At 38.2% G+C, this 72,089-nt stretch overlaps 1 protein-coding gene across 3 annotated transcripts; it reads right to left on the bottom strand.

The window, feature by feature from the left end:
• Positions 1-38,944: 38,944 nt before the first annotated feature.
• On the bottom strand, positions 38,945-70,164 carry LOC127416832 (CD82 antigen-like). 3 transcript variants are annotated; one of them, XM_051656396.1, is made up of 9 exons: positions 70,027-70,164; positions 58,419-58,491; positions 55,572-55,644; positions 48,418-48,542; positions 47,224-47,298; positions 45,197-45,295; positions 44,751-44,924; positions 43,876-43,959; positions 38,945-40,378 (listed from the first exon to the last, which is right to left on the bottom strand). In XM_051656396.1, exons 2-9 carry the CDS (start codon positions 58,479-58,481, stop codon positions 40,301-40,303), a joined length of 771 nt encoding a protein of 256 aa, XP_051512356.1. In that variant the 5' UTR covers positions 58,482-58,491; positions 70,027-70,164; the 3' UTR covers positions 38,945-40,300. The 3 variants fall into 3 exon arrangements, with proteins under 3 accessions (XP_051512356.1, XP_051512358.1, XP_051512357.1); XM_051656398.1 differs by lacking the exon at positions 70,027-70,164 and adding an exon at positions 67,981-67,999; XM_051656397.1 differs by lacking the exon at positions 70,027-70,164 and adding an exon at positions 67,941-67,960.
• Positions 70,165-72,089: the final 1,925 nt, after the last annotated feature.

Below are 72,089 nucleotides of genomic sequence, written 5' to 3'. Positions count from 1 at the left end.
TTTGTACTTGAAAATTACAAACCCACTAAGTAAAAACTATAATTCTGGAAATAATAGAAAAGTTATTACCTCTAATATTTATCCTTATACGGGTCCATGTTGTCATTATTGGCGCGAGAGGCTTGCACAAACTTCACAGTGGGATGGGTTGTCATGGCACTGTTTTGAAGACATTCACTAATGGGCGTGAAGCCGTGAGCGCTGAATGTCGTGTGTAATTTAAAAGAAATTCCACCAATGATGTAAGTAATAACATCCATGTAACACCGTAAATTTAAATGATTATCTGCCCTGCTGTAGCTTAAAAATATCATCAATAGTTAATTGGCATGTAATAGGCTAAATCAATGTGCATGTTTAATAGTATTTTTTACCCCTGAAATCATCCTGCGGGCCACATTTGTTCAGCGGGCCATATGTTTGACACTCCTTCTCTAGACAGTGACAATCTGCCCTCAAAGTAACTCTGGTAGAAATCCATTTCTCAAACAGACCTGCAGGGAGGAAGTTAATCTTCTTCACAGAAAAAACAACAACATTCCTGAACAGAACATACCAGGAGACCAATTAAAAAGAGAAGAATGTTCTTTTTGTCTCACAATCTTCATTAAATCTAAATTTGTTTCAAGGCAAGATCTGTTTTCCCCTCCTCTTTCACACATTTACTGAGTGACAGTGAAGATGAAATCGGTGGCAGCTAACAATAATGAGGGTATTTAAAAGGTAAAATCTGGCTGTTTTTACACACATTAACACTCTGCAAGTCTTACTTAGCTTAATTCAAACTTAATTAAATTAGGAAGAGTGTCTACATAGGACAAGAAGGGAGACATTTAGTCAAAAGTGTCAGTTAAACCTGCAGGCAAACAGCTTCATATGCAGTAAAACAAACAGATGAAGCTTGGACTGAGATGTGGAATGCACTAAAACATAACAAAGGAGAAGACTTCAAATTGATTAATTAATAAACATGACACTTCCAGCAAAGACAGTTATTTAAAAGCTGTTAAAATGCATTTCTCACTCAAAACCCACTTCCAGAGAACAGCAGGAGTAGGGCATCCTGACAGCCATTCATGCTGCTGTGAAGCCACATATGTGCGCACACTTATATCACATGCTGAGCTATGCTTATGGTTTGGAGTTTAGTGAGAATCAGGGCAAGGATTAAAAACCCTTTCCCTCTCTCACACGCACAGAGACATCACTCAACTCATCCAGTCCTGCTCGGGTAGGTCACCAATTAAGCCTGTCCCACAAAAGCTGTTAGCTACAATACTCTTGGAGCTATAAACAAGTCCCTTAGACAAGGGTTTCTTAAAAGTTTTTGAACCGAGGATTCTTGGTTCCCATTGGAGAGAAATTTATTTTTAGCGATAACATGACAACCTCAAGACAGACCAGGAACTATAAAACAGATTCTCTGTTAAGCAATGAAATATGCTTCAGTAAAAGCCACACATCAGTGATTTCAACATCATAATTTTATTTTCAAGTACTACACTACCCACAATCCTGAAGTGATATCCACCAGTCAGAGAAGCCGCTGTTACCATGGAAATGGAAGCAGGTCTCCTCATCCTTTCTATACATTAATACATTTGCAGTCACATTATAAACAGTTTTTATATATACACTGGCAGCCAAAATTTTGGAATAATGTACAGGTTTTGCTCTTATGGAAAGAAATTGGTACTTTTATTCACCAAAGTGGCATTCAACTGATCACAATGTATAGTCAGGACATTAATAACGTGAAAATGTACTATTACAATTTGAAAAAAATGTTCAGAACTTCTTAAACTACTTCAAAGAGTTCTCATCAAAAAATCCTCCACGTGCAGCAATGACAGCTTTGCAGATCCTTGGCATTCTAGCTGTCAGTTTGTCCAGATACTCAGGTGACATTTCACCCCACACTTCCTGTAGCACTTGCCATAGATGTGGCTGTCTTGTCATGCACTTCTCACGCACCTTACAGTCTAGCTGATCCCACAAATGCCAATTGGGTTAAGATCCATAACACTCTTTCCAATTATCTGTTGTCCAATGTCTGTTTCTTTTTCTACCAACTCTAACCTTTTCTTTTTGTTTTTCTGTTTCAAAAGTGGCTTTTTCTTTGCAATTCTTCCCATAAGGCCTGCACCCCTGAGTCTTCTCTTTACTGTTGCACATGACACTGATGTTCAGCGGGTAGAATTCAATGAAGCTGTCAGCTGAGGACATGTGAGGCGTCTATTTCTTAAACGGGAGACTCTGACGTACTTATCCTCTTATTTAGTTGTACATCTGGGCCTTCCACATCTCTTTCTGTCCTTGTTAGAGCCAGTTGTCCTTTGTCTTTGAAGACTGTAGTGTACACCTTTGTCTGAAATCTTCAGTTTTTTTTTTGGCAATTTCAAGCATTGTATAGCCTTCATTCCTCAAAACAACATTTGACTGATTGTCTGTTGCATACTGTGGTAACTCTAAAACACACACAAAGAAAATGTTAAGCTTCATTTAACAAACCAAATAGCTTTCAACTGTGTTTGATATAATGGCAAATGATTTCCTAGTACCAAATTAGCAATTTAACATGATTACTCAAGGATAAGGTGTTGGATTGATGGCTGCTGGAAATGGGCCCTGTCTGGATTTGATCAAAAATTACTTTTTTCAAATAGTGATGGTGCTGTTTTTTTACATCAGTAATGTCCTGACTATACTTTGTGATCAGTTGAATGCCACTTTGGTGGAGTAAAGTATTCAAGCAATTTCCTTCTGAAACAGCAAAATCTGTACATTATTCCAAACTTTTGGCCACCAGTGTATTTGGATTTTTTTTAAAATATATATTATACTCTCACACTAAAAGCTCCTTGAATTTATGGTGCTGAGCAACGGCAGGATCATAGGTTCGATTCCTAAACACACATACTGAAAAACTTTATACTTGAATGCACTACAAGTCGCTCTGGATAAAAGTGTGTGCTAAATACATTAATGTAAAGTAGATGACTAGGGTTGGGAACCGAGAACCAGTTCTTGTTCAGAACTGGTTCCATAAAAAAAAATACTGGAACCATGATGAGTTTTAGTTCCGTTTACAGTTCCCGAACATGCCACTTTCCGTCGATGCACAAAACTCCGTATTACTAAGATAATCTTACAATGTTACCTGCAGTGCAACTAGTTCTTTTGATCTACTTCACTCAAATACAGCACCAGTGTAGTCTGATTTCTGAATAAATGACCCCTAAGTGCCGTTTCTTAAGAAAGAGCTTCTTGTTAAACTCAGTATGAACAGGATACAGCAAGGAGAGCATTTACAGAAACCACAGGCTGAAAAATTAAAAGTCCTCTAACAGCAAGGATACATACTTCTTGAGCAGTTGGGTCTGTAAAATGCTGCTCTCTTTCTCTCTCTGTTCTATTCATCTCATTCTGTCTAATCTCTGAAACATCCATCTTGAAATAATTTGTGAGGAGGAGTATGTAGATTTGGATAAGCAGGGAGTAATTTCCATTCTCCTGTGCCATGGCATGTATGCTGAATTACTCTGCCAAGTGGAGCCAATGCCAGGCAGACAGCTCCACGGACAGAGCACCAGCTTCCACTGTCCACTTTAATCGCAGTGCATTTCTTTAGATCAGAAGTATTTAGAACAGCTATAACAGCTTTGTTTGCTCATATATTAAGTGCAAAGCCCTCATAGACAGATTTTCTGTGACTGCCTCCAGTGCTCCCTGGAAAATGCAAATATTCTGTTCACCAACTGCATCTCTTCCACTCTGTGTGCAAAGAAATATAATGATAAGGATGACAGGGTGAAAGAGTTTCTGTCCAGTTAATGGATTTGACACTTGCCATTCAGGTCAATGCTGCATAGTTAATACATCTTTTTATGCATTTATGCCAAATTAAGCATTTTTTTTGTTTGTTTGTTTGTTTTTTGTTTTTTGTTCCCTCTCAAGGAAATATCGACATTGCATAATGACACAATTGGGACTACGTCAGTGAGTTAGGTGGTCTGAAGCCTGTATACAATAACGCCAATTCAATGGCTAATGGCACTTAAGGGACACCCATAGGGAGCCGCTTCATGGAACCCATATGGACGGCTGCTTTGGCGCCATTTCGCCAGATTTTCTTTCTTCAGTGCATGAATTTCTCTAAGCCCATTTTGGTTACTAGCGACTCCTAGTATATCATAAACCAATATTGTAAACCGACCCGTGGGGTGCTTCGTTGGCGTTACTATTCTCCCAGGGTCCCATCAGGAGACGGCGAGTGTGTGAAACTCAAATGGCTGCGCGGCCGTCTTTTCTTTGACAGGTGAATAGATGCAAACGCTATCTCTGTCCCTGTTTAATGGCGGCATGTATTTCGCACTCCTCACTCCTTTTAAGATGTATTAGTTCTGTACACATTGATTTAGCTATCTTTTTGTTGTTAAGGATTTGTGTATTGAGTTCTCCATTGGTCACGCACTTGCTTCTCCCCGTGCGAGTTCGCCATTTGTTACGCATCAGACACACAAGATTTAGCGTGTATGGATGGTCATGATTTGTGTATGGAGGACCAAACATGTCATAATTTATGTGGGTCATACTATGTATATGGAGACAAATTGGTATAAAATTGTCCTGTGAAGGCCAATTGGTATCAAAATTTGCCTGTCAAAGGTAGGTTATGGCACAGTTTTCCCCTGCGACTTACGCTGAAAAAAAGTAAAATGAATGTTTTCTTTCCCATGATTACACATTCTTCCCCATTATAATTCTTGGGAAGATGCGTTATCTGGCATTATCTGCTGTAATTACATTCAGAGTGACCCATTTTTTATATTTGCCTGATCAAATTCTGTCCTCTGTTCCCATGACCAAGGGTCTCGGGATAGGCATAACAGAATTCGAGGTATAATAAGCACAAGTATTCACAAATCACACACTCATAAATGTCACATGCTTTTCTCCCCAAAATAAATACTGGGGCCATTGTGGCAAACCTGCTCGCTCTAAATTCCTCCCATGTTCGCACATTCTTCCCTGTTCTAATGCTAGGAAAGATGGTTTGCTTAAAGTAGTGGGAATACAATCTTGTACAGTCAGGCCAGGAACACGCTGAATAAGGAAATCAGAGTGGCTAAAAGAAGCTACTCTGATAAGCTGAAAAACAAATTTTCAGGTAACGACCCTACATCAGTGTGGAGAGGCCTACAAGACTTTACTAACTTCAAGACACCATCCCCCAACACTGTAGGGAACCAACAACTGGCTGATGACTTGAATGTGTTTTATTTTAGATTTGAAAGGCCCAGTCTCACACCTCACACCCGCTCTGACCTTCATTTCACACAAACATCAACACCTCCTGCAACCCCCCTCCTCCCCCCTACTGCTACTCAACCTGCACTTAAGATCTGTGAAGAGGAGGTGTGCCATGGTCTCCGGAAACCAAAGACAAGGAAAGCACAGGGTCCAGACGGTGTTTCACCCACTTGTGCTGACCAGCTGGCCCACATCTTCACATAGATCTTCAATAGATCACTGGAGCAGTGTGAAGTTCCCTGCTTGAAATGCTCCACCATCATTCCTGTCCCAAACAAACCCAAAATCACAGGGCTTAATGACTACAGACCCATCGCTCTGACATCTGTAGTCATGAAGTCATTTGAGAGACTGGTGTTAGCCCACCTGAAGGACATCACTGGACCCTTTCTAGATCCCTTTCAATTTGCTTATCGAGCAAACAGGTTTGTGGATGATGCAGTCAACATGGGATTGCATCATATCCTGCAACATCTGGACAGACCAAAAAGGATCTTTTTTCTCAGCTCAACACCATCATCCCAGCTATTCTCCGGACAAAATTACACCAACTCTCTGTTCCCACGTCTATCTGTCAGTGGATCACCAGCTTTCTGACAGACAGGCCGCAGCTAGTGAGACAGGGGAAATTCACTTCCAGCACATGTATGAGTGTGGTGGTGGCGTAGTGGGCTAAAGCACATAACTGGTAATCAGACGGTTGCTGGTTCAATCCCCACAGCCACCACCATTGTGTCCTTGAGCAAGACACTTAACTCCAGGGGATTGTCCCTGTAATAAGTGCACTGTAAGTCGCTTTGGATAAAAGCGTCTTCCAAATGCATAAATATAAATATATAAATATATGTATGATCAGCACTGGTGCCCCCCAGGGATGTGTGCTCTCCCCACTACTCTTCTCCCTGTATACCAATGACTGCACCGCCAAGGACCCCTCTATCAAGCTCCTGAAGTTTGCAGACAACACTACTGTCATCGGCCTCATCCAAGATGATGATGAGTCTGCATACAGAAGGGAGGTTGAACGGCTGGCTCACTGGTGCAATCAAAACAACCTGGAGCTAACACACTCAAAACAGTGGAGATGATTGTGGACTTTAGGAGGAACACCCCAACACTGACCCCGCTCACCATTCTAAACAGCTCTGTGGCAGCAGTTCCTGGGAACTACCATCTCACAGGACCTGAAATGGGAGACCCACATTGACATTTGAAAAAGGCCCAGAAGAGGTTGTACTTCCTTCGCCAGCTGAGGAAGTTCCACAGGCGCTGCTGATACAGTTCTTCTCAGCAGTCATTGAGTCTGTCCTCTGCACTTCAATAACTGTTTGGTTTGGTTCAGCTATGAAATAGGATATCAGAAGACTATTATTGGTTGCCCCCTCCCCTCCCTTCAAGAACTGTACATTACAGAGGGGTAATCCTATTTAAGTTCCCTGTTTACACGCATTCAGTGCAAAGTCTTGTTCTGCCTAGTCTGCAATTCTGAGCATTATTTACCATTACTGTTCTCCCTGTGTTTTGACTCCTGCCTGTTCACTGTATTTCCCAGCCTGCTTGTGTGTTTTTGGACCTATTGCCTGTTTAGTGGATTACCCCTGTGTCTCTCGGATTTACTTGGTTTGCCTTTCTTGGACTGTCTTCCTGTGTACCGAACCCTTGCCTGCTTTTTGTTTACCCTTTGATTTGCTACTTTGTTGTGCTGTTTATACTTTTATTAAACTGCACATGGATCTTAACATTACTGCCCCGGCGTCTTCGCTACACTAGCACCTTTAAAAACACATACTGTTTCTTTTTCTCATTCTGCACCTTGGTATAGCCCTGAATTACATCAACTTAAAGCCCATGGTCATTGCTTAGAACGTCTTCATATCAAAACTGGTCTTAATATCCACAAAAGCATGTATGATGACCATATGTTATTATATAAGGAATCTCATCTTAAGGCAAAATCTGACCATTATACTAATCTAATTAGGTCTGCTGAGGGCAATACTAGAACTCTCTTCTCTACTGTAAATAACTTTCTTCAGTCCCCTGACACTCTTCCAGCTCACATGCAATCTACAGCTTATTGTAACACTTTTCTGACCTTTTTTAAGGATAAAATCTCTAACATTCACCAGCAATTGAATGCCATGAGTAATGTAGCTTGTAGTTCACTTTATCCAGTCTCTCAAGAACCTCCCCAAACTAGTCTTATGAGTTTCTCCCGATATCTCCTGACATATTGAAATATCCAATTCTATTCGTAATTCCAAATCATCTACTTCTCAGCTTGATCCCCTCCCCACATATTTGGTTAAAGCTTGTTTACCCTCCCTGCTCCCCATTATAACATTATAAAATTATTCACTCATCTCTTATTTCTGGGTGTGTCACGTCATCTTTTAAAACTGCTTTGATTAGTCCTATACTGAAGAAACCTGGTTCAGACCCACAAATACTTGAAAATTACCGACCTATCTCCAATTTACCATTTCTTTCTAAATTTTTAGAAAAGATAGTTGCTTCTCAGGTCCACACACATCTTCTAACTAATAACCTTTATGAACAGTTCCAGTCAGGTTTCCGCTCACATCATAGCACTGAAACTGCTCTGGTCAAAATCACTAATGATCTGTTAATCTCAGCTGATGCAGGACTTCTGTCTATACTCATTCTTCTTGATTTAAGCACAGCCTTTGACACTATTTCACACAACATCCTTTTAGAGAGATTAGTATCAACTGGTATTAGCGGCACTTCTCTTGCTTGGTTTAAATCTTATCTCTCTGGTAGCACTCAGTTTGTTAAATTGAAAAATTTTAGTTCACAGTGCTCTCCAGTTACTACTGGTGTTCCACAGGGATCTGTCTTGGGCCCTTTATTATTTATAATCTATCTTCTACCTCTCGGCTATATTTTTAGGAAATTTGGAATACACTTTCACTGCTATGCAGATGACACCCAGCTCTATTTGTTCACCAAGCCAAATTCTTCACTCCCACCATCTTCCCTTCATAACTGTTTACTTGATATACAATCATGGATTTCTTGTAACTCTCTCAAACTCAATAGTAATAAAATCAAGGTACTTCTTGTAGGTACTAAGTCTAGCCAAATCAAAAAGTTTTGCTCTGACCATTGACAATTCCACTGTCCTTCCCTGTTTGAAAGTTAAGAGTCTGGGTGTCATTCTGGATAGCACCCTTTCTTTTGAAGCACATGTAAATGTACTCGGTCTGCTTATTTCCATTTGCGCAACATAAATCGTCTTCGCCCCTCCCTCTCAACTTACAGCACTGCCACTCTCATACATGCTCTGGTTACGTCCGGCTTGGATTATTGTAATTCCCTTCTATTTGGTCTACCACAAAGACTTCAGCAGAAATTACAGCTGGTACAAAACTCAGCTGCACGGATTATTTCACTAACCCCTAACTCTGTCCATATAACTCCTATTCTCCAACAACTTCACTGGCTTCCTGTTAAATTTCGTATTGATTACAAGATTCTGTTATTGACCTTCAAGGCTCTTCATAGCCTAGCACCTTCCTATCTTCTCGATCTTCTTCATATATATTCTCCTACCTGCACTCTTAGATCCTGTTCCTCTCTCTCTCTTGTGATACCTTCGGTTCCTCTGACTTCTATGGGGTCCAGATCCTTTAGCAGTGCTGCTCCACGACTCTGGAACTCTTTACCGCCAGATATCCGTAATTGTGATCATCTTTCCACTTTCAAGTCCCTCCTCAAAACCCACCTTTTTAAATTAGCTTACTACAAATAACTCTTATTTATGAAGGTATTTATTCCTATGATAATGCTAATTTTTATTTGTGATTTTAGATTTTTATTTAACTTTTATGTTCTCTTATTGTAAACTTGATTATGTCTGTAAGGTGTCCTTGAGAGACTTGAAAAGCTCCTATAAATAAAATGTATTATTATTATTATTATTAAAAGTTTTAGGTACTTGGGAAAAATGTTGCAGAGTGAGGATGTCTTCAAAAATAATGCCATAAATAGTTTTCATTTATCAATTAATGTCATACAAAGTCCAGTAAACATAAATAAAAGCTAAATCAATATTTGGTGTGACCACCTTTGCCTTCAAAACAGCACCAATTCTCCTAGGTACACCTGGACACAGTTTTTCTTGGTTGTTGGCAGATAGGATGTTCCAAGCTTCTTGGAGAATTTGCCACAGTTCTTCTATCTATTTCGGCTGTCTCAATTGCTTCTGTCTCTTCTTGAAATCCCAGACTGACTCAATATTCAGTGGGGGGCTCTGTGGGGACCATGCCATCTGTTGCAGGGCTCCCTGTTCTTCTATTCTATTCTATTTGCAAAAGAAATGTTTGGAGTCTAAAATGTATATTTCCTATTGACACACTAAAGTTGAAAATATAAATATCTTAAGACAAATGTTTTTGTGAAGCATCTTATGTGCTTAAGACTTTTGCACAGTACTGTATATTCACAGAATCAACATTTAACCCCAACTATCACCCCTCCCCCTCCCCAACCCAGGGCCGGTGCTACCTATAGGCAGAGTAGGCAATTGCCTAGGACCTCGGGCTTGGAGACGGGGCCTCCATAACCATAACATCCCTATATACACAAGTCCGCCAATCAAGATGGGCAGCAAAAGACTAGGCTCTTTGTCCATTGGATATAGATTAATTGTCACTCACCTGTAGTGAAACCAATTAATGTCACCGTTTCAAAGTGGGTCCCACCCTCTGAATGTATGAAGAGATAGGGTACTATGAACAAAATGCAAAAATGCAACTTTTCTGCAGCTGAATTAATTTAAGTCAGTGACTTATGATAGTGCCGAAAGGAACACATCCTTCAAGGGCTGCTAAGCGAAAGTCTAAACAGGCACGCAAAGAAAGTGCAGCTTGTGATGCAGGTATGCGAGTTGTCATCATCTATTTTGGAGTGATTGAAATGTATTCTAAAAAATAAACTGGGCCTTGTTCTGCTGATCAGCATCTTTTCAGGATAGATCATTTGCCGGTTTATTCTGAGTTCAAAAGAGCGCGAGCGCCGTCGAGACTGTCAGACACTTTGAATTCGTGCTTACAATGACATTTGCGTCAGAAGCTGACTAGCAAAATACTAAAGTAAAAAGTAAAGAAGTTTGTATTCAAAGTCAAAGAGCAAACACACTAGAGCATGTTTTAATGTTTCAAAAAAAGTACCTCAACTGTCTGTATATCTTCTAAATTCTGCTGATGCTTACATTACTGCTCTAACATAATACTTCATTTTAGTTTTCAAATCATAAATACTGTTGTTATATTTATTGAAAAATAAGCATACAATTTTATGAAGAAATGAACTATTCTTTCTGCTTAGTAGTTTGTCTCTTTTGCTTCCACTAGCAGTTGATTTGTGTATATAGTGAATATTTATGGTATTGCACTGCAATACATAATATGAATATATATTCTATATTGGTTCAATAGGAGGGGGAAATCCTGTCCATACCCAGCTAGGAAAAAATGATAAAAGCACTGATGTTCATTTACTAAAGTGGTGTCCAGGAAGTATTCATCTGTAATTATTTTTTGGCAATGTTATTTTGTCCTGTATTTTTTTTTTTTTTTACTGTATAAAATGCATGATCATGGTTGTCATATTCAGAAGTGAATGATGCAGTCTTTTGCTACAGCTGAAAACTTTTCTCTACCCAAGTAATTAAGCTCATTAAAGGAGGATTAAAAGACTGGAAGAACATCCACACCATTCTGCGTAGCCATGAGAACAGTTCTGAGCATTTAAGCACCATGCAGAAGTGGAGGGAATTAGAGTTGCGGTCTACAACAGGTCAAACCATAGACAGATGACCCTCTTGGAGGAAGAAAGACAGAGGTGGCGAAATGTTCTCACAAGACTGTTAGCAATTATACAGTCTCTTGCTGAGAGGAACCTTGGATTTAGGGGATCCACAGACAAACTCAGTGTTTCTGATAATGGTCATTTCCTAAAGGAAGTGGAGCTCCTGGTAAAGTTTGATCTATTCATGCAGGAGCACTTGGCTAAAACCAAAGATGGCAGTACACACACACTACTTGGGGAAAGACATACAAAATGAGCTACTGAATCTGATGAGCACTCAACTGACCAAAGAAATACAGTTGCAATCAAAATTATTCAACCCTCCTGACCAGCAATACATTCTGGTGATGTGAATTAAAACACATCAACTAAAACCTCAGTAAACAGTCAAAGTAAGTTTTTAATACACATTTGAGTGATTTTGAGAACAAAGAGTTCAGTTTACCCAAATTAAAATATAAAAAGTAACTAATTCTCTCCACAAATGTCATGTCAAAAATATTCAAACCCCAAATTCAATCATTTATGGAGCAACCTTTATCCTTAGTAACAGCAAATAAATATTTCAGGTAAATGTTCTTAGGCTTCGGACACCTCTCTATTAGAATTTGTTCACATTTCTCATGAGCAAAAGCTTCCAGCTCATTGACATTCTTTGGATTCTGTGCTGCCACTGCTTCCTTGAAATCCCAACAAAGGTTTGCAATGGGATTTTAATGATGGACTGAAAGGGCCATTTAAGGACATTCCTCAACGTATCCCTGATCTAGATTTTGGACAACTTGGATGTATCCTTGGTGTTATTGTCTTGCTGGAAAGTCCAGTGATCACCGAGCTTCAATTTACACACTGAAGGCATCACATTTTTCATGCCAAAATGGCCTGATACCTGAAAGAATCCATGGTGTCAGTCACATAGTCAAGATAGCTGTTTCCTGCAGCCGCAAAACACCCCCATAACAGGACTGACCCACCTCCATGCTTGAATGTGGGGATGGTATCGTTCTTGTCATCACCTTGTCATCTTACTTCAGACGTACTGCTGACCCATGGGTCTAAAACTCATTTTCAGTTTAGTGTCATACGTCTACAAAACCTTCTTCCAGGACTCCACAGGTCTTTCCTACGTCTTTTCTATTACTTCTTGAATATTCAAGTCAACATTTCCCTTGGTGAAGTTTTGCTTTCTTCCACACCCCAAGAAGGTTGCTGTTGTACCATATTTTAAAAATGTATGAATGCTGCTGCCAACTTTGTCTATTGAAAATTGAAGTGCCGTGGAAATGTACTTTTAGCCATGACCTTTCTTGTGTAATGAAATAATCTCCCCTATTAGCTTTTGAGACAGCTTATTTTTAATTGCATTTTTGCATAGAAGTACATTTTTGCTTACAATGCTAAACTTAAATTTTAAAACTTAAATAAGTGCCATTGCAGACTGATGACTTAATTTTTGTTTTAAAACTAGTACTTGTGTAGCCTTACATATTTAAGAAACAGCTACATGCAATAGGGGTTGAATAATTATGACATGGCTGTATTTTTAAAAATTCCTGCTATTTACAAATATTAGGTTATATATTCACACTATGATTTTGAATGTGTCACTCAACTGATATAGATGTAAAGTTTAAAAATTCTGGGTCATCAGAAAAGCTTACCTTTGTAAATCCTTATTGTCTTGGGGGGGTTGAATAATTTTGATTGCAACTATAGTTGCAAAAATCCACACTGCAAAGTACTTTTCAATCATACTTGATTGTACACCAGACATTAGCCACCAGGAACAGATGTCTATCGTTTTACGCATTGTGGAACTACAGCCAGAGCCAGAAATAAAAGAACATTTTCTGGGATTCTTGGTTGTGGAAGAGACAACTGGCAAAAATTGGTCAACAATAATCCTAAATAGGCTGAAGGACCTTCAGATTGACTTCATGGATTGTCGAGGTCAGTCATATGACAATGGCTCCAATATGAAGGGCAAGAAGCAAAGTGTACAAGCCAGGCTGCTTGAAAAGAACCCAAGAGCCCTGTTTGTCCCATGTGGGGCACACACATTAAACCTGGTTCTGGCAGATGCTACAAGAGCTTCAAGGGATGCCATTGGATTCTTTGGACATCTGCAGAAACTATTCAGCTTCTTTTCAGGATCCACTCAGAGATGGTTTATTTTGAAAAAATATGTGGACCTCACAATTAAATCAAGGAGTGACACAAGGTGGGAGAGCAGATTACAAAATGTTCTGGCTGTCAGATTCCAGGTTGCCCAAATCAGGGAAGTACTTGTAGAAGTACGGCAGAGTGTGTCTGACCCTGTTTCTAAAGTGGAGGCCCAAGCTCTTGCTGAAGAATTGGGGTCTTATCGCTTTTTGATTTGTTCTGTTGTGTGGTGTGACAGTTTGACACTTGTCAACCAGGTCAATAAGCTTTTCCAGTCATCCTTTATGCAATTGGATGTTACTTCAAACCTGATTACTTCCACCAAAGCAGCACTCTCACAGTATAGGGCCTCTGGCTTTGCTGCAGCACAAGCAACTGCAAAGGATCTCTGTGAGGAAATGAACATAGAGGCAGTTCTCATACAGAAAAGACTACATAACACCAGGAAGCAGTTCTCTTATGAGGCTGCTGATGAGCCTCTGACTGATGCACTGCGGAACCTGGAAGTGGATGTAGCACTTAATTCTCTTGAGGAGAGATTTCAGACCATGGAAAATGTCAGGGACGTTGCATGATGATGTTGCAACCATTTCAAGAAGTACAGTGATGAAACACTGAGAAGATATTGAGAAGGCACTCAGCAAGGAAGGACATGTAGATATCTCTGGAATGGAAATGGCCTTCCACCATCATCGTCAAAAAACACAGCCATGGAGCTGAAATTTCTTCTCCAGAAGCAACTGCAGGAGATATATCCAAATCTCTGGATTGCTCTCAGAATTGCAGTTACCCTGCCAGTAAGCGTAGCAGATGCTGAGATTAGTTTCTCAAAATTACCTGTGCTCCACAATGAATCAGGAACGGCTTAGTGAACTTGCTTTAATCAGCATTAACAGAGAACTCGCCCAGCAGATTTCTTATGAAGCAGTTATTGATGACTGAGAAACTTGCACAAGAGAAACTTGCACAGAGCACAGACCAAGCGCCATTCATAAACCTGTCCAAAACAATTTCAAAACAATATAAAATAAAACAAAAATAAAAATTTCCAAATAATAATAAAAAAAAAATGTAAACAATGACGCGCTTCCTGACTCCTCCTCCACGTGACGCGTGACCTTGCCAACAAGCTTACCTCATCCCTCTCATGAGCTCACGTCACAGAGATGAACGGAAGCAAACATTTTTAGTTAAAAAGTATATAAGTATTGTTTTGTTTCTCAAAATAATCAATCGTTTGAGTTCAGAAGAACTTTATTTGTCAACTGGAGTCGTGTGGATTATTTTGAAGCACCCTAAATATGCATTTTGGACCATCAAAAAATGGAGTACATTCACTTGCATTGTTTAGAGGAGGAGGCCTGAAATGAAATCCTAAAAATCTTAAATTCTGTTTTGATGAAGAAATAAACTCAGATACATCTTGGATGGCCTGAGGGTGGGTAAATTATCAGCAAATGTTCATTTTTGGGTGAACTATTCCTTTAACTGTATCCCGAGAACTTAGAAAAGGAATTAATAATTCTGTGGAGGCAAGGCATAGATCTAGTAGGTTTGGAGATGAATAATAAAATATAATCTGCGTAAAGCAAAAGCTTATGCGCCACACCTCCCGCCACCACCCCTGGAAAATCATCCTCCTTACTTATCGTGGCTGCTAATGGTTCAAGGGCAAGACAGAACAATAATGGGGAAAGAGGGCAACCCTGTTGGGTGCCCCTATCCAGAGTAAAATAATCTGAAATTAATCCATTCGTTTGTACCGCCGCTACCGGGTGTCTATATAGTAACTTAATCCAACCAATAAAAGTATTCCCGGACCCATACATTTCCAAAATCTTAAAAAGATAATCCCATTCTACCATATCAAACGCCTTTTCGGCGTCAAGTGAGTTGGCAGCGACTGGAGTCTGATCATTCGCCACTGACCACATGATATTGATGAAACGCCTGATGTTATCAGAAGAGCTATGGCCCCGAATAAATCCCACCTGATCTAAAATACTGTGCAAAAGTCTTAGGCACATAAAATGCTTCACAAAAACATTTGTCTTAAGATATTTATATTTTCAGCTTTAGTGTGTCAATAGGAAATATACATTTTAGACTCCCAAATATTTCTTTTGCAAATAGAATAGAAGAACAGGGAGCCCTGCAACAGATGGTATGGTCCCCACAGAGCCCCCCACTGAATATTGAGTCAGTCTGGGATTACAAGAAGAGACAGAAGGAATTGAGACAGCTGAAATACAGTTGTGCTCAAAAGTTTGCATACCCTGTCAGAAATTGTGAAATTTTGGCATTGATTTTGAAAATATGACTGATCATGCAAACAAACTGTCTTTTATTTAAGGATAGTGATTACATGAAGCCATTTATTATCACATAGTTGTTTGGCTCCTTTTTAAATCATAATGATAACAGAAATCACCCAAAATGGCCCTGATCAAAAGTTTACATACCCTTGAATGTTTGGCCTTGTTACAGATACACAAGGTGACACACACAGGTTTAAATGGCAATTAATGGTTAAATTCCCACACCTGTGGCTTTTTAAATTGCAATTAGTGCCTGTGTATAAATAGTCAATGAGTTTGTTAGCTCTCACGTGGATGCACTGAGCAGGCTAGATACTAACCCATGGGGAGCAGAAAAGAACTGTCAAAAGACCTGCATAACTTTATAAAGATGGAAAAGGATATAAAAAGATATCCAAAGCCTTGGAAATGCCAGTCAGTACTGTTCAGTTACTTATTAAGAAGTGGAAAATGGCTATATTTGGAGAGAGGTCAACAAGGCCTATAGTGAAAAGAATACCTACCCCACTGTGAAGCATGGTTGTGGCTCACTGATGTTTTGGGGGTGTGTGAGCTCTAAAGGCACGGGGAATCTTGTGAAAATTGATGGCAAGATAAATGCAGCATGTTATCAGAAAATACTGGCAGACAATTTGCATTCTTCTGCATGAAAGCTGCGCATGGGGTGCCCTTAGACTTTCCAGCACGACAGTGGTTACAGCAGAAAAAGGTGAAGGTTCTGGAGTGGCCATCACAGTCTCCTGACTTTAATATCATCGAGCCACTCTGGGAAAACCAAATTGGCCAAGTTGCTAGGGAGGATACAGTCATATGGGGTAACCTCCTCGTGGTCGCAATAATGTGGTTCACGCTCGGTGGGGTGCATGGTGAGTTGTGTGTGGATGTCGCAGAGAATAGCATGAAGCCTAATGCACTATGTCTCCACAGTAACGCGCTCAACAATCCACGTGATAAAATGCACAGATTGACGGTCTCAGACGCGGAGGCAACTGAGATTCGTCCTCCGCCACCCGGATTGAGGCAAATCACTATGCCACCATGAGCACTTAGAGCGCATTGGGAATTGGGCATTCCAAATTGAGAAGAAAAAGGGGAGAAAATCCAAAAAAAAAAAAATATTCATCATATCCTGACCTTCTTCGGCCTCAGGAATTCTGACGATTCGGACGTTATTCCACCTGCTACGGTTCTCCATGTCCTCCAAACATGATCCAAATCCACCTTGGTCGCTAGCAGATTAGCAGATAATTCCCTCTCCGATTACTCCAGATAATTGATCCATTTCTCGACATTCCCCACTCTTGTAACCACCTCAGAGAATTTTGTCTCCATGGCAGTGATCGATTGGCGTATTACAGCAAGATCCTCCAAGTTAGCAATGACCTTCATCAGCATTGCCGACATGTTCAACATCTCTTGCCGAATTTCCCTCATTTCTCCAACCAAATCGGCTCCCTGGCCTTCTCGGGGGTATCAGCTTGAGCACATAATTGTCTTTTAATGTCTCCAGAGCCCGAGGATTGTTAATTCTTTGAGATATTGTCCTCCTAGAACAGTTATGGAACAGAGTGTATCAAATCTCCCCGTTTATGTCATTAATAGTGTTAAAACTAGCAAAGTGTGCAGAGCTCGCTGTTCACACATCCGAACTTCGCATGGTGTCACGTGACTCCTCTATAGTGGGGGAAGTTAAAATATTGGCATGGTAAGTACAAATTGATCTATACATTTTTTTTTCTTTTTCTCTGGACGAACAGGAAAAAAATATTTATTTTGGGCCCCGTGTGGCAACTTTTGATCATAGTCTTCTGTTTATTTCCATATTCCATTCTCACCCTAATGTCACTGTTTTTCAGCCTATCACTCCTCTTTTCACTTTCCTCCATTCTTTTTCTTCTCTCTCTCTCTCTCTCTCTCTTTCTCTCTGACAGCAGCGGTCAGACAGACGCTCTTTAATAAAATCCAGATGAGCTAGAAAAACACACTGAAGAGAGGGGCCCATTAAAGTGTGAGCCCCGTCACCAACCTCACATGCTTCTACCAAGGCCATAACCTTGGGGGTGGGGGGGGGGGGATTATTCAGGTACTCAGTCCTTTAAAATAGTAAATGCCATAAAATTTGAATTTTCTGAATAAAGGCCCCCCCATAGAATCTTAAAACAACCTTTTCTTCAAGAATCCTAACAATGCTCTTTTACATACAAAAACACTTCATTTTGACCACTGCTGTCATGGTCCAAAGAGGGGAAAAATCATTAAAATACCATAAAAGTAGTCCATATAACACTAAGCTTTTCTATGGCCCCAGAAAGCTTGGAACATAGCGCACAAGTTATTTGGACTACTGTTATGATGTCTTCATACTGAACCTTTAATAGTGCTTTATAGTGTTTGTCCTTTTTGAAGCTTGACAGCTTCTGCTCACTATATACTGTTATTCTATGAAATAGAGCTGCTTAAAATATCTATCTTTATGTTCCAAGAAAAAGTAACAGCATATGGGTTTTGAACAACATAAGGTTGAGTAAATGAGTGGGTAAAAGTACATATTCCATTTTTAAGTGAACTACTTTAACTGGTGGCTCATTTTTTGAGCACAGACTTGAGAAGGACATACTCAAAATAAAAACGGTCTCTTATAAAGAGATGACTCATAGGAGATGATGTACAAAATTCAGAATTAATTAAAGACATAAAGAAATTATTTAGAAAATCTGAAATTGTTAATGATAACCTAATAATATTTGCACTAAAAACATATGACTTCTAATCTGAGGGTGATAACGCTCTACTTTGTGTTTTACTGATCATTTTCTTAGATGATTTCAAGTGAATTTTCTTAAAAGCTCCTTCAAAAACCTGCCAGATTACCAAATTCATTCATTTTCTGTACACACATTCGTGCTTTATCTTAAGCCTGACATGCTGAAAGCTGCTCCATTAATGTTTTCACATTCACAATTACGATTGACATCCAAATCACATACTGTACATGACATATTTTCAAATCAAAACGGCGAATTTTGCCAAATGGTGAATAGTTTACACCCTTGGAAATTACTTTCGGTTGGTACAATATTTTAATCATAAAACAATGGTCAAATTTTGCATGTGTAGTTAGATACTTTCATCTTACATGACACTAACACAATTAACCTGAACTGCTTGCTGATGCATGCCGCTGGAATAATTCATGAGGTTTCCGTTTAGCTTTTGAAAGTTGAGTCCTGTGACTCCCGCCTTCATCAATTTGATTGGCTATCTCAAATGACATTGATGAGTGGTGTTAGACTACTGAGCATGCTAAAAAATGTACTTTTTGTAAACCTTTGTTATTCCTGCAAAAACTTAATGACAACTAGATGGCGATGTATAATGGACTTCAGCAGAACAGCATCAAGGATATCAATTATTAGAGGGGAAAATCTGGCCATATCTGATTCTTGGAGGGGACTTGTCCCCCCTCAGTGTATATTGCAGTTACGGTCCTGGCTTCAACAGACCAGCAGTCTGAGGTTTCCACAGTAGAGTGTATGCGTGCGTGTGTGTGTGCATATGCTTCTTACATTAGACAATCAGTAAAATCGTGTTATGATTGATTTACAGTCACTATGATGCAAAAGAAATATGTTTGATTTTCCATCAAGTCTCTCCAGAGTCAGGTTGGGCAAGCAGATTGACATTTAGCTGATCTGAATGACTGTTGAAAAGCAGAACATTCAGATAAAGCCAAACTAGCACAAGAGCCCACTTTATTAGTACTCACACTGATAAGCAAACCATCATCCAGTATTTGTCCAAAATGCAAATATGTCAAAACACTAAAACTGTACACTTGGCATTAAAGGGGTCATTTCATTCATTTTTTTTTTTAATGAAATTTCCTCCCTGTGTTCCATTTAAAATGTCGATACATAATTTACAATTAAACAGGCAGTTTTTTGCTGCTGGGCCTTTAAGTAAATACCCTTTTTGCATGTGAAAAGAGAAAAGGTGGTTTGCTATGCTTACACATGGGCTGCATGTTTGAAGTCGGGTCTTTCTAATGCCGTTTTTAACTGCTCCATCCTTCAACAACAGCATCTTTACAAAGCCTGTTACATTGTGACAGGTTTGCAAAAAAAAAAAAAAAAGTTGAAAGGTGCTATGCAAACTGTCAGACTAAAATGATCCAAGGATTGTGTATTCAAAGGATAAGAGCAATCAATTATAATAAAAAAGAAAGAGATGTACAATATAGTATACTGAGTTATACATGAGATGAAGGTTAAGAGGCTATTTTTCAGTTATTAATAAAGAGTGCATGAAGGTGCAAACTTTTTTCTATAACTAGTCCTGAGCTGAACTGACTGATCTATTCATGGTGATTATAACTTGACACTGAAAAATTAGCTGCTTTTGTTTTTTTAAGATGGATGTGAGAGGGAGCAAGAGATTGAGAAATGATAGTAAGAGAGATAAGTGGTGGAAGTACCAGTAAATAGGTGTTGAATATAAAATGATAAACTATACACTATAAACTACTTACAAATGGCAAAAGATTAAAACAATTACCCTTTTTTAAAGGGATAGTTCACCCAAAAATAAAAATTTTCTTATCATTTACTCACCCTCAAGCCATCCTAAATGTGTATGACTTTCTTTCTTCTGTAGAACACAAATTAAGATTTTTAGAAGAATATCTCAGCTCTGTAGGCCCTCACAATGCAAGTGAATGGTGACCAAAACTCAGACTGTCCAAAAATGACATAAAGGAGGCATAAAAGTAATACATACAACTCCAGTGGTTAAATCAATATCTTATGAAGCAATATGATAGGTGTGGGTAAGAAACAGATCAATATTTAAGTCCTTTTTTACTATCAATCTCCACCTTTGACCAGCCCTGACCAGTAGGTGGCTGAATGTGAAAATGAAAGTGTAGATTTATAGTTAAAAAAAAAAAAAAAAAGGACTTAAACATTGATCTGTTTCTCTCCCACAACCATCATATTGTTTCAGAAGAAATAGATTTATCCACTGAAGTCCTATGGATTACTTTTATTCTGCCTTTTGGGGCCTTTAAAGGTCTGGTGTTTTGCAGAAGAAAGAAAGTCATACACATCTGGGATGGCATGAGGGTGGTGAGAGAAAGTAATGATGAGAGACATTTTTATTTTTGGGTGAACTATCCCTTTAATACAAAGACTGTTACTTTAATTACCATGACACATTTATTGCCACTTTAATTCATCCCTCTGGATTTCCATAGAGGTTTCTAGATATAATGTAAACGAGACTGGCTTGTGTTTTCAAATGAGTGACATTGAGAATGACCCAGTAGCATTTAGATTAATGTGGCTTGTCCAGTATTGCATTTCTATTTCTCTCAAAGTCTGCAATCAAGGCCCAGCTTGACAGGTGCTGTTAGACAGCTGTGAACAGCACGGGCCACCTCATTTTCCCTAGGTAACGCAGCCTCACTGTCTGTTCATGTCAGAGTGCCACAATCAGTTTGGTTTATTTTAGACACCATTACACACAACACTGCGGCAAAGGGACATATGGGGCCCATGTAGGAGTTCATGTTGTCTGCTCACTGTCACTTTTTTTTCATACAGGACAGTTTCTACATAACATGTAAAACAGACAGAGGGAGAGAGATGAGGGCTGATGAGGGAGCATTACCAGACTCATTCCCAGTGAAAACATTATCTGTGAGTGGTTGCTTCAGCCATAAAAGCAAACACAACAGCCATAAAAAGCTGACATTTCAATTAATGACTGGCTTCTGCTGAGAATTAAAGGGAGTGGTCACAATCTGTCTTCTTCCAAGCCCACCTGTGTCACAACAGGCTTTTATAGCAGAGCGCAGAATGTTACCTTAATCACATCCATAGGGAGAGGCTCATCAACTGGTGGCTCATACATACATCATGCTGTCAGATGCAGTCAGGCTTCTGTCCACCCTCTAGAACCACCCCTGCTTACATGTAAAAGCTTGATTCAACATTAATTTTAGACCTCTCTCGCCAACATTGTTTAATAGGTTGACCATTATGTTATTTGTTTGCACTGAACTTCATTATAAGTATTAACATTCATATTCTATTAATATTATGATAATAGGCTATAGGTTTACTATATGTTTTATTTTAAGATTAATTTTACTTGTATTTACCATTAACTATGCATGCTAATTTTATTTTACTGTAGGGGTCGGCAACCCTTTTGACATGGAGTGCCATTTTTTATGTGTGCTTTAATGAAAGAAAACCATATGTTTGTTTTTTTTTAACTAATGATTTGACAATTAGTATTTAACTACTAATCATTTAGCCATCACTAATTTAACTTGTCAAACATTCAGACAGAGGGGAATTTGTATTTATTTATTTATTTTGTTTTGTAATTAAACTGCATTATTGAACAATGACAAAGTCCAAATTTATCCTAGCAATAGCAACCAGGTGTAGGCAGCGGTGTAGTGTTGGGGATGTTTTTTTATTATTTATTTTTAAATATAGATCTATATGCCTTACAATGCCTCACATGGAGCTGTTTTGGAGATAATATGTAATATATCTTTTTTTTTTTTTTTACATATCTGTTGAAACATAAGTGTGTATTACTTGTGCCAGTGTTACTGTGTCACAATGACTTTTTGACAGTGACACCTCATCTGTTCATATCACTTTATTATAGATCAGGGGTTCATATCCATTCCATTCCATTTTCTCACTCTCTGTCACCCTGCTAGATAATTTCTCAATGTTCTTCTATCACTGTAGGCTTACTTTTCTTTTCTAAATGGAGAGCATGCACGTAAATTGAGGTTGAGATTGTCGCAACAAATACCAACAACATATAAACTCGTCAGTCCCACTGTTTCCTTATTACATCACGTGTTGTTCTGAAAGCAAAAAGAAACAAATGAAACACAGAATGTAGGCTGTCATCCACGCAGCCTGACCGAAGCAAAGCGGGCGTGTTTACTCGTGCGATTAACCGAAAGTGAAGCGCTGCCGGCTCATGATGCATGAATGGCTTGCACGCGCTGCACGAGTCTGTTGGGTATACTGCAGTCTCGTCACATTTTAACTTTTTGCTTAGCTTCCCATTCAGCTCATGAAAACATGCTGCGTGATCATGTGGAAGGATTACATCAAAATGTAGATTGGAATGCAGGTGCGGAATTTCATATAAATAACATAGTCTACTCCTCTCTCGCAGTTGGCGTGCCAGTGATTACCCCTCCGCGTGCCAATGCTGGCACACGTGCCATAGGATGCCGACCCCTGTTTTACTGTATGTTATGTGAACTGAATGTATTTCCTTTATTTTTAATACCATTTGATGTGCCCAGTTTGATGTACCCAGGGTTTCTAAAAACTTAGAATCATATCACCTGACAATGATAGGAGTTACATGTCCATTGTGTTCTTTTCTTATTTGATGTGGCATTAAAACTTGCTTGTTGTCTTGTCCCTAAAAGGCCATGGCTGGGCATACTCATATAGAGGAGGGTCCATCTGCCTCCAGCAACTTGATACGGAATGAAATGATGTTTTAATTGAAGATCATATGTCTGCTTATACATTATAGATGTTCATCTCAGCATTAGAGAAAAGTAACTCATCTCTTCCTTGTTAATAGGAAGCTGTAAAAGGTCCATATTGAAAGGCAGATTCCAAATGTAATTTAGAGAAAGACCATGTACAGCTTCTGATGGAGTAGAGGAGGCTGAGCATCAGAAAGACATCTTTTCATTGAATCACTTGACCACCAGCTAAATGAGGGCGCTGTGGGTGACTCTAAATGACAACATGACTCATTTATATTTTCAGATAATAAAGAGAGTACAATGAACAAGTCTGGAAATGTGTGCATTTATATGTACAGTACATGAATTAAAGTGATAAGGAATCATGTCTCTAAACTCTGTGCTATATCTGTGGTCTGTGAAATTATCATAAGAATGAGTGATTAATTGCTTAAGCTTTGAATTGGCAGACATTACCTGCATATTGATACTATGGAATGGAATGTTATAAATAACATGAATTAATGGATTAATTAATTAATTAATTAATTAAGGAACTGTAAAAAGAATGTGGGTGCTATAATAATTTTATTCTTTGATATTTATAGATGTTCATTAAATTAATATCATGAAATAAAATTATTTATTAGAAAGGCTAAATATAAATACATAAAGCCCTTTCTTTACAGTGAATGTGTGTGGAGGCCTTTTCAATGTGTTCTACATTAAAAAATATTACAGCATTAAAAACTTCTCATTAAATGAAAAAGCACAATGTACACAATTTGTTCACTTTTGAATGCAAATCTGTGGTGTGTGAGACTGGAAATGCCGGGGAGAAGAAGATTTGTGAGGTTAAGATTGCATTTTACCATAATAATGCTTTAAAAGTATAATATTGCGCAATCTGGGTATCCACGGCCACTGTGTCACTATCAAAAGGGCACTCATGCACTGACACCCTATGAAACGTATTGACAAACAAACTAAATCTGGAACATAACCTACTCCAGAGCAGGTTATGTTTAGAGAGTAAGCTGCTATGGCTACTAACATACCCTGAAAGTTACCTCAGTTTTTGGAACAGAAAATTGAGGTTATCCACTTAATCTGAGTAAATTTAACTGGGTAAGTCACTTAACCTGCTTTCTGGAATACCCATGGGTGCTACAAAGACGTGAGAATCTTATAAAAATAAACTTTTTGGTTTTAATAATGCTGTAAGGGAACAACACATTCCCATAAAGTCCATAAAACAATAAGCTCTTTGCTCTGTGTGTCTTGCTAGTTAATCACGGCTTGTAAAAACACACTGAGACCACTCATTGGATTGGACGTCACACTGACCTATCACTGAGATGCCTGGGTGGCTTCCGTTTACAGGTTCAATAATCTGCCCAGTCACTCAACAAATAAGAAGAGCAATTTTTTCAAGAGCAATTAGGAAAGTTACGTGGTGGTTCTAGTGGTTCTTTATCTGGCCTTTTGCGTTATTAATGTAATTATATGGATCCGTGGATCACAAGCTTTTAATGTAAGTCCTTTAAATGAAAATAATAAACCTATTAAATGCTGCATTATTATGATTATCTTTTAACATTTATAGCCTCTAAGTTTGCCCTTAAATGGATAGTTCACCCCAAAATGAAAATGCTCTTGTCATTTCCTCACCCCAGTGTCGTTCTAAACCAGTATGACATTGTTCCTCTTTATTCAGAGGAACACAAAAGATGATGTATAACAAAATGTCCAAACTGCTCTTTCCATTCAGGTAGATGGGACCAATATTATATAGGGGGCAGTGGTGGCTCAGCAGCTAAGGCACTGGGTTACTGATCAGAAGGTCAGGGGTTCAAGCTCCAGCACTGCCAAGATGCCACTGTTGGGCCCTTGAGCAAGGCCCTTGACCCTATCTGCTCCAAGGGCACTGTATCATGGCTGATCCTGCACTCTGACCCCAGCTTAGCTGGGATATGTGAAAAAAAAAAAAAGAATTTCACTGTATATGTGCAAATGTGTGATAAATAAAATTATTATTATTAGACATTCATCCATTACCTTTTGTGCTCTACACAAGAAAGAACATCATATGGGGTTGGCACAACATGAGGGTGAGTAAATGATGACAGAATTAGAATTTTTAGGTTAACTATCCCTTTAATAAATGTTTCAGCTCTGCAAAGCCAAAAAAGACTTATGAGAGGTGACACTGAAATTGAGAAGTGTGTTTGTGAAAAAAGATTTAAAGAGTCATGTGAGACTGTTAACACTATGTCAATGGAAAGTAAATCAGAGCTCTGAATTCCTGCGATTTGTAGGGCCCGTGAAGCACATACAAATGTAGGAATGAGCCGTTACATGGTTCATTCAATTTGATGGTGACCTACATTTTTTAATATACCATTATTATTTGCTTCATCTTATATGTTGTTTTATTTATTTATTTACTAAAGGAAAAGTTTGCACTAAAATAGGAAAGAAATTTAACTACAGAAAATTTAATTTAATTACCGAATATTTTTTTTTTACCCATGATGGTAGTTTAACCTGAATATAAATTGTATCTGGATACCTGAATGTCTTTAGAGACATGTGTCCAGAGTGCTAAGCACTATATTGCAGTTGACTTAATGATATCCACTCCTCCAACCTCACTGTGTGTAAACTATGCCCTTGGGTCTTTTCCTGGTCTCCTCCTCCCACCTTCTCCTCTCATCCCAATGTCTCTATTTCCTGCCACACACTTCTTTATCTACAGGCCTTGAATAAACTGTGCAGTGAGTGTGTTGTTCAAGGAAATCTTTTACACACTTGTCTCTCTCCACATAGAAACCCGATGCCCTCCCACACATCAACTCATGTGCATCACTCACACATATTTACCTTAGGTTTAGCATGTTTTACCAAAAAAATAAATAAAAGGTGAAATATGTTCAAGTAAATAGGAAGCCAGATTGAGCTGACATTGGTTAATATGGAGACTACTGTGAGGAATTGAATGCAATTGTAAGTGGAGGTTAAAATGCTGTGCTTTTGTTTGTCAAGGCAAAAACTAAATGGAATACAAATTATTTGATTTAACTGCAGTGGAGGGCATTTCATACTTGCTGAGATATCTCATTTAAAGTGCAGGCTCAAAATAGCTCCATAGCCCTTTACTAGAAAGATTATAGATTGAAACAGATATTAAATTGGCAAATTTATCAATCTGTATCCATTTTGAATGTGATTAGTGATTAGTTAATTGATGTAACCATTACCGGATCTTTTTACTGGGGTCATTAAAAAGCAGTTTCATGAGGTAATCAACAATCTAATTGCTGAGGTCATCAAACAATTTACTGTCTAGGTTTACAATACGATCACAGATGAGTTCAAAGGTTCAGACCTATCAATGAGGTTACAGTTGATTTTATCAAAGAGGTTTCTCAGTGAGGTCACCACTGACCTCAAAAATTAGTTCACTGATGATGTCAGTCACTAACGTGCTTATTACAGGTGAAGTGTGTAATATCTGCAGCAGTAGCACCACCAAACAGAAATGCAAAAACAATGACTTTCTGAACATTCCTCCTGTCTGTAGTGCCACCCCAATCTAATAGCAATGATTGAACCAACGTTGCTGAGTCAAGCTGGCTGGGATGCTCAAACAAACAGGCTAATGTTTTATTAGCACCACAGTGTTTACACTTTTCAGGGAAATAAACCTACAAATGGCTTATTTATAACTGACTGCATATTAAGCTGTGATACAAGAAAATATTTCAAACATTGTAAAAATTACACACTTCACCTTTAACTTTCCAATCACTCTCACAGGTAGCTCTAATTTCACAGATAAAAAAAAGTTTTGCTGAGAAAATATATCTGCCTTGTACTATTTTTTTTCCTCTTTCCTCACATTATGCTTTGATAAGCCCTTTTTTTTTTTTTTTTTTTAAATAATTTCTCCATCCCATTTCATTAACAACTGCCCTAAAAAGAGTCAGCGGTTGTGGCTTGCCCTACGTAGCGGAAGGGACAGAGTTACCTCATTGCGATGCTAGCCTAACAAAACAAATGCAATTAATAGTCAATGTGGCCCTTGCGAAACTTCTGTAAAGACAGGACATTGCAAATGTTAAAGGAATATTTCGGGTTCACTACAAGTTAAGATCAATTGACAGCGTTTGTGGCATAATATTGATTACCACAAAAAAATGTATTTAGACTCGTTTCTCCTTTTCTTTAAAAAAAAAAGCAAAAATCTTGGTTCCAGTGAGGCACTTACAATGAAAGTCAATGGGGGCCAATTTTTTAACGTTAAAATACTCAACTGTTTCAAAAGTATAACCACAAGACATAAAGGATATGCATGTAAACATGATTTTAGTTTGATAAAATCACTTGCTAACCTTTTCTGAGTAAAGTTATAACCAATTGGTTACCATGACGATGTAATGTCAACATACATTAAAACCCTAAAATGACTGTAAAAACGATGATTTAAATATCTTTACAGCTCAAATAATACATGACTTTTAACAGAAGCTTTTATAAAATTATAATCTTCACATTTCTGTGTTAAAACCATCCAACAACTGGCCCCATTCACTTCCAATGCCACACTGTAACCTCGAAATACATTTTTGTGGTAAGCAACATTATGCCACAAATGCTGTCTATTTAGCTTAACTTGTATAGAACCGGAATATTCCTTTAAATGCTTTATCATCACCTTAAGCTGTGTGAATATGTGCATTGTTTGAGATAAGTGTTGAACTGAGGTTGGCTAAAGTGCTAAAGCTAATGGCAACACAATGCATGTGTTTGAAACATCACTTCCGTCAGCTGAAAAATGGCTAATGCGTTTTTAGTTTTCCATCTGAGACAATACTACTTTTTGAAAATTCATACACTATGTATAGTGCATCATTTGGGACACATGCTTTCCTTGATTGTAATTGCAGTATGCTGATGATCAATATGAGTTACTGGTTTGTAAGTAATGAGCATCTTCTAAGAGCTGACACATCTGTACTCTCTGTCTCACTACAACCCTGACAAGCACATCACTAGCCCACTTAGCATACCACAGCTGTTGCTTGCTGAAATCCCGGGGTGCCCTTCCTGCCTGTGCCCTCCTACAGAGAGCAAGCGTAGAAAGGGGACATGTATGATTTCTTGGCAGTTGGCACCATCATACCACGTATGATGACAATGTGGTGATCAGAAGAAGTGTGCATGGGAACAGAGTCTGCTACGAACAAAGTATCGTTGCCAGTTCACAAACAGTCTGGAGAGGAAGAAAGACAGACAGATAGTGGGGCAAGAGGAGACATGGCACAGCAAGGGGGAGACTCTGTTCCTCGTTTCAAATTTGTGCCAATGAATATCATTAGCTTACACTGCTTCTCTAATCAGTCTCCAAGAATACTCTTCACAAGCCCTGCGCCAAGCATGCTCTGAGCAGCAAGGCTCCTTCCCGCCCCCCTGTCCTTCCTCATTTTCATTTAGACTGTGCTAGCACTAATGCATACATTTTGAATTCCTTTTATTAAGAGTCTTGATTAAATCTCCCTGGGAAAGTGGCTGTTTTACATGCAGGCTGTTGCACTTGATACTGATGGCAGAGTCTTAACCTTTGTCTCGGTTCTTCCTTTGGAACTTAAGTAACGTAGGCACACTTGAACATCAGCTTAGACACATTATTGCATGTTCATTCCAAAACTCACAATTAGTCTTATTGTTGCCAAAACATTAGTGTGTGTGTGCAAGGGGCAGAACAAATTTAAACAGGATGTAAATCTCCATTTTGCTTGCACATATTTATTTCACCATTAGCAATGCAGTCACAATATCTTTGTGCTAGCTTGCAGCTACAGAAATGTAATGTAGAGTGATGGGCATAATCACCTTGCAGAGAGCCATCAATTATTATCCTTAAAGGAACAGTTCACCCAAAAATGAACATTCTGTCATAATATACTCACCCCCATGTTGTTCCAAACCCCTTTGTCTTTTATGGAACACAAAACAAGATGTTTAAATAAATCTCTCAGGATGTCTTTTCAGTACAATGCCAGTGAAGGATGCCTCACTTTGAAGCTTAAAAAAGGACTCAAAGTATCATAAAAGTAGTCTGTGCGACTCGTGCGTCATATTCCAAGTCTACCGAAGGCTCAGAATAGGATTTGATGAAAAAACAACCTGAATTGTAAATAATTTTCCTTGTGCCACATTTGCGTGCAGTATTTCAGCTCAAAAATCGGTGTCATCTTCACTAGCGACCCGCAATCCAGTTTAACCAAGTGATATATGCGCTGAAATAGTGCTGTGTAGCAAGAATATACATTGACCATTTGTCATTCTTTTTAGGCCCCAAACTCCTCCTTTGTATGTTAATTAGGCTCATTATAGGTTATGCCTTATTCACAAAATTTAGCGCTATTTGCCTGGCAAAATTAACGCTATTCAAACCTGCGGAAGCAGCCTGAACACCAAATTTTATTTAAAAGAGATGTTTGCTACATTTTTTAGCTATCTTGGCAGCAGTAATTCATCAAATGATGATCAAATGGGCATGCTATTCTCATATGCTGTGTGGTCAAGCGCATTTTTAAAAGAGCCTTTTCAGGTATCTGGATCACAGTGGTGGAGCAATGCTGTTCAGTCCCAGCAAAAGACACCAGATTGCGCTAGTGCTCAGAACTGGCCTGCAAGATGGTGAATTGCACAGTGCAATTTGCATTCATCAGTAAAAATAAATTGGCAGTGTTTGTGCTGTCACCTGATTTGCATAATTTCTTTAGTGAATTTGGTGCTAAAACAATTTAGAAAATGCATACAAATAAACAACGCTATCAGCTGGCACAATTCCCATCACAGCATGAATTAAGAGATGAGGAGATGTGGCTCTTTTGTGGGGCTAAAGAGGAATTCGAGCTATTGTTCGCATGAGAAGCATATCATGAATGTATATAATAGATTCAAGTCTTCACAAATTGCAAAGTGGTCTGAAGATCCCCACTGACATTTACCAATAGCATTACTATTGTTGTCCATTCCTACAAAAATGATAAGCGAAAGGCCACAATACTCTCAGGTGCCATTGTTCATGAGAGAGCCTAAAAATAGCGAAGAAAATGCTGTCTCAGGAATTTAAAAGTTCAGTGATGAAGACTTCACTCTAAATGAATAAAGATAAAAGTTTTATTGAGTATGATAATCCCTGTGTCCGAATTTGCATACTGTCAGATTTTGTACTGTTGTGATGAAGGATGCACTTCTCCTCTTGTAAAAGAGTATGTTCTGTAGGTATGCAGGTCAGGAGGAGTATGAATAGATTCCAGACATACCTCTTCCGGGGATGTGGGCAATGTCTCGTGACATGACAATATGACATAATAACAACAACCATGAAAATAATCTGCATTGGTTTTGTTAAACAAGCACCATTTAGGCACAAGGATCAACATTCCTGGTATAGATAGCATTTACAACTGAGAAGAGCTACCTGATTTGCGGTTCTCTGCTGTTTTTTTTTTTTCTTTCTTTTTTTTTTAATATCCAGCATTTTGAAAGTGATGTCTCCTGAGCTCCCGATGCATTGTGGGATAGTAAAATGTCCAGTTCAATGTGAACTTCAGAATCACGCCGAATGTATTACGTAGGTCATCTGGGTAGGATGAGAGCTGCTTAGCACAGGTGTAACCGGTCCTGCTCGACCCGCTCTCTGGCATGGGAGGTGGGCGCGCTAACGGGGAGGCTAAAGGCTACAGTCTCTAGTGCACCTCTTGAGGTCAGGGGAGTGAGGTTTACACATACCACACAACTATCACGTACCAGCTGGCTCCTGTTATACTCACCCCCCTAAACCTCACTCCCACGGCACCACTGTAACCAGTCCAGGTTGACCCGCTTGAACAGGATTCAAACTGGGGTCTCTGGCACAGGAGGCGGGCATGCTAACGAGGAGGCTAAAGGCTACAGTCTCTAGCGTCAGTCACTAGTGTGTCTCTTGAGGCCAGGGGAGTGAGGTTTACACATACCACACAGCTATCATGTACCAGCTGGCTCCCATTACACAGGGAGAAAAATTTATATCAAATTGCTTTCATTCAGCCACCGAAAAAACATCAAACACTTTTCTATAAAGACTTCTGTTATAGGATAGAAGATAAAAAGGAGTGAACATTAAATGGGCAAAATAAATGACCACTGTCAGGTTTTGCTAAATGATGAAACGTTGTGTGTAGGATAGGATGATTAGGGTACAGCACATTTTTCACAAGTGAAAATGTGCAGGTATGCTTAAGTAATCCTAATCATGCTATCAGCTACACAGTGAATACATTATGTGGTGAATGGTGAAAAAAAAACACACCTTTGTGAAGATTCTTCAAAATTTCTACATTTGTGTTTCACATTCAGCAACAGCATACAAGTTTAGAACAACATGACCATGAGTAAATAATATTATTATTTTTATTTTAACTATTTCTATTAATCTTGCGATGTGTATGCAACTGACTTTGAGCATCAATAAACTGCACTGCAGAGTTCATTCCACACTTTGTGTTCTTTTGAATTCTATTCTGAAATGAAATGCCAAAAGACTTGCATTTGCATAGGACATAACAACTATCTGCGTGTCAGTATGCCATGAGGCATATGACTGAAAACAGGAAGTCCAGCAGGGGCGTTGTGACAGGATGAGGAAGAGGCCCTCAGGTGGAGGTGAATACTCTGCTGTGGACGAGTAATGCCTTGTCCAGGAACAGGAAACTCCCTGACTGAGGAAAAGAGGATGAGGAGGATGCAGGCAGGCAGCACACATTTTTTAAGTTAACTTTGTTATTCAATCACAGCAGTCACTTTTCGATCTCTATATTCACCACGCATGTAACTGTTAAGTAACCAATAGCTGAACATAACACAGTATTAGATTAAAACATATTTCCATGGATTTAATATTTGATCAAGTTTGCACAGTTTGTTACTACATGCAGTCTGTGAGTAGCCTACAGATGACAGTAATTTAAAAAACAATGTGGATTTGCAAACTGTTGGAGGGGGAAAAACTAAATATTAAAGAAAAAATAAAAATAAAAAAAGCAGTCCTTGCATAATTTATTGGATATGTAACTGAATTTGGGTCATTTAGATCATATGCAGAAAACCAAAGCACCACCAGAGCTTGCATTGAGATCATCAATATAACTACAGACCTAGATTTCCTGGCATCAGTTCTGAGGTCATCCGTCCTCTGTGACAGACAGAAAAGTTGTTTCTTCTTTTCTGTCAATGGTACCGCAAAGGCTCATAAGAAGCTGGGGAGAGATTTTGTTGGTTGCCTCAAACCACATTTTTCTCCTGCTATTAGAACGGATCACTGAACTTCAAATGAGAATGAAGACTGACCTCTTCTGGGGATTTGAAAATATGTAATTTGCCACAAATACCATTCATAATGCATAACCCTTTAATCATCATAAATACATTTTTAATTAGATTTTCTGTATACTGTCTATAATAAGTAAAAAACCTTTGTGAGATCAAATAATACATTGTAAAACTTAACATTGTCCTATATCACATTGGATTGGATGAAAACAATCATTCATTTGATTCCAATCAAATATTTTCTAAAAGTGTCTAGAACTGCTCAGCATTATACTTAGAAGTTAGGATTAGATTTAAGTCGCTCACCCCAAAAAATGAAGAGTCTGTCATGATTTATTCATCCCTATGTTGTTCCGAACCCAAATTATGTTTTTCTGTAGATCACAAAAGGAAATGTTAGGCATAACGACAGCCTCACTCACCATGCCCTTTTATTTAATGGAAAATTAAAGCAATGAAAGTAGATGGTGACTGAGGGGGACATTCTGCCTAAAATCTTTTATGTTCCACTGAAGAAAATCACACAAGTTTGGACATAAGTACGTTTAGATCTCATGTTTGCAATAGTGCTTCTGGTTAAGTGGCTCCTTGCAGTTTGAGGTTAAAACTTGAACTTTCTACTGAAATATGCACTGTTGGCCATTTAGAGGTAAACATTTTACATTTGATGTTCTATAGGAAGAATGAAGTTTGACTAGACCTTATTCACGCTAACGCCATCTTTGATTTTTAATGGGAATGACAACGAGGCTCAACCAAGATGACGAGAAGTCTCTGCATACAGAAGGGAGGTCGAACTGCTGGCTCACTGGTGCAGTCATAACAACCTAGAGCTCAAAACGCTCAAAACAGTGGAGAACACTCCAACACTGACCCCGCTCACCATTCTAAACAGCACTGTGGCAGCAATGGAGTGAGTCATTCAGGTTCTGTGGCCGGTTGCACCAGCTATACACATGTTACAACTTAGCCTAGTTGTGGCGTAAATGGGCACTAAGTCACAACTTAAGCACTACTAAATATTGAAAGCGTTGCACCATTAAAACTAGGTTGGACGCCTATGTATAAACTAAATATTTATGGAAGCCTTCGACCAGGGTAGGGTTGCACCAGCTGTGCGTAAGCTCTCACTTAAGTTGAGACGTAAAGTTGACACTAAGGGCTTAGTAACTACTAGTTAGTAACTAAGTCAGTGCTTAATTTGGTTGCACCACCTGTTCTTAAGGCAAGACTTTAGTGATGGGTCGTTCATTATCAATTTTTCCTTATTGGGTCTATAATCAAAGTTTGCGTAAGCAGACGTGTTGGAGGGGATTTGGCTATTGAAAATGTAACATTTTAATTTAATTCTGCTCAAATGAACGAAATGAACTAAATGACTTGAATAAAGATTCGATCATTTAGCTGAACGAGACTCAAAGATTCAAGTCAGTAAAATGATCCGATCTTCCAATCACTACAAGACTTAACTAGCAGGTCGTAAGCTCTCCATAAAGTAATGCGTAGTCGCATAATATGACGTTTACTTGTATTGATCCAATAAGCAGCCTTCAAATTTGACACAGAAGTGTTAAAAAGCCATCAATTTCAGTTTATCGCTACGGTTGATGTTCAAACCTTGTTTGCTCACGTAAATGTCAGCTGTAATTAATTATATCCCCATTAAGATATGATACGTAATAAAACAAGATTTCATTAATGGTATATTTAGTCTATGTAAATAATAATATTTAATAACTATCTAAAACGAATAAGGGACAATAAATAAACAATTACTTATACAACAGGTTGGAAAAATAGACATTTATTAATTTTAATATCTTATATATATCGTATAGGTGAAACTGAAGTACGTTTTTTTACATAATGTTTTCTCCTGTAAATGTAAACGAGTGTAAATGCCAACACCATCATATACATGTCGAGAGGACTGAAGCCTGAATATTCAGTCTGCTTTTTTTATTTCACCCGTTACTCCTGGTCGGAGGCTTCCGTAAATATTTAGTTTATACGTAGGGTTACGTCCTACCTAAGTTTAATGGTGCATCGCCCAAATATTTAGTAGTGCGTAAACTGTGATTTAGTGCCCATTTACGCCACAACTAGGTAAAGTTGTAACGTACGTATTGCTGGTGCAACCGGTGTGTGTGAATTGGCGACTCCAGCTGGTCAAATAATGAACTGAACAGACTGATTATAAACTCTGATTTTCATTTGAATCACATTTAGAATAAATAATAATAATAATAATAATAATAATAAAATAAAAAAATAAAAAAAAAATGTGAAACAGAACGTTATCAAGCCAATAGTAGACTATATTATTTTTATGTAACTAATTGAAAAGGCATTCAAATATAAGCTGTAAAAGGGAAATATTGTTTTGGGATACACTGCGTTTGGAGAACTTTCCCGTGTCATCATAGAGAAGGAACATACAGTAACTAAAAATGACAGTGAAGATTTCTTAATTTGAGATATTTTCTGTTCTATTACAATCATGTACTGAGATAAGTACAGTATTTGAATAAAGATTATCTGTAATGCGATGCGCACTTGACTCTGACTGATGTGAAATGGCTCAGTAAAACGGACAGTAGCTATAAGACAGGCACTGCTGGCCACATTCAGTTGTCGAACAGATCATTGGAGAGACCTGTCTCATCAGAAACAGTATTGTACAGCTGCAAACAGGTACAGCAATGCACATAAAATGTGCATCAAATGTGCTTCACTTCATCCCTCATCGCAATGAAACCCCCATTCTAGTCTAATATAAACACTATGAAAAGCACATTTGCCGTTCAGCTGTTTATATATATATATATATATACATACAGGTGCATCTCAATAAATTAGAATGTCGTGGAAAAGTTCATTTATTTCAGTAATTCAACTCAAATTGTGAAACTCGTGTATTAAATAAATTCAATGCACACAGACTGAAGTAGTTTAAGTCTTTGGTTCTTTTAATTGTGATGATTTTGGCTCACATTTAACAAAAACCCATCAATTCACTATCTCAAAAAATTAGAATACATCATAAGACCAATAAAAAAAACATTTTTAGTGAATTGTTGGCCTTCTGGAAAGTATGTTCATTTACTGTATATGTACTCAATACTTGGTAGGGGCTCCTTTTGCTTTAATTACTGCCTCAATTCGGCGTGGCAGGGAGGTGATCAGTTTGTGGCACTGCTGAGGTGGTATGGAAGCCCAGGTTTCTTTGACAGTGGCCTTCAGCTCATGTGCATTTTTTGGTCTCTTGTTTCTCATTTTCCTCTTGACAATACCCCATAGATTCTCTATGGGATTCAGGTCTGGTGAGTTTGCTGGCCAGTCAAGCACACCAACACCATGGTCATTTAACCAACTTTTGGTGCTTTTGGCAGTGTGGGCAGGTGCCAAATCCTGCTGGAAAATGAAATCAGCATCTTTAAAAAGCTGGTCAGCAGAAGGAAGCATGAAGTGCTCCAAAATTTCTTGGTAAACGGGTGCAGTGACTTTGGTTTTCAAAAAACACAATGGACCAACACCAGCAGATGACATTGCACCCCAAATCATCACAGACTGTGGAAACTTAACACTGGACTTCAAGCAACTTGGGCTATGAGCTTCTCCACCCTTCCTCCAGACTCTAGGACCTTGGTTTCCAAATGAAATACAAAACTTGCTCTCATCTGAAAAGAGGACTTTGGACCACTGGGCAACAGTCCAGTTCTTCTTCTCCTTAGCCCAGGTAAGACGCCTCTGACGTTGTCTGTGGTTCAGGAGTGGCTTAACAAGAGGAATACGACAACTGTAGCCAAATTCCTTGACATGTCTGTGTGTGGTGGCTCTTGATGCCTTGACCCCAGCCTCAGTCCATTCCTTGTGAAGTTCACCCAAATTCTTGAATCGATTTTGCTTGACAATCCTCATAAGGCTGCGGTTCTCTCGGTTGGTTGTGCATCTTTTTCTTCCACACTTTTTCCTTCCACTCAACTTTCTGTTAACATGCTTGGATACATCACTCTGTGAACAGCCAGCTTCTTTGGCAATGAATGTTTGTGGCTTACCCTCCTTGTGAAGGGTGTCAATGATTGTCTTCTGGACAACTGTCAGATCAGCAGTCTTCCCCATGATTGTGTAGCCTAGTGAACCAAACTGAGAGACCATTTTGAAGGCTCAGGAAACCTTTGCAGTTGTTTTGAGTTGATTAGCTGATTGGCATGTCACCATATTCTAATTTTTTGAGATAGTGAATTGGTGGGTTTTTGTTAAATGTGAGCCAAAATCATCACAATTAAAAGAACCAAAGACTTAAACTACTTCAGTCTGTGTGCATTGAATTTATTTAATACACGAGTTTCACAATTTGAGTTGAATTACTGAAATAAATGAACTTTTCCACGACATTCTAATTTATTGAGATGCACCTGTATATATATATATATATATATCATTTTCGTTTTGTTTCCAGTAATAAATATTTAACTTCTCAATAAAAACACCCTTAAAACAATTTAAAAGGTTTTCTGAAAAGCAAAATTGCTTTTTTTGTCTGCAAAGATAAAAACATTTTGGCAAGGGATATTCAAGATATATTCTTTTAAAACAAGTTCATATTTTAATAACTTTTGTGCTTAGGTATACTTTTAGGAAGAAATCTAAGCAGAGTTTTATACATGAGGCCCCAGGTTGGAGGCTTAGTTTGTATTAGTATTGATTTATCACGCCTTATTTTAGATAACAGTTCCTATATATTGTCATATACACAGGGCAAATATACTATTTATCAAATCTACTTTTATTACGCATTGTATTTTAATGGAGATTTAATTTACTACAGCTGACATTTACGTGAGCAAACAAGGTTTGAACATCAGCAGTAACAAATCAAACTGAAATTGATGGCTTTTTAACACTTCTGTGTCAAATTTGAAGGCTGTTTATTGGATCAATACAAGTAAACTTCATATTATGCGACTACGCATTACTTTACGAAGAGCTTACGACCTACTAGTTAAGTCTTGCCTTGAGAACAGGTGGTGCAACAAAATTAAGCACTGACTTAGTTATAAACTAACTAGTAGTTACTAAGCCCTTAGTGTGAACTTTACGTCCTAACATACATGAGAACTTACGCAGAGCTGGTGCAACCCAACCCAGGGCACTACCATTTCACAGGACCTGAAGTGGGAGACACACATTGACTCCACTGTGAAAAAGGCCCAGCAGAGGTTGTATTTCCATCGCCAGATAAGGAAGTTTAACCTGCCACAGGCGCTGCTGATATAGCTGTACTCAGCAGTCACTGAGTCTGTCCTCTGCACTTCAGTAACTGCCTGGTTTTGTTCAGCTACGAAATCAGACACCAGAAGACTACAAAGGACTGTTCAGAGTGCTGAGCAGATTACTGGCTGCCCCCTGCCCTTCCTTCAAGAACTATACACTTCCAGAGTGAGGAAAAGGGCTGGTAAAATCACTCTGGACCCCACTCACCCTGCCCATTACCTTTTTGAACTGTTGCCTTCTGGCAGGCACTACAGAGCTGTGAGCACCAGAACTGTCAGGCACAGGAACAGTTTTTTCCCCCACTCAGTCTATCCATCTCATGAGCAATTAAAACGATACTATAATTATGTGCAATACACAGCCTAGTCAATTATATTATTTAACATATCCTACCTCTTCTGCATTACATTCCCTTGCACTGTATATAACAGATTTGTATTTGTACATACTGTATATATATTTTTGTCTTGCTGTGTATTTCTATATATACTTATTTCCATTCGCTCTTTATTTTTATTCTATTTTTTTATTATTATTATTATTATTATTATTATCTCTGTCTTTTATTGTTTGTGCACTGGAAGCTTCTGTCACCAAGAAAAATTCCTTGCAACTAAGATGTGATCTAAGAGCTTTATACCGTTCGTGCCATCGAGGAGATGTAAGTCTATCCCTCACATCCTCGTCATTCCCATTAAAAATCAAAGATGGCGCTAGCGTGAATAAGTTCTGTCCTGGTGCTACATCCAGACTGAAATGAATAAAGATAACAAATGACGACCACTAAGCAACAAAGATCACACATGGAAACCCTATTATGTCCAAGTTTTCATTTAATCGAAGTCTTAACTTTTGCGTAGACATTATTTACTTAATCCCCCAAAGCTCACTACATAAACATGGCTTCTCTGCTTACCCTCAGAAAATCTTGCAAAATAAATGTAGAAGAAAAAAAAAAAAAAAAAAAAGACCTTTTCCCACTTATCCCAATGTTGGTATGTCTTCCTGATGAAATCATGCTGTCAAAAGCATACTAAATAATAATTTTTAAAGATGCAGCAGAAAAAAATGAGATGAATCTGATGAAACATCCAGAATTAAATTTTTCTAGCTCTAATATCATATTACAATGTAACTTGAAAAGTGGCAGTTTATTTTAAAGGACACTGAAAGTACATTTAACAGAATTCATATATTTTTAGATTTCAAGCTTTCAATGTTCCAACATACTTTTAAAACAAGCAACTCTTTAAACCAAATGTGTAAAACTACTTCTAGTGTTTGGGAATGACCGTACAGACAGAGGCCAGGTTTTTCTTCTTCAGAGGAAGGTCTGATTGCTTCAATCCAGGACTAACACTACTGACACAGCCAAAACTATTCTTCAGAAACACCAGACATAAACAAAACCAGGCTTTCTTCATTCAAAATGATGAGGTTTACATCAGTTTCACACAAAATAAAAGTATAGATACAAAATATTACAAGGGGAAAAAAAAACAAAAAAACAATGATGTAAGAAAGAATAATTAAAAAGCCTCACACTACTTCATCATGCAAACGTTTTTGGTCCATCTTGTCCCTCAGTTGAAATGGATCAGTTTTTGGAAAGCAGATACAGAAGAATCTGGATTTAATGTTGAGTCTAGTGGGAGGGTGCTGCCAGTGTAATGCCTGTTAAAGACATACTTTTACAGCTGTTTTAGCAGCATAAGGAAATGTGGGATACAGACCTAGCCTAAATTCACACAGATCCAGAGATGCAGGCGGACACATGTAAACCACAAAAACACACTATACCATGCCATTCCAGTCTTCAATCTTCTGGTCTGCCCTCAAATTCTTCAACCGCAGCCATGTTTAACCTTACCACACCTGACTCCACCCTGAATGACCCAACCCCAGCTAATAACACCCACATAAAGTCTTCTGAGAGATGGAGGCTATAACTAGAGTGTAATTATTCACCTAGAACAAACCTCATTGAAGTATGTCATTCATGTTGATACACTATATACATAACCGCAATTGCAAGTATACAATTCTCAGTTAACATACAAATAAAAAAGACCCCCCTTTTTTTAATAAAAATGAAAAATGTTGCTCATAGCTCTTTCCCATATCAATCAAACTCTATTCACTAAAGTGCTCTCAGATTCAACTAACAATGAAAACCAGAAACGCAACAGCACAGAAAAGCAACGAACGCAGTCAGCGTACTGTAAATCTATACATGAGTGAGAAATATAATCAAATATAAAGCTATGTAGGCCCTGCAGAACACCAACAAGAAAAAGAGCATAATAAAACATTTATCAGGTGACATCAATATTTGATGTGAATAATAAAGTGAAGAATGTGTGTTGTGGTGTGTGTGTTTCTCGAGATGAAATGTTCTCTGGTTCACATTGTTCCACTTGGTCTGCTGGTGAAGAGACTGTAACACTGGTGTTTGTTGATGTGCGAGTCAGTGAAGGAGGTTCTACTCTCAGTATTTAGGTACTTTGGTGTAATCCTCCTGTTGAACACTCTTGCACAGGCACATGGATAGAATCATCCCTAAAAGCTGAAGTAAGCAGAGAATATGATCACTATCTGGTCCCTCACACACACACACGCACAAGAATATCATATCAGGCAGTGCACAATAGTAGCATATCAGAAACATGGAAATACAGAGCGGGACGTGTCCCAAACAAGTCTAGAAAAGGAAGAACTTGTTATTAAGGGATGTAACACAAAACTGAGTTTAGTTGTTTACAGTTGTCAATTTGACATATTAATAGAATTTAACTTTTGTTTGGTGTATATCAGCTATTTTACAATGGCTTTGAATATGGCTTATTCAATTAGATTGTAGGGCCGGAACTATCCAGTTTATTATTTAGCTTTTCTGGTTGTTTTACTTATTCATTTGTTAGAAATAATCTCAAATTATAGTTTGCATCCTTTAAGTTGGGGTTAGGTATTTTTGTTCTGAAATACCAGCCTTGCCTCATGACATTTACATAAGCATTGCAACGTTTTTGCAAAACTGAAATTACGTGTATCATTACAAGTTTGGCTGCATTTTCGAAGTGAAATGTCCAGCGGGGGGCGCCAAAACAGAGCAAAATGAGGTTGTAATCAGACAAGGTTAAGTTGAATTTTAGATAGAGGTTTTAAAAAGTAAACCGTACCTCCCTAACCTAAAACATTACCCTATACCTTAATATTGTCCAAAAAGATAAATGAGAGTTTAACAAAACAGATATCCTTACCCTTAACGAACGCCTAACCGATAGTGTTTTAAAAAAATAAAATAAAAATTTACTGATGCAAACATGTCATTTCATGTCACTCCTATGCCACTTTCAATTTCGTGCGTCTTTGGCTGGACTCGAACCGCGGTCGTCAAGTCCAAAATCCAACACTTTGAGGAGAGCTACCAAGCAAGCTAATGATACAGGAATAAGTGGATATAAACTCAGCAAAAAAGAAATTTTTTCCTTTTTCAGGACACTGTATTTTAAAGATAATTGTGTAAAAATCCAAATAACTTTACAGATCTTTATTGTAAAGGGTTTAAACAATGTTTTCCATGTTCAATGAACCATAAACAATTAATGAACATGCACCTGTGGAACAGTCATTAAGACAGCTTACAGACGGTAGGCAATTACAGACAGTAGGCAACTAAGGTCACAGTTACAAAAACTTAGGACACTAAAGAGACCTTTCTATTGACTCTGAAAAACACCAAAAGAAAGATGCCCAGGGTCCCTGCTCATCTGCGTGAACGTGCCTTAGGCATGCTGCATGGAGGCATGAGGACTGCAGATGTGGCCAGGGCAGTAAATTGCAATGTCCGTATTGTGAGACGCCTGGAGACAGGAAGGACAGCTGATCGTCCTTGCAGTGGCAGACCACGTGTAACATCACCTGCACAGGATCGGTACATCCAAATATCACACCTGCGGAACATGTACAGGATGGCAACAACAACTGCCCGAGTTACACCAGGAACGCACAATCCCTCCATCAGTGCAAAAAGTGCTCTTCACTGACGAGTCGCAGTTTTGTCTCATCAGGGGTGATAGTCAGACTCGCATTTATCGTTGAAGGAATGAGCGTTACACTGAGGCCTGTACTCTGGAGCAGGATCGATTTAGAGGTGGAGGGTCCGTCATGGTCTGGGGCGGTGTGTCACAGCAACATCGGATTGAGCTTGTTGTCATTGCAGGCAATCTCAACGCGGTGCATTACAGGGAAGACATCTTCCTCCCTCATGTGGTACCCTTCCTGCAGGCTCATCCTGACATGACCCTCCAGCATGACAATGCCACCAACTATACTACTCGTTCTGTGCGTGATTTCCTGCAAGACAGGAATGTCAGTGTTCTGCCATGGCCAGCAAAGAGCCCGGATCTCAATCCCATTGAGCACGTCTGGGGATCGGAGGGTGAGGGCTAGGGTCATTCCCCCGAGAAATGTCTGGGAACTTGTAAGTGCCTTGGTGGAAGAGTGGGGTAACATCTCACAACAAGAACTGGCAAATCTGGTGCAGTCCATGAGGAGGAGATGCACTGTAGTACTTAATGCAGCTGGTAGCCACACCAGATACTGACTGTTACCCCCAATTATTCAATTTCTGTTAGACACACGTCTGTGAAACTTGTTCAGCTTATGTCTTAGTTGTTGAATCTTTTTATGTTCATACAAATATTTACACATGTTAAGTTTGCTGAAAATAAAAGCAGTTGAAAGTGAGAGGACATTTATTTTTTTGCTGAGTTTATGTAGGTGGGTCTGTAATACAAGTGTTGAAATGTATTGTTTTTCCAAATTTAAAGTGTTTTGATATCATAACATAGCGGGGGTGAGTAACAGAGTGAAAAATAATTTTTTATAATCAATTATTATTGAATTGTACTCATGATTTGTGTGACAATGAATAAAACGCACAGTTGTTGTAGCAGCTCTAGTGTTTATTTTACAGGAAACTACAGCGAAACATAGAAAGCAGCACATAAAAGCCAGTTTGCAAACATTTATATAGAGTAACGTTCATTCCATGAGACCAGGTTGCGAAATACATTTGCATGCCCTCGCAATACAGTTTGTGTTTTCTCACAATAGTTTGTGTTCCCACGCAATAAGTTTTGTGTGCCTTTGCAAAAGTTAAACAATGGTTATGTAGTAAAACCATAACCACAAATTATTATTATTATTATTATTTTTTTTATCATAGTTTTCATTTTCCTGTATTATTTCTATGGTTTCACTAAGAATTTGTGAGGGAACGCAAATTATTGCGAGGGCATGCAAAACTTATTGCGAGGGAACACAAAATGTATTGCAAGTTGCAAGTTCGATGAAGTTAAAATATTTCATATTGTATTATTGCCCATTTAAATATATGCACATTTACACATTTATTACACATTTTGTTACAAGCTTATTTTTTTGTTAGTTTTTTTTTATGCATAATTTGTAGTATTTACAAGTATTAACACTGAGTTTACATTATGTTGTTAGACCATAGTTCTTGCACTTACATTCATGTGATGAGCGAGACAAAGCTCGTCAAAGCATGCATGATGACACGGAGGCAGAAGGACTTGCAAATTCACAGTAATGGTGAAGATGCCACACCAACTAGTGGTTGAAATAATTATTGCATTTTGTGCACTGCGGTCCATAAGACCATAAGCCGAAACCCAAATCCATATCAAGACTTTAAATGTTGAGACCCAGACCACAACATTAAGACTCCAACTCTGCTCTAAGGGGCTCCGTAAGTTGCAAATAAAAAGTGAAAATAATTTAATGAGATAAAGTTATGCATTGCCACAACAATTATAAAATATAAACCGTTGTATTTGTTGAATCTCCACTAAAAAGAACAACATTGTGATATATACAGTGACTGTGATTTAACTGTATTCTTAAGCTTTTGGTCATACCACCCACCCCAATCAGACCGTAAGAGCCATTGTAAAAAATAAATACAGAAAACAAGGTAAACAAAAAGAAATGCGAGTCTGTGAATACAAAAGGAATATATTTTACAAGAAGATTTACCTCAATCACTGCTATTCCAACACAGACTCCCAAAATAACTCCATGGTTCCCTAGGAGCCAGTCCTCCATACTAGATATACAACCCTGGGTACAAGGAATGGAGAGAATAAAAAAAAAAGCAAAGAATGAAAAGAGAAAAATGATATGTTTGGAAATGATCCTGAACATACAGAGCTCTCCAAAGCTAACAAAAGAAGACACAAACAGAACAAACCAAACGGGAAAGAAAATGAAAGTGTAGAAAAAGTCACAGGAAACTTCATTGGGATTTTCAGTAAATGGTTTGGAGTTTGCTTATTCATACAATGGCTATATTTTGTTTTTCATGACTCACAACTGTATTTTCAGAGTGAGAGCAGTAAACCTGTGCTGTGTGAATGGAACCACAGCTCAGTTTATATGCAAATATAATAGTTTGAAAGCTGGCATGCAAGTGTGGCATGGCCTTAAAGAGGGCATGCTATGAGCAGTAGCACCACCTTTTGCCAGGGTTATAAATTTATTTCTCACTGATAAGTGCCAAATGCTTGAATAGGGACTGGAATCAGAATTGTTGGCAGCAAACAAATGGTGAGCAGGCTGACGAAAGCTGATATCCTGTCAGAAAGGAAATCCAGATCCATATATTGTTCTAAAAGCTGATCGAAGGACGGACAGGGGCAAAATGTGCACAGATGGTAAGGGAACCTTAACTGGCAGTAGGTAGCACAAAAGCCAGGTTTAAAGTAGACTCATTGTAATAGCAATTAGAAATACTAGTGTATGTACAATGATTAGTGGTTCTATAACAACAGGGTGAGGGCTGAACCTTTTGCTATCGATTTTAAGATCAGAAAAGTTATAATGTCAGTGTCAACAATAAAACAACTGTGTACCGTAGTGAAGACAGGCCACTCAGGCACCAAACTCTGACACAGGCCTGTTTCTTTCATATCTGTGCCACTGATGGATTCATTTCTGCATGAGCATGGATACAAAATCTGAGAGCTGTTCTTTATCGTCATGTTCTCGGTCCAGTTAGATGGTCCAGTCCAACCACAGCACCCCATCTGAAAGAAAGAAAGAAAGAAAATAACTTTTGGTACACACTGGAACAGTATATAACTCCAATTCAATAACTTAAATATTGTTTCTTTCACACAGAAAACAAAGCTATGATAGAAGTACAAGTAAATCATTTTGTACAAAAAAAAAAAAAAAAAAAGGTTTAGATGTACAATAAATATTGACATTACAGTAAGAGACAGAAATAACAAATGGAACAATGGGAAATGTGGGAGGAAACCATAGACAATAGCTTAAGGAAAACCGCACAGCTCACCGTTCTCTGGAGGTAATCCCAGGCATGCTCTGATGTCTTGTTATGACCAGTGTAGTTCACCAGAATTTTGTTCACAATATTGGACATCTCTTGTTTCAGCTAAAAATAAGCATGTGGAGATGTGTTACAGTAGTTCTGCACAATCTGAACATTATGTGAACTGAATAACACGCTTTGTATTAACATCTGATATTTCAATAACAACAGAAAACATTAATACATTAAATAATGCTTGAAACAAAAGTAGTGTTCATATTTGGACCTTGACATGTACAGTAAATGGCCGAATCGGGCATTTCAAAACCTTATACATCTAAATGTAAAACTTTTGAGCAGTAAAACACTTTTAATCTAAACGTTACCAAGTGAAAAGTATGTTTGAAGTGTCTTTGTGTGTGTGTGCGTGTGTGTGTGTGTTGGCGCAGAAGAATGCTATGAGGGGGCTAAGGCCATGATGAACCAAAACTTAAAAAGACTGCATGGGCGTTTGCAGATAGGGTGTATGACATTGCTGTGAACCTCGCCCTATTCTGAGAAAGTAGTCACCATGCCCTATGGTGAACTAAAAAGAAAACATGCCCTAGCACAGACTCCCTTTACCTGCTCTCCAAGACTGGTCGTATAGGTAAACAGACTATACTGCAGGTTAAAAATCTATGCAAACATTACAGATAATGCTGTCACATAGAGAGGCTAAGAGCATTTGTGCTTATCACTGTGGTTAGGCCCAGTGCTACTTAACTAAACTGATTCAAGAAAGGCTGACCAAGCACAATTTAGTTAAACTCCTGAATTAGAGGATGTATATACTCCCTAACACTATTACTCAGGCTAACGAGAATTAAGTGCAAAGGTGTTGATGTTTCATCATCAAAAGTTTGAAGCTACAAAAAGCACATAAAAGGTACAAAAGACTCCAGTAGCTTAATCCATATCTTCTGAAGCAATATGATACTATAGGTGTGGGTGAGAAACAGATTCATATTTAAGTCAATTGTTTTCCTGTAAATTTGCCTCCCTGCCCAGTAGTTGGCAATATGCAAGAAGATTGCTAATCCCCAAAAGCAAATTTTTTATCTTTTTCTCACCCACAGCTATCCTATAGCTTCTGAAGATATATATTTAACCACTGGAGTCATATGGATTAATTTTATGCTGCCTTTATTTGCATTTGGAGCTTCAAAATGTTGGTACCCATTCACTTGCACTGTGACGGCCTACAGCGCTACAGAGATATTTTTCTAAAATCTATGTTTGTGTTCAGCAGAAGAAAGTCATACACATCTGGGATGGCATGAGGGTGAGTAAATGATGAGATAATTTTCATTTTGAGGTGAACTATCCCTTTAAATCTGTTTGGTTAAAATGTTTACACATTTCAAACTTTGCTTCTGAAGAGGGCGCTGTTGTCAATAAGCTCCATCTGAGAAAAGAGGGAGAGGGGGAGTGGAATTCCACATCAAACACACCACCTGTTTTTGTGTTTCTTAGGGAAACATCTCGTCATGCCACACACCCAAATTTCTACTGAAGGGTGAATGTTATGCAGTGGAAAGTGAATGCAGGTCCACTTCCCCATTCAAATAAATTAATTCAGGCAGGCAATGCTCCGATTTTCTTTGTCTACTGTTTTGTATAATTGTAAAAAGTTACTATACCCTGTCATCACCTGCTAACTAGCTCAGACACATTTCCTGTAACAGCTAACATGGCAGGTCAAGAGCAAAAGGGGTTAAGAAGTTACAGAACAGTCACAGCTTACAAGAAAAAAACGTTGCAAGCTAGGAAGGCACTGTTGCATGAAACATCTTTTTTAAATACAGCAGTGAAATGTGAAATTCAGAAATGCCATGTCACATCAAACAGTCATAACACACTATTCATAACTTCTCATAGCAAACAGAAATAACATCTACTGGGAACACATTTGTTAATATTAGTAAATGCATTATGTGTTATTAACTACCAATGAACAATTACTTTTTTTACAGCATTTATTAATCTTGGTTAATGTTTGGTTAACTTACCAGGTCTCTCTGGAAGTAGATTAGGACAGCGGCCGTCACCTGGGCGATAAGGATGAGCAGGAGACAGGTGAAGTACTGTCAACAGGGGACAGAAAGGTCAATTAACAATTATTAAAAAATCAAAAAATGCTATACATCTCATTCATAGCCTTTTAGGTCTTAAATATCCTTTTAGTGATATCTAATGGTAATCCTGATGAAGATTGGACAATCTTTTGTCTTTTTGTCCGATTAACAAACTAACAATAAACAACGTGTGATTACATAAAGTAAAGAGGAATGACAGCTGGCCAACTTCATTTTCTAAATGGGTCAGACAGTTTAACAAAGACACTTGCTGACCCCAAAGCTTATCAAGTGATCAGTTGGGTACTAATATGGCCCCAAGTTCTTTCACAGACCTCCCCTAAACCTCACCAGCTTATCCTTGTCAGTCCAGCTCAGTGAATCCAGTAGTATTAACCTCAGAGAACAATTCTAAACAAACTCTTTATCAAGAGCAATACTAGGTGGGGCTTGGTCGTTTCACCATCTGACCAGGGTGGGGGGCGTCAGAAGTTTCTGGGGGTCACAAAAAAATCTATGGCCCCTAGCCCCCCCCTTTAGACCCCACCACGCTCTTTATCATTATAATGGAGAAGGGTTTTATGAACCTCCCTGATCAGACATTCTGGGCATGAATAATTCTGCTTTTGCTCTGACTGTGATTACCAGGGTCTTCTTTGAATGTTCCACTCTCTCAAATAAACCTCAAACCAGCTGGCCTTGCAGTATGACAAACTGTTCAATATGCACAAAAATTCACAAACACAGTGACACGATAGGCAGAAATGGCTTCAGGTTGTCTACATTGGAAGTATCAAAGCTGCACTTCACTGCGGACTAATCAGTTTGAAAATATACTTCAGCAACTGTAAAATGTGTGAAAATCTTACTTGTACCTTACTTGATTTTTAATGCAAATCCACTGATATTAAAATGTATTTGCAGTGGCTACTTTAGCTAAATAAATAAAAAAAGAATTTTAATATCGGTCCAGATGCATCTATGATTAGAAACAAAAAATGATTGTATTAGACCAGAGAACAGAAACATTACGAGCTGGTGTAATGGTCAGAAGTTGTCTACATTCATAAAAAAAATAAATAAAAAAAATCGTATAAAACACTGGGGAACCTCTCTATCATAACTCACCAGTCCAAGTAAACAGCGGATCTCATAAATGGCACCAATGCAGCCAAGAAATCCCATGAGCATGGAGAGTGAGCCAGTTCCAATAAGGATGTAGACGCCAACTTTCAGCGTGTTGGAGGACTCATCTGCATGGGCACAGAAGAAAGCATTCACAGGATAATAATTACTAGTATCAATATGGAATAAAGAACCAAAAAATTATTCAGATCTGATTTATATCTCTCTCACAAACACACACACTTAAAACCTCATTACTTAAAAATAAGACAGAAAAATAAAGAACAGCCATATACTAAACTCCCTTATTCAACAGAGGAGCGGCAGGAGCAGAGAGGCTGAAAATTAAACTGGTGGGTGGTTAAGGGGTAGGGTTGAGTGGGAACAGGAGGGTACATGGTAGGTTTTCTGCACTCATTTGCTTGTCTCTCTTCTGCAGCTACACACTTATCTTGCTTTGGGGTTTGAAACTCCCCAAGTTTAGATCCGTGCAAAAAGTTTAGATCCGTACAAAGGGAGAAGTCTCATTGACACATGAATATAAACACAGTCTGAAAAATGGCTAGGTTTTGGTGCAGTTAGCATGTAATTCACTTCCCCTTATCATTACTGTTAAAACAATGGATTCAGGTCTAATTGGCTTAGTTCAGACAGGCAGACATTTTTGTTATATCCGGCTCAAATCTGTTTAGACAACTGTAGCTTGAACAGAAAGAAAAACACATGAAATCATGATTTAATTTTTTTTTATAAAGAATAAATAAAAATAATAATCCGATTAAAACAGTATTTGAAATTGTTTTCATCATTAAGGAAGACATGTAGCCTACGTATGTAAGGTCACACACACAACTTGCAGTTGTGTCTACAGCTATGTCTGAATTTCCTAATTTATGCTCACATGTGGCATTTGTCAATGTACTCAATGGTGAATGAATGAATGAATGAATGAATGAGTGGTTTTGTGCAAATAGTCTCATGAGTTCAGCACCATTAACAGAGTCAAATTTTCCCATCTTCTGTACTGTACTCTCTTAAGTCTCTTGGTGGCGTGCATTACTATAACACCCTCAAAACACAACAAGCCTCTTCAATACTTCTATAGTGGCTCGGCCTACAATGCTGGTTTGACAACAATGAACGTGGCAGTTAGTCATAATTGCATAGAAATATTTAGTCATCATTATTTTCTCCATATGATTATATACGGACTCACTAGAAAATGACATATCTATGGCCACGAAATGGCATAAAGGTGTAAAAGGAGACAAATTTACACTATAATAATTTCAATCTCTTATTAAAGTGGCACAGCAGTTAGAGCACATACTCCAGACACACTGAGCTGTGGTGTTCAAGTCCATGTTCAAGTGTTCTGTGAAGTATCTTAGCTACACATAAATCAGTACTTTAAGTAATCAAAGACATGAAAACAGCACTCATGAGCACTCATGAGATTACAAAGTATAGTATACATCCCTCCTGCAATGCAGAGAAGAAACCAGTTCAGCTGCACTTAGCCTTAGTTAGAGAAAAAATTGAGCAAACAGATGACAGAGTTCGTCAAAACCACAAGCATCTATTTTCAATACCATTTGTGAAGAAAGATATTCACAGTATAACCAAGCCATCTCTCTTGTAAATTTTAAGCCCCAGTGAATATCACTGGCTTCTTATAAAGGAAACATACATGAATCTAAAATTTCCACCAGTTCACAAAATAGCACCTTAGCTATGAGGTTATGTTGGCCTTGAATAACCCTAAAAGCAAAACCATGACATTAGTGACAGATAACTATTTTGTTTTATAAATGGAGAATAATAAATGGTCAGTTGGTTTGTTCTGTAATACCTCTTTATTCAAGTGAAAATTCCTGTTTCTAAACATACACTTCCTGCCTTACGAATAACATCTGCTTGAGGGTAAATCTGCAGTTTCCACTGCCTCTGCATGTGTTTGCTTGTAGTGGCTATGATGTTCTCGATGTACAATGGTAAACACTCTTGTACATCTGCAAAAATACAGTCCCAACAGCGGTTTTCACTAGAAAAATATTCTTAAAATGCGATATATCCTAAATCATCAGCTGAAACGGTTTAAATATTTTGTAACCTTTCAAGCACTTTTTTCTTTGCTATGAAAGGCAAACAAAATATGTAAAATACAGAAAATGTTGTGAACTTATGTCATTGAAGAATGACAATTCAAAAACTTAATAATTTGCTCACCCTCATGCTGTTCCAAACCCAAATGACTTTCTTTAGTGGAACACAAAAGGAGGAATAATTGTAAAGAAAATTCTGTTCACTTTTTTTTTCATCTACTTACAATGAATGGGCACTGGAGAGTTCAAGCTTCAAAAAGGATTTTAAAGCACCATAAAAGTACCAAAAATTTGGTCAATTCAACCCCTGCGCTATATTCCAAGTCTTCTGAAGCCGTACGATAGCTTTAGGTGAGAAAATATTGAAATTTATCAATTTTGAAAGTTATCCACTGATCTTTCTCTGGATGAATGTAAGTCAGGTTTGGAATGACATGAAGGTGAGTAAATGATGACAGAAATGAAATTTTTGGGTGAACTATTCTTTAACAGTAAGAGGAAGATTAATTCTTGTATTTAACATGTACAACTCCAGGATCCTGCAGACTCTGTCAAATACTGACATATTGGCATCCAAAGCTCCTTTTATTTAACCGAACATTTTCTCATGCTGTAACCTGTTTCAGGTATTCGGCAATAACATTGACTCCATAACACAAATGATCATGCCATTTAAAGGGGAAGTAAAACCTTTAATTGAAGAATAGGGATGAGATCACAAAAAGCTATATATTGCCAAAATTCTCAAGACTCTTTCATAGTCAGTTCCATGGAACTCTATAAAAATAAACATCAAGCAGAGCAGGAAAAAATATAAAACAGATCAAGAGAACACACCTTCCCCTTTTTTGTCGTGCTCAACAGGGCCCTAGACCACAGACTAGACATTTGCCGATATTCAGTAATAATTAACATGCACAATATTGTTATCGTGAGCATTTCAAAATACTGTGAAAAATTCTAAATAACCCATTAACCAAATTGTTTAGATTTTTCTAAATGCAATCTAGCATTTCTATCAATAAATGAACATTCCCAATACTCTAACAGTAATAGGAAGACATACCAAATTACTTTGTATGTACCAAATTAATTAAACTTTTCCCTTAAAATGTTACCATTTTTGTAACTTGTTCATTTGCAATGAAAATAAACCGTAATCAATTAGATAAATGCAAAATAGAAGCATTGGACATCATGTCTCTTTGAATCTTATATTCAATTCAATACTGTAATAATATAGTATACTGTGATAAATGCTTCAGCATTTATCGTGATATGAAAATCTGATACCAACATATCCCTACCACAGACCACTAGAGTTAGCAAAATTAGTGATTTTTTAATGTTTTTTTTATAATGTTTAAATATAGTATATATCCAAATGCATAACTTGTGATAAGATAAAAAAAAAAAAATAAAAAAAAAATCTGTTAGCTACAACCAGGCAAATGAGTGGACCTCTGCAACAATCTACTGATTATAATTGTATAATTTCAGGTCATTTTCCCCCCCAGCAGACGGAAAAAATCTGCCCCTAATGCATGACACTTTTTTCATATTTTCTCCCTGAATTAAATTGAGAAATGTAGATCTTCACTGAAGTGAATGCGACATATGTTCTTATTTTATATGAAAATTAATGGTGTAGTTTAGTAATTTAGAGGTAAGGTAAAAAAATAAAATACCACAACCCCTCAAAAACTGCACAACTTTTTTAAATTAGTGAAGTTAGTGTTATTACATTCGTTTGAAAAAAATTACACGATTACGGTACAAAATTACACGTTTTTTGTTTGGGGTCCAATTTGACCCCAAAGGCCTCAAGAATGCACCAGTAACAAAGGGTGCACAAGGGTTAAGCTTAACGGTTGGATGTGTAATTTCTGCACCTCTAGCGAATAGGATAAAGTACTTTCACATTGAAAACCTTAACCTTAAAGGTATACAATCTTTTCAAACAGTGGATTTTAATCAATTCTGAAGTTCTGTATTCTCCATAGCAGGACTGGGCGATTGAAGTAAATACGACAGCACTTTTGGTGTCAAAATAAAAGCCCCAGGCGGAGATGAAGTAAACAGGACACAAATATATTACTTTTGTACAGTATAACGCAAATCTAATAATCAGAATAATAATGATAATTCAGCATTATATTATAATAATAAACCTGATGTGTCCCACAGTAATAATTTAGTATTATGCGATGTTCAACTGGGGTTTCAAAATTAAGTCCATGAAGTAGCTTTGCACACCTTATTCGTTCACAAAAATGTATTAGTAAAAACGTATGAAGGTAAATAATGCTTTTTTATTAAGCTACTATATATCGTTGTATATGAAATATAAAATGCATATCAATGAATATTATTAGATTTCATTCTCCCCTGTGTTTATTTAATGAAAAACTAATTATTTGAAATACTTTTACATATTGAATCTACTTGGCTACAATGGCTGTTTGGATAAAATGATGGTCCCTGTGATAAAATAAAATAAAAATAGTAATAGCCATTTCAGAGCAAATACATAATTATCGAGACATATATCGACTATTGTCAATAGGCTGAAAAATATCGAGATATCATTTTTTAAGACATATCACCCAGCCCTACTTCATAGGAGCACTTGGATAAATGCAGCACCTTTAAAAATCTCAATTTAAAATGTAGTAACACTTAATTCAATGCTAAATCTGTGCAGAGCTTCTTGGAAGCATTCAAAATAATTGAGGGAGATTAATGCTAGTTTTCCATTTTCGGATCCCTGTTCCACTCTCTTTCAGACCTTTGTGGCTTTGGCTGTCCAGACCAAGTTAGTATAAGCATGTACAAGTCTTTGCTCGGAGTGTGATCAGCTCCTGAAACCATGTCCGTAATGGCACGTACAGTTAATCTCTAATTTCATTTTTCAAACTTCCACCCTCTGATTTAGAAAAGTCATCTCTGTTAAGCGTCAGATGATTTACTTGCCATGTGTAGGCGCATATGTCTGTATATAAACAAACTGAGTGCAACACGGGTGGGGGTTTTGTGGAAAACTCGGTTACTGGCAAAATTTTTATTTCCCAACCCCAAGTCCACGAATAGCAGCTATTTTTACTGTGCGTTCCCATGTATACCAAATAAACAGACACCCATGTGAACTCAAAGAGTGAAGACAGAATGTGATCAAATGTGTTCTTCACAACCAGCAACATACTGCTCTATGACTCAAAGACTATCAGTCAACTCTCTAAGAATGCTGGCAATACTAACGTGGTCATACTCAGGATAACAAAATTTAATTCGTCGATACCGACACCAGAGAAATTTCACAAAAATTCAATTAAATAAAAATAAAAACTACTATGCTATTGAATACACTAGTTCCTTTGTTTAAAGTCAAATATTAATGTAAATACAAATATTAAATGCCATGTAGCCTACAAATATTTCTTTAAAATCATTTATAAAGTATTTGAATGCAAATTATAACTAATCAAATTATTGGTATAGTACGCATGCAGGCAGCCACCTGTCTGTCAGACAGCATGCAGGTACTGAATTGAGTCAGTACTTGGTAATAAAGGGATAGTTCACCCAAAAATGAGTTCACCCATTTAATCACCCTCATGTCGCTCTATGCCTGTATGCATTTCTTTCTTCTATGGAACACAAATGTTGATACTTTGAAAACTGTTAAGTGTTTTTTTTTTTTTTTTTGTCCATAAAATGAAAGTCAATTCACTGGGGTCCAGTGTTGTTTTAAACCTCATTAGCCACTTTCCACCATCGGGCCGAATGGTTCTGAGCACGGTACGGAACGGTTAAAGTAGCATTTCAACTGGAGCACGGTTCGGCATGGCACAATTATAAACCATTCTCGGCACGGTTAGCTAACCGTACTCAACCGTTCTCAGCCATGCTGGTAGAATTGCTTTAGTACATGGTGACTTGTTTACTGTATCTTCATGATTTTATTATGATAGTTTAACTAGTATTGTTGCCTACGTTTATTTTTCTATACACCTTTTTTGTCAGGGAAGTAGATTACTATTTTCATATAATACTTATACTTCTATAATATTCTATCAATAAATATCCTTTTTAGCTAGTCTGGGAACTTTTACCTTTCTGCATGTTCATGTCCGGTGGCAAACACAAGTCCCCAGCAAATGATGGAAAACCTCATGCCTTTTTCTCTTTACTTTCCTTTTTGCGACATGGTCCATGTCTTTGCTGTTTGTTAGCAGAGTAAAACCGAGGAAAAAAGCAGTCCTAAAAACTGGAATATGCGATCATCGTCCAGAGAATGCCGCACTCGCTCCAATGTTTACCTCTCAGGGCATCGCCAAAAGACGGATCTGTTACATACCACGGTGGGAAAAAAAAAAACATTCACTGTGCCAGCTGGCCCAGATCAGCACGGAATGGTATGGTTTTGCGATGAGCACTGTTCGGCCCGATGGTGGAAAAGTGGCTAATGACTAATTGTATGGACAAAAACAGTTTAAACTTTCTTCAAAACATCTTTTTTTGTGTTCCACAGAAGAAAGTCATACAGGTTTGAAGCGATATGAGGGTGAGTAAATGACGACAGAACTTTCATTTTTGGGTGAACTCTCTCTTTAACAATACTGCAGAAACTGTTATATTTAAAAAAAAATTAAAAATAAAAAAAAAAAATCAACTTAGTACTGATGTACAGTACAAATACTTTTGAAATCCCTATGCTGTACTATAGTCCGAAATTCATTTAAAGAGACTTAAAGCTTTGTATGTAATTAGAAAAGCAAAACAAACTAAAATATGGCTGGCAGTAAATAAAAGCTAGACACTGAAAATAAGAAACTCTGTGAAAAATCACAGCATTAGGGGGTTATTCACACTAAGATTGGTGACTAAGAATGTGTTAATACAGCCTGCAGTGCAAGAGAAAACATCTGTGCTACCATAAAAATAAAAAAATAAAAAGTCTAACCAATAGCAGTCCAGAGACATAAGACGAGGCCTCAGGAACACCATTACATGCAACAAAACAGGAAATTATGTTACAACTTTAGTACTTACGCAAAACTGTAATGAAACTCTGGTTATCCAGCATGACCCACAGTCCAAAGCCCATGATTACAGCTCCAAAAATCTACAGGGCAAAAGAAAAAGAAAGAGACATAAACAAATATGATGACATATTGTATGCGTGTTAGTATCTTCTCCCTTATCCTTGTTTACCCATTTGATTCTACACAGCTGATCTTGTTTTAAGTGACTGAATTGAAGATATTGAAGAGAACACAGTGGAGATATCAACATACCTAAAGAGAAAGAGACAGAGAAAGAGGAACTCTCAACTGAACTTCATATATTCTCATGCACCCCCAGCCCCAAAAGTTCAAAACGAATGGGTCCAGTGGGTTCAGGTTTCTGCATGCCTCTAATGAACTAGATCAGAGAAGTAATTTCCTGTAGTCAAGGGGCAGTTCCCCAGTATCAGTCTGGCGTCTGTGGCTTGCACAACTGAGGGTTGTCCCCTCTGCCACTGTAGAGAGGCAGTAAAACAGCAGGCTACTGGGCCAAGCCTTCAGAAGAGAGAATATGGGGACCAGAAAGAGAGAGGGAAAACACACACACACACACACACACACACACACACACACACACACTAAGGCCGTGTGTCCACCAAAGCGTTTTTTCCTGAGGCCAGTGTATTTTTCAATTGTTTGCAATGGGAGTGCTGTGTATTTAAAAAAAAGCCAGCAGCATGATGAGGCACTGAGCATCTATTCCACCCTGAGCGCCACGTACTTGGCATTTTTTTCTGGTCGCCGAGAGTTGGACAATTTTCAACTTTGGGTAAAACGCAGTGCTAGTCACTGTCACTTTTTACCCAGCCGTCCAATCACAGTGGAGGAGGGGTGGGACAAATACCACACTGACCAACCAACACATCCTACTTGAACAACAACTGAACTACAGTGGAGAAGTTTGCTGGTCTCTGAACATTCATGTCTGTACCAGATGGCATTCCCAGACTACCACAGTATTAATATGAAAAAATTGTTCTTCAGCCTTCCCTTCATCCAGAGCAAGGGCCAGAGCAAGTACTCTTCCTTGTGCCGACATTTTTACATTCAGTACTTGTTGATAACAGGAAGGAAGAATTAGACAGCTTACAGTCCAGATGCACTCTAAACTTTCCAAACAGCTTCAGGTGATGTAGATCGCAAATTATGAGGGAATTACAATGCAAAAATACAAAATAAGTAAATACAGAAGTACTCTCATTGTGGAATAAGTGGAGCCGGAGCTGCCGCTCCGCTGGAGCAAAACTTGCGTGTCAAGCATCTTTAAAGGAAACACCAGATGCGTTACATCTTAAATGCAGTTATATTTAATGCGTTTTAGCTTTATTAAAGTTAAAATAACACAGAAGCAGATCATGTAAATAACTACAAACTCCAAAACTGCCATTTCTCTGTGCGGTCAGCGCCTCTTTTATGAGTTGCGCGAATGTCCTGATCTAAGGGGGAAGAGACTGAAACTGCACCCAGCTGATGCAGTCGCGGGGACGCTCATCCCTTGAGCGCGCACGCTTAATGCAGCTAGATTATAACGTGATGGCTTGCGACTTATTGAATCATAATATATGTCACTGTGCATTTCTTATCGTGAAGTGGCAATACACAGCTTTATTAATAAGAGAAAGTTTGTTTTTTTGTGAGTTAAAGATGGATTGAAGTGAACAAAAAGATGAGAAAGGGTAGTCAAAATGCCCCATTATACACCAACAAAATACGTTTTTTATTTGTTTTTGTTTTGGCTTGTTTTCCTATATAAATATCTAAAACTCATTTAAAACAATGTACAACGTAACTATACTGCAGAAGAATGTTTTTTTATCTGAGAATGTTGAATATTAAAAATAAAATTATTTTAATATAAAATATATATTAAAATAATTTATCTAAAAATCCTTTTAAAAAAGATGCATTCACCTGAGAAGCAGCACATAAGATATTTAGACTTGCTTTTAGAGAATAGGTCTTGAATATATTTTGTCTTTACTGCACTCTCAGAAGTATAACCAAGTGAAATAATACACTTATACACAAAATACACTTATATTTAAGATACATTCTCTTAAAGCATGTCTAAATATCTTATATGTATGAAGTAAATGTATCTTGTTTTAAGGATTTTTAGACAATTTTAAATGGAAAACAAGACAAAAACACTTGATAACAATAGGATTTTTTGCAGTGAATTTCTTTACTGAATTACACAAAGTATTTTTTCACTTTAATTCAGTGAATGTCATTTAGAGGTATTTTTAAAAGATGATTTTGTCCTCTTTTTTGTTAGTAAGCATGTTTAATACAAACTTTTAAGATGGGCACAAGCTGAATAATCGATTAAGAGCTAATGATTAATCGTTCTAATAATCGTTAGATTAATCAATTATCAAAAATAATTGTTAGTTGCAGCCCTAGTTGGCCATCACATTTGTGTTCTCGCAGTCTAAACTGGTGTCCTACAGTATTATTTGAGGTAGACTTGCTCCTCTACAGAAGAGCAGTTTATTTAACATGTTTTCAATAAGTATTTTTACCTAATTTTACAAGAGATACTCCACATATTTCATGAAAGTATTTTTTACAGGTACAATGGTCTGAAAACTGAAACAGAAAATGTTACAAATGTCAGTGGGGATTTTAAATGTGAATTTTCTTCCGGATTTCCCAAATGTTCCATTTTCATTTCAGTTCTCTATGGTAGTCTGCATTTCAAACTGCATTAGCTCATAGTGGACCTCAAGACCAGTGGTAACGACAGGGAGCCACAGAGCTAATGAGCTGAGTGCAATGGCAGTGTGCCCGCTGAGACACAGAATGAAGGTGTAGGAGTGTATACACTTACAAAGAAGAGGAGATTGAACAGGAACAGGAAGTACTTGGTGGCTGTAATGCATCCTTTCCCCATGGCTGCTGATCTGCAATAGAGAACGGAAAACAATCAAAGCTCTGGGAAACATGATGGTTGAAACACCAGTGCTAAAGTAGATACTGTAACTCAGAACTGACACTTAAAGATAATTAGACATCAAAATCTTTCTGCAGATAAACTACTTCAAAAGTAGTTTGCAGGTGACAATGTCTAATTTCGAATTGTTGTGATATGGAAAAAATATTAATATTTTTCTACACCATTGTGCTGTAGTTTTCAGGTTTTAAGTATTGTAGGCTGGCTGATTAGTTTCAGTTCCTTTTCTGAATAATATAAAATAGAACTGTAATGAACAAGGCTACACCATTAAAATTAGGCCCATATTATTGTGTTACTACTAATGGTAAAAATACTCATAAATTAGCTTACAGTACCCTACCACATAAATTAGCTTACAGTACCCTACCACACCACATTAGACAAATGTGGGAAAGGGCATCACTGAAAAACAAGAAGTAAAACATTTGTTGATGCAAAACCAATGAGTTTGTGAATGGCTAAGACATGCTTTCTGTACATCCTGGATCAGAGCAATACAAACGGCAAACACTTTTTTAATGATTGTGAGCAATCTGACCACAATTATGGCCAAAATATTTCAGGTTATTACAGGTTTTGGAGTGTTTTCTTGTTTTCACAGGCAGTTATGTCAGAAAACCATGCAAACTCATAATTAGCAATGGTGTTCCAGCAGAAAGCAACTATGTTCTAAAGAAAGACTCACTACTCATTTCAGGTAGTTGTTTAAGTGGCAGTCTGTCTTGCAGCATAAAGTAATGTGACTAGGCCCATAATTCATACCATTTAAAACATTTTACCCATCCTTGGCCCCTTGAGTTGCTTATTTAATTTTTTGGTGACTTTTATTAAGCGATCAGTAAGAGTGTAGTACTTTCAGCTTCATTTACCATGTTTAAAGATGTTCTGCAGAATTACCCAAAACTTAATACAAAATATATTTGGTCCCAAAGGACAATACATAATGGCATCATCAGAAGTGATCTATCTACAGGAGTCTGCAGTTGCGTTTAAAGTGTGTTTATTTCATTGTTTTACTTTGTTGTAGAGTGGTATTCATTGCTAGACTTGTGCTGTTTGTTTACTGTCTTGAACTTGCGTCGCTTAAACGTGGGATGGTGTGTGTGCTAAATTGTTTTGACTTGTTCCAGGGTATTCACTGCTAGATTTAGCGTTGGTTGTCCAGTGTGTGCAAAACTATCGTGGTTTTTAGTGTCAATAAACAGTGCTTCACTTGTTTTAGAGTATTATTTATTGCTAAAGTGCAGCATAATTTATTTGCGGTGTACGGAAGTCACATTTGTTCCCGCTCGTCACCTCGCACGACCCTTAGTTTCGGATGACCATGTGACTAGCTTTGTTGTGCTATGTAGCATTAAGGCGTGTCCTGCTTTTTTCATTGAACAGCTCGTTGTCATCGTGTATATATTTGACTTGAATGCTGACGCGGAAGCCGTAGCGGAAGTGGTATACACAACATCACTGGGACCCATCATTCAGGCACATGGTTTCTCTTACCACTGCTATGCTGATGACATGCAAATCTACTTGTCTTTCCAGCCCAACGACACCACAGTGACTGCTCAAATTTCTGCCTGCCTGGCAGACATCTCAGCCTGGATGAAGGAACACCACCTGCAACTCAACCCAGCTAAGACCGAACTCCTTGTCTTTCCAGCCAACCCTGCTGTTGAACATCACCGTGCAGCTGGGTGCAACTACAGTAACGCCTTCCAAATCGGTCAGAAATCTAGGGGTAACCATACACAACAGACTAAATTTCACAGACCACATCTCTAAGACTGCAAGATCATGTCGATTTACACTCTACAATATCAGGAAGGTAAGACCCTTGCTCTCTGAACATGCCACACAACTGCTTGTCCAGTCACTTGTCATAACAAGACTGGACTACTGTAACCCTCTCATTGCAGGCCTCCCTGCATATGCAATTAGACCCCTGCAAATGATCCAGAATGCAGCAGCACGTCTGGTCTTTAAAGAACCAAAGAGTTCACACGTTACACCACTCCTTGTCTCTCTCCACTGGCTGCCGGTTGATGCACGTATCAAATTCAAGGCTCTGATGCTGGCATTCAGAACAGTCACTGGGTCTGCTCCAGCATACCTAAAATCATTTATGCAGAGCTACGCTCTGTTGGGCCTCATGCATTCAGATAGAAGACAAAGGCAGGCCTAACACAGTCGTAAAAACTAACTCAGGCCCCCACATACCAGGTCATAAATTATACTGATAAAAATCATGCCAAAATCAAACAAAGGGAGTCCAAAACAGACTACAAATCCCATGAAGCCTTGCTCACTAAAGGATCGAACTCTCAACTCCTATTGGATGAGGCACACGACAGAACGCACCTCAACCATGATATCATCAGGAGTAGAAATACCTCTGAAATGCTTCCGGGATTTGCTTCCAGCAACTTTGCTCGCCGTGTGTAGATGCAGCTCATCGCTGCTCTCAGGTGCAGCCTCGTGGCACAAGGAAGTAACGTCCGACATCTCGCTGGACGAGTTGAGATTACTCTGTGTTCCACCGAACACTCTAACGGATCCAAATGAGACCACCGAGCAATCCGTATCTTCATCCGTTTGCCTGCAGAAGTGAAAAGATTTCTCTTCCCTCTTCAATCAAGTCAACGTCGCTGATTTCTCTGCCAGCCTGCCGAGAATCAGCAGCCGTACCACCTGCTGACAGAGCGAGGAAACGGCCTCCCGTCATCACCCGAGCCTCAAGGAACCGAGGCTGAGTTAAAGGACGGATGAACACACATTCTGCATCCTCATGTGATTTAAGTAAGAGGTTTACGTCTGGACAGAGATAGAATATTATAGTGTGTTATGCCTGTGTACCAAGGTTATTGCTTGTACAGTTTAAGGACCGCCATGTCTGCTCATTATTAATACTCAGGGTATTATCACAAATTTGATTTGCTGTATTGTGGTCCAACCACATTGGGCTGTTGTGCATTTCCGCCATCGCGGGCGAGACTGGCAAACTGAGTTTATCCATTAAAGAATCAAAGAACGCGGGACGGTTTACGAGCCGTCCACCGCGTCTCTGAGTGATAAACTATCAGCTTCTCCCAAGATCACGAAATCGGCTTTGGGGCCGTCACTTAATTCTCTCTCTCTATCTCGTACTAACCACACACACACACACACACACACACACACTCCCTCACAAACATTCTCGGACACATTTTTGGCTAGTAGATAGCTTTGTGATAAAGCTCAGCTTTGTCCCTAAGCTATCGTACAAGCATATACACGTGGTAACTTGTAGACGCCATTGACTGGTTTCTCTCCGCCCACATTCCCTGGCCGGAAGTTTCGCGTGTCATACTCTCCACGAGAGTCACATCTGCCATTTTGCGCGTGTCCCTCCTCACACACACTCACACACACACACACACACACACACACACTCATGTGTTATAGGATTGTTTTGATTTCCATATCTAATCATATCACTGTTTAGTTCGGAAGTTTATTGACTGCATTGTATTAATTATTAATTGATATTACTGCATAAATAAACTGTTTATATTACAAAGAGAAGTGTTTTGGTTTGTTTTGCATATGCCTGTGTCATGCTGACGGGATGTCAGTGCTCAGATTCAAACCTTCATTCATTGTTTTTTTTCCCGAAAATCGATATTCTTCGGATATCGATTTTCCTAAGAAAACAATCTAATATTGAGACTGTTATACTATCTGGTTATTAGTCCCTGATTCCAGGGTGGTGCCCCGTTAATGTTAATCCTTATTAATATTCTATTGATTTTTGATAATTATCTTTGATGATTGTTGAATTTTAATGATCAATAAGCTAATGTTAATTTTAATTAATGTTTCATCAATGTTAATGATTATCTTTGATAACTGTTGATTTAAAGGATTAAAAAAGCTAACATTGATTCTCATCAATGTTCTATTGATTTTAATAATTAATAATTATCTTTGATAATTATTCATTATTGCTAATAACCAAACCCGCTCCTAAACGTAGCACACTACATTTACTGGAGTCCCATATGAGGTTTTAATGAGATAATATTTAAATTAATTGAATCTAATTAATAACTAAAGAAATAATTATTAATTATTTCTGATAGTAACACTGATCTAAACAACCAGTAAAGCCCTACAGCGCCCACTAGAAGCCTGCGGTTGGCTAAAGAACGTCGCTTTGTTGTACCAACACAGAGGCACCAAAACACTTTCCTGGGCTTTCAGCTTCATCATACCACGTTGGTGGAACAATCTTCCCAACTCCATCCGTGAAGCTGACTCACTCTCTGTCTTCAAAAAATGACTAAAACACATCTTTTCCATGAGCACTTAACCAGTCATAAAAAAAATAAAATATAAAAAATTCCTGTTGCACTTTATTCTGTTTTGAATACTATTCTGATGCTAGTGAAACTTTGTAATACGGCACTTTTTCATACCACTGTCTCCTTAAGATGATTCGCTTATGTTTTCCTCTTTTGTCAGTCGCTTTGGATAAAAGCATCTGCCAAATGAATAAATGTAAATGTAAATCATCAGAGGACCTTTCCAGGAAACATAAATTCCATGATCACTATGTTACACAAGATGAGTATACATTCCATCAAAATAATCTTGACATTTATATTTTGAAAGAAATTATCAAATCATTCTCAAAACATTTGTGCATTTTTTTAATAAACAACATCAAGATAAGCAATAAGTGGCCGTTCAGATCAAACATGTTCTTGACCTAAAAAAAAAGCTAGCATGAAATATAACAGAATGCAGGTGTCAAGACACACTTTTAAATTTGCCATTCTTCTTAACCTGACACAGCGTTTAAAAAAATGCAACCCTCTTGTGCAGGATGCTGAAAAAACAGCTGGACACAGAGGAAACGGCCAGACATCCGTCCAGCAAATGTTTACATAGAAAAGAATGGGGGGAAAAAAAGCAGAGATCAATATTGCCTCCTTGAAGTTTTTGATAGAAGCATCTCGTGTAGCTGACTACTTTTTAAAAGGTTAGCTTGACTATATTTTAATTAAGAGTAGCCTGTAGTTTGGTACCTTGCACACACACACACACACATACATACATAAACCATATTTCAGGATATGAAGCCCAACAGTCAGAGAGCCATAAGCTTACTTGGCTTCATCTCTTGAAAGTACTACAGGGAGCAATAAACCAGAGTATTTTCGACAATGAATACCATCTTTTTCTCTATTGTATTCATTTACAAAGGGGAGTTCAGAGAAATAAAATACATCCAAAATATTCCCCACTTTTTCCACTGGTAAGCATGTTCATAGTCATGACAGAAATATTTTACGGCACAGATTTGACTCTTTCTCTTATACATCAACATTCAGCAAATTGTCTTGACAGAGAAAAAAAAAAAAAAGATACTAAATGTGGAAGGGGAAGTACAAACTGCAACAAACACATATTTCATCAAGCTTTCTATTCAGCAGTTTACAGCATTTAAAATCTCAGGAAAGAGGAATAACAAGTGCTGTGTACAACACAAAAGATAATTCATATCCACAAATATTTCTTACCCATAAATACAAACCTCAAAAATCTCATCTATGCCATACCATTTCAAGGTATAGTTCACCCAAGAAATAAAATTGTCATTTTATGTCATCCTTCATGTTGCTGTAAACCCATTTGACTTTCTTTTGTGGAACACCAAAAGCAGAATGTTAAGGACTAATAGCTTTAGTCACCATTCACTTTCATTGCATCTTTTTTCTACACAATGGAAGTGCATGGTGATGTAGGCGGACAGTCCCTAACATTCTACCTAATCTCCTTTTGTGTTCTATTGAAGATAGAAAGTCATATGGGTTTAAAACAACATGAGGGTAAATAATGAGTAAATAATGACTCAATGATTCATTTAAGGGGAAAAATACATGATCTCCATAATTCACCATCAGAGTGAATGCACACTTTGGCTTGTGTGTGTGAAGATTGTGACAGATGTTAATGGTGTAGTATGGGTTGCAGAAAGCACTTTTGCAATGTAAAAGCTGAGTTACCCTCTCATCTAGGCCTATGTTTTTTTCCTAATCTCTACCGTGACTGTTCTGTTATTGTGTGGATTCTCTAGTCAGTCACAACATCCCCTCCACAAACCCCCCCCCCCACCCTTCTCCCTGAAACCCCCAATTATACAATAATGGCATGATGCCCCATTACATACAATAGACAAAAGCTGTCCTATCCAATCCTAGGCCTTTTAACACAACACAAAGGGGTATCAGAGCACACCGAAGCAAGCATTACACTGCTGATGTTAGATTCTTACTATAGATCACATGGCCAGAAATTTAAACCAGGATAATCACTATAGACAAATAGGTTCCTCCAGCTAATGTTCTGTTTTCAGGAGAATTCGGTGATATTGACTGTTATTGGTTTGACTGACAGCTACCATTCAGTGAATGGGTGAACCAGTGAACCTTTTTTTTTTTTTTTTACATAGGATATAGGCCTATATATTATTTGAACACAGAAAACTATATTTGCTTATGTCTTCTAATTCAATAAATTACCCACACAATTATTACTTTAATTTTGTTGTGCCACTTTTAATGAAATAGAGAATATAGCAGGATTGAAATAAACTTGCAGTGAAATCGAAACAGCAGACTTTTCTTTAGCTAAAATTGGTCTGTGCTTACAGAAATTCAAATCACTGCCCCTAGTGGTCAAAGCGGTAAGTGTTTTACCCCCCCAACCCAAACCACAAATCTAAACCTAATCATCAGAGTAAAAAATTAATGTTAAAGAGAAAAAGCAACCTCCGAATTGCACTAGTCCCTGATTATGCAAACACGAATACTTCCTGGTTTCGACGTGGGATCCGAACCTGGGGCTCCCGCGCAACTGACGCAATATTTTTCCAGTCGCGCCAAAAGGGAAGGTAAACACACCTGAGGCAATGAGAAAATGTCTGATGGGAGATGCCATTTGTCAGTGAATCGGCATAATGTGTCCGATCCTAGGGTACTGGAATTCTTGGAAACAACATGCCAACTTCCTGTGTGATCATGTTGGAGAGCCACCACTCTACATATCTACAGCACGTGCTCCAGAGAAAACAAGGGAATTGCTGGGAAAATATTAGTGCTGTCCTCAAGGAAAGGAGGTGGCAGTAAATAGGCCAGAACCCTTAATTAAATAACCATTGGGTAAATACATAAATGCGACTATCTTCTGTGTAAATGCCAAGTGTATGCCTAACACAACTATAGGATATTCATGTACCGTTAACCGTTTTTCCCTCCTCATCACCAAAGAAAGTTGAAAAATAACCAAATAAGCCTTTAGGCTGATCCAAAAGTCCCAAATTACTACTAGACATGCAACAACTCCCTAATTTGGGTCACAGAAGACACTATTTTTGCATAACCCTATGATTTTCCTCCAGCCAGCTTTTTTCATACACTAAGGGAGTTAAGAGCATTCCTATGGCAACCATAATTGAGGCAGCATGAATGTTCCACTTAAGGGGGGGAAACAGTCTCACGCCCCAGTTACCCATGAGTTTCCCCTCTCACCCCTCCTCAAGAAGGTCAAGCCATGGTTAAATGAGAGCCAAGTCTTCAACAGCCACATCAAAAGCATTGCAAACATGGGGGGAAACAATTATCTACCATCAATCCAATTTCCTGAGCGTTGTGTGCTATATTTTTCAATGCATGTTTGCTTGCATCACCATCTGCAAAAAGAGCATACAGCAGAACTTACCTCCCACAGTTTCAGGGGGGTACAGTGTCTCTTGCACTTTTCAGACCCACTTTGGAACTCTGTATTACTTCTAATCTCCTTTCAATTAATCATTTGTGATGTTGTTTTCCTCATTTGTAAATTGCTTTGGATTAAGTGGATTGTAAATGTGTTTGTAACCAGTGACTGTATCAGTCATGGACATTTAAAAAAAAACAGGCATGTTTACCATGTTGCCCTCAATGAAATGAGCCATGGACATCACATCACAAGCAACCATTTCCTGATCCTCTCCTTCTGTCATTAAAATGCTGTGGCGGAACGACCCGCCCTTCCCTCTCGTCACTGTCATCCCACCTCTTAGGGCTGTCCTTCCGTCAGCCTCACAACAGCTGGAAAGAGTAGAGGTGCAATATGATAAGCCTAATTTGGGCAGTGGATGGATGATGAGGCACACCCAATGTGAATATATCCTCATCACAGCTGCCATAAGAACGTAGAGCACATCTCTCCTCGGGGAGCTGGCTTCTATCTCCTCGTGTGCACACTGGCGTCTTCACAGGTCCAGGAGCAGAGCAGGAAGGGTATCGGCTGAGTTAAATGTACTGCCGGACCCGCTCCCCAGCGTGAGCTAGACGTGTCACCAGGGTGAAATAACGTGTTGCGGCTGACAGGCTAGGATGCCGTGCTGCCTTCCCATCACACAGCGCGGCCTCTGGGAAGACAGGCCGCCAGAGAAGCCAGCATCCTTAGTGTCCCGGAAGAAGGGGAGCACTTGCGGCCGTCGGATCCCGCCCACATCCTGGACCATTCTATGGACACTCCCCCTGCCTACACATACCCCATTTACCGTGAGGGCGCTAGATCCCCCTTTATTTTGGACACCTTCCCCTTTGGACACTTTTATCCCCTTTTTTGGATGTTTCTGTTTTATTTCCAATAAACGCCTCTGCGAGGCCTGATGCCACATCCACTGTGACTGTCTCTTGCTCATCCCGCCACAAGGCTTGAAATTTGATCAGGCTTTCATTGGTAACAAGGCTGCACATCACAAGAGTAATGATAGTGGAATACAGAAAGGGTAAAAAATTCCTCTGTAAAGGATTTTCTTTTAACAATACCTTATATAACCAAAAATGTCAGATTCAAAAAGTGAAACAAGATAACAGTATAGAAAGGGACTTCACAGTAAATGAGGTAATAAAAAATACAGGAAATAATAATCAGCTTTCTGTAAAAGAGACTGGCAAAACGTGTGCTTGCAAAATCTGTTTACATTTAATTCAGTGCTACATCTTCAGAGAGGCTACATTCTTCTACCAAATGTGTAAACTGATGTACTGCATGTGTGAGCGAAGTTTAATAGTTTGCAACAAAGAATGTTGTTCTTGCATGGCAACTAGGCATGCACGTGATCTTTTAATCTTTTTTTTAGAAACCCCAAGACTTCAAAGACTTTTCCATTACACTCACAAAGAGCAATACGTGACATTAGTATTACAGCAATATGGTTCTATCTGCCCGTAGACCGTAGTTTTGTGATACAGGGCTTTAACTTTTTGCCATTCTAGCTAGCAGACATAAATAGAAATGTTCGGAGGCTTCTTATTAGACCAGAACAATACAAAAATGACCACACAAGAGCATAAAGGTACTGACCAAGTGCTTATATTTCACCCCAAAATGACAATTCTCTCACCCTCATGCCATTCCAGATGCGTATGACTTACTTTCTTCTGCAGAACACAAATGGACATTTTTAGAAGAATACCTTAGCTCTGTTGGTCCATACAATGCAAGTGAATGGTGTCCAAAACGTTGAAACTCAATAAAGCATATAAAAGCAGCATAAAAGTAATCCATAAAACATAAATTTAATCCATGTCTTCTGAAGCAATCTTTTCAATTTTGGGTGAGAGGAGACCAACGCAACTTCACTGTACATCTTAGCATGGCAGTCTCTAGGCAGGATCATCGTTTCAAGCTCGATTACACTTTCTAGTATTTGAAGCATGCACGGAGCACTAGATGGTGCTAGGAATTGTAATCAAGCTTGAAATCATGTTTGCAAAGGAGACTGCTGATGTCAAGATTTATAATGTAAAAAAAAAAAATAGTTAGGCATTTTGGTCAGTTCTCACCTAAGGCTGTGTCCACCAAAGTGTTTTTTCCTGAGGCCAGTGTATTTTTTCAATTGTTTGCAATGGAAGCGCAGTGTATTTAAAAAAAGCCAGCAGCGTGATGAGGTGCTGAGTGTCTATTACACGCTGAGCTCTTGGCGTTTTTTTCTGGTCACCGAGAGTTGAAAATTTTCAACTTTGGGTAAACCGCAGCGCTCGTCACTTTCACTTTTTACCTAGCTGTCCAATCACAGTGGAGGAGGGGCGGGACAAATACCACACTGACCAACCGTCACATCCTACTTGTACAATGACTGAACAACAATGAAGTTTGCTGGTCTCTGAGTATTCATGTCTGTACCAGATGACATTCCCAGACTACCACAGTATTAATATGAAAAAATATTTCTTCAGCCTTCCCTTCATCCAGAGCAAGGGCCAGAGCAAGTACTCTTCCTTGTGCCGACATTTTTACATTCAGTACTTGTTGATAACACAAACTATCAGTGAAATGAGGTCCTTGCAACACATTACTTCCGCGGATATTCCGTATCATAGTAACCAAAGCGTCTCAGCTGAAAAAACACTGCACCTCCAAAGCGCTCTCAGCTGGGCATTTTCAGAAGAGAGCCTGGCATTTTCAGCTGCAAAAAACGCTTTGGTGGACACACGGCCTAAAACTGATTGGATCGCTTCACAAGACATAAAACAGCTGGAGTCTTATGGATTACTTTTATGCTGCCTTTATATGCTCTATGAAGCTTCAAAGTTTTGGACCCTGTAGACTTGCATTGTATGGACAAACAGAGCTGAGATATTCTTCTAAAAATCTTAGTTTATGAGAGAATTTTCATTTTTGGGTGAACTATTACTTTAATTCATTTTCGACCAAACTGCCAGATAGAACCCTGTAAAACAAACACTGATTAGGAATCTCTAGCTATTATTTTAGAACTGAGCAATAATATTTATATACAGTATTCAGACTAAATCTAAATGCCTTTTGACATTTTAAGACTTTACTAATCTACAATATTTTTTTCAGGACTTGAAATATCGCTTTTAAAAACGGTTTTTCATGACCGTTGGAATATTAATACAAAGAACCGTGTTTGAAGCAAGCTAACTTGAACGCCCCTGATAATCAGCGCTGTCTCGCGGCTTTATTTTTATAGCGTCGCTTGAAGTGAACTCCGTTGAGCACCAATGGATTCCACTGGTCCCAAGCGAGCCGTAACTTAAAAAATAGCAGAACAACAACTGGATGCTCATCCAATGACTTGAAGTGCGTGTGAATAAAGTTAATGTGCGCGTCGAGTCGCATTAAAGTCAGCTGTTGGCGAAAAAAAAAAAAAAAACACGAGTGTTCATGGGAACGCAGAGAAAATGATGCAAGCATCCAGTGCCACATCAGCGAACATTTACATCTAAATAGAAAGAAAACACAACAGTCTCCAAAAAGTTAAAATAGTACAGAACTTAGTTTAAGCTTCGTGTGGTGAGAAATGTTAAGGTACACACTGCGCCAGTAACTTAAATACCAACAAGCACGTATAAGTATACAAAATCTTCTAGCTTTTATTGCGTTCCGTACTGTAAACTGGATATAAGAGAAAGTAATTTACCTCTGTTGTTAGTCGCAGTGTAATATCTGTTGAACAGCTGTCAGTTAGTTTGGTGTCGTCGACCGTCCAAGAGTCTGAACAAATATGCAGTGAAGCGCGCGCGCGCACACACACACACACCCTGAGAGCGGCAGCAAGGGAAACCCCGTCATGAGATTAACCTCTTCACCGCCTTAAAGGACTGAGCAACAGGTTACCATAGTAATCATGGTGTCCGCTATGACACATTTGTTAATTTTGTATTTTTTGTCGAAACTATAGTTGCCATGGTAATTTTTTTCTGTAGGTTTAAAGGAATTTGTGTTGGTGAATTGCTCTCTATATTAACATAACGCAATAAATGTAAATGTATTGCAATAAAAATACAACAGGACAACACAATATACACATATACAACATATAAAGTAATACAGTAACGTTGTGTTCACAAATGAGCTTTAAAAGAAGAACTGTGTAGCTAATGAAGAGCATAAGTGTCAATGGACTGTAATGTAAACGGAAGTAGGTTATATTTAGGATGTTTGGAATATAGGCCTAGTTGGAATCATTAGTAAGAGACTTGGGATTATTACCCAATTATATAATACATGTTTACACAGGGGCGTAGCCATCATTTCAAAAGTGAGGGGGACAGACTGTTTTGCACTGGACGTTAAGTGTAAGAAATATATTTTTATTTTAAGTCCTGAATTAACTTTATGCTGCTTTAATACTAATATTGCACCAAATTAAAAAGGAGCACATGGGATTTATTCAATTAATTTACCAGAAAGTTTTTGATTTCTTATAATTTATTATGTAAAAAGACAAATTTTTATAATGTGAATCTATTTCTACCTGATCTAAACTTAAAAAAAATAAATAAATAAATACTTTTGTTGCTAATGTAACCAGGTGGATTTAGTCATAATTTGTTTTTCATTTAAAAAGCAGTTAAATTAGATGTTACCACAGCAGATTCTTTTTTATTTTTTTTACCTAGCACAAGCGTCTAACTCTTACATCTAACTCTAAATTTTTTATATGCACTACATGAGAGTGGTAAAATCAGTCAAACAAACAACACTGTCCTTCAAAGGCAAAACACAGAAACAACACATTTGAATTGGGTTAATCTACACTCTTTAGAAGAAGAAGAAAAAAGTGAACCTAAAAAATTTGCTTTATGTGGTAACATCTGTATGGTAACAGGTTTGACTGTCAAAAGTCAAAAATATTATTTAGTATAACTGGGGGAAAAAAGCCAGCTTCAGGGGTTAGATCAAGTAGAAATAGCTTTTTAAAGTAACAGTTGCAGGTTTCCACTTTTTAGTGATCTGTCCCGTGACAGACAGGTTTGGTTCAACTAAGATTCAGAGGAAATGATGTGTGAACATTTGATAATGAAGATTTGCTGGAAATAAATCCAAAAAGTTTTAAGCCAGTTTCAGTGTTGGCGTAGTTACTCCATTTCACCTTTGTGGGGCAGAATTTGACAAAATTTTAAGAGAAAAACTTATTTTCCTGGCTGGATAACGTTGCATTTTATATGCCATCTCAAACCCAGCATTAATACTTAAATTATATGGCTAATTTTAATTTTCAGCCCTTCTTCTCAGTCAAACTCCGATGTTAAAGAATCCCTACAAATATAATATATATATCTAATGATCATTTAGTGAAGACTTGGAAGCTTTTAATTTTTTTTTTTACCTATTGTCCCTTGTACCTGCCACCATTATTGTCGTGCGTGGCTCGCACAATCGTCAAAGTGGGCAAATTAACTATGCTCTGGCACAGCGATCCAGTGTTGGATGAAAAGCGCGAATACATTTGCGTGTAGGCGCAAGTTCCGATTGCGCGCATAATTAAAAGAAAGCTTCTGCTTTCCGATTCGAGCTATCATACCATAATAATATCATAGATCATCATCAAAGCATGAACAGATGCCAAATGACAACTTACATTGCTTGACATCACAGTAAAAACATGATTGGAAAGTATTTTGCCACAATGAGTTTGTGACCAATGGCTGCAGATCAAGCCTGGATGACTGATGTGGTTGCCATGGAAACGACGCAACA

This window comes from Myxocyprinus asiaticus, chromosome 26, assembly GCF_019703515.2.
Source record: "Myxocyprinus asiaticus isolate MX2 ecotype Aquarium Trade chromosome 26, UBuf_Myxa_2, whole genome shotgun sequence".
NCBI lineage: Eukaryota > Metazoa > Chordata > Actinopteri > Cypriniformes > Catostomidae > Myxocyprinus > Myxocyprinus asiaticus.
This window is presented reverse-complemented; position numbering and strand designations above follow the sequence as displayed.

Bases quoted from the DNA above. Each gene is read 5' to 3' on its own strand.
- LOC127416832 (XM_051656396.1), bottom strand. From the start codon at position 58,481: ATGGGGAAAGGATGCATTACAGCCACCAAGTACTTCCTGTTCCTGTTC. The intron at 48,543-55,571 runs GTAAGTACTAAA...GTGCCCATGCAG, and splicing joins GAGTTTCATTACAGTTTTGC to ATGAGTCCTCCAACACGCTG. The intron at 43,960-44,750 runs GTACACAGTTGT...CCTTGTACCCAG, and splicing joins AGTGGCCTGTCTTCACTACG to GGTTGTATATCTAGTATGGA.